Consider the following 68,467-nt stretch of genomic DNA (forward strand, 5'->3'; position numbering starts at 1 on the left):
CCTTTCCTTTCCACTAAGCTGCACTGGCTTTGGAAGGTTTCCACGGCGGAGTTTAGCCTACAGATGTGCCGTGTCAGAGGCGGCCCACGTGTCACCCTGGCGCCGCTAATCCCTAGGCTGCGTGCCGTGAAATAAGTCTTATTAGGAGTTACAGCGGGATCTGAGAGAGAGGGACTCGCCTGGAAAAGCTAAAAAAATCACAAGAGCACAGGTGGTATGAGGGCTTGGACGTTCAGAGCCATGTGACACCGCCACTCAGCCTCACCCCCGAAACCAACATGTCGTCGTTGTGCCTGCGTCATCTGTCTTCTGCTAATTAGAAACTGGAGTGACAAAGATTGGAAGCGTCCTTTGATTAGCGTTGGCATGACTCTCCAACATCACTCCTTGTTGCCTGACTGCCATTAAAGAATGCTGCAATATACCAGCATACAAGTACAAGTATTTGGTAGCCAAGTATTAAGGCAAGTTCAAAAAAACTTCAAATGCAGTCATGAAAAAAACAACAGTAACTTTGTGGATTATATTGTTATTTGCAATATTGGAACATTTTTCAAAATGTGCACTGCGTGACAACACTGTTAGAAGGTTTCAAGCACATATAAAATGTGCATTCAAGTAAAATATTAAAAGTGTTAAATGTAAAAGATATTGGGGTCTTAATTTAAATGACTCAAGCAAATAATTAGGCATGATTGCACCTGGGGATAGGTTGATTGGCAACACTAAATTGGCCCTAGTGTGTGAATGTGAGTGTGAATGTTGTCTGTCTATATGTGTTGGCCCTGTGATGAGGTGGCGACTTGTCCAGGGTGTACCCCGCCTTCCGCCTGATTGTAGCTGAGATAGGCTCCAGCACCCCCTGCGATCCCGAAAGGGATAAGCGGTAGAAAATGGATGGATGGATAATCATGATTGATCAAAATGTAAAAGTGTGATTAATCTGATGAAAAAAATTAACATACTGACTATATTTAATGTACTTATATATAATATTCTATTAGTGCTGTCAAAGATTATTCATGCTTTAGAATTTTGATTATTCACAATTATTTGCAGCACATTTTGATCAATGTATTACTAATTATTAGTAGTAATAATAGTTATCATTTATAAAAGACCCCAAAATCAGAATCAGAATCAGAAATCAGAATCAGAAATACTTTATTAATCCCCGAGGGGAAATTACAATTTTCAACACAATCCTATTCAAGATCAGACAAACATTTGTGTGCACACAAAATGTGCACAAACATGCAATTTTATGGTCAGAATTTAATCGAGAACATTTCTAAACGTTTTACCTGACTGAACGTCATTTATTTACTCAAAACTTGCGAGCCATCAGTCGAGCTTTAATTTGAAGTGAAATTTTCCACCAGTCAGTCTTTTCACTCATGTTTGCGCTGACGTTTGCATTGAACTGATCACTGGCCGTGTAACAACTCACGTGGCCTTTCAGGTTACCATCCTTGGTTAAGGTAAAGGAGCAAAATAAATTGTGTGATTTACCTGCATTTATACATGACTAATGTGATATTTTTTGTGTTTAATCGCATGAATGAATGAATGTAATTTTGACAGTACTAATATATATATTGATTGTCCCTCAAGTGTTCTGTGTATAGTGACTGACTTTATTCAAGAGCAACTAAAATAGAATTACATGGGACTGGGGTTGTCATGACCTGTTTTTGGTTGTCCTGCCTTTTGTTCTCCATGTGCTTTTTTGTGTCAATAGTTGCACCTGGTGTCTTCCAATCAGCTCTCTCCTTCCTCTTATGTCTAGTGCAGGTGTATTCAGTTGTCTCATTAGTCTTTGTTTAGTACTCTGTTTGCGTCATTGTCCAGTCTACACATGTCTTTTGTTGGAATAAATCTTTTGAGCAGCACTCCAGTCGAGTCCAGTTTCTAGTTTCTCCCTTCTTTGCTTCCCTGCAATTGGGTCCACCTCAGCTTGCTACCACATCCACGTCTGTGACAGTACGATCGGACCAAGAACTGGACCCGGCAGGAAGCACATGGCACCAGGTGTGATGATCTGTGGTGTCAAGGTCATGCCTTGTTGTGGTTTTATGGTGGTTCTTCCTATGTTTAAAGTCTGGTTCCTGTCCAGTGCTCTTATTTTCTAGTTTCCACTTCCTGTTACTCGTCTTTGCAGCATCTTTACTTAGTTTGTCAGCGCACCTGTTCTCGTTTAGTAATCAAGTCTATTCAGTTTCAGCTGTGGCTGCTGGCTGGTTGCCGGAACATTGCTTCTCGTATGCAAACTGTTTGGTGACTGCTAGTATTCACTTAAGTATACTTAGGAAGTCTGTTTACCCTGTGCTTCCTTGTAGCCAGTTCAGTTTTACTTTTGTTTTGCATAGCCATCCCTATGCTTCAGTGCCTTTTCCTATAGCGGGACTTGCCTTTTGTTCATTTTTGGTTTAAGCGTTACATATCTTTTTACCTGCACGCTGTCTCCGGCTGTGCTCTGCATATTGGGGTCACGACAAACCATCCTCGACGCGTTCCGACTTCTACAAAGCAATGAACTACCTGCTGCCACCTACTGGTATGGAGTATTACAAGGTTACCCTGCCAAGCTCTACACAGCACAGGCACTAGACCAGTGATTTTCAACCACTGTGCCGCTGTGTAGAGCTTGGCAATCCCAATATGCAGAGCACAGCGGGAGACAGGGTGCAGGTAAAAAGGTATGTAACGCTTAAACCAAAAATTAATACAAAAGGCAAGGCCCGCTAGGAAAAAGCACTGAAGCATAGGGATGGCTATGTAAAACAAAAGCAAAACTGAACTGGCTACAATGTCAACAAAAACAGAATGCTGGACGACAGCAAAAACTTACAGCATGTGGAGCAAAGACGGCGTCCACAAAGCACATCCGTACATCACATGACAAACAACAATGTCCCCACAAAGAAGGATAGCGTACGCACAACTTAAATAGTTTTGATTGCGAAAACAAAGCAGGTGCGGGCAGTAGCACTCAAAGGAAGGCGTGAAGCTGCTACAGGAGAACACCAACAAAACAGGAAAAGCCACCAAAATAACAACGCAAGACAGGAACTAAAGTACTACACAGGAAACAACAACAAACTGGGGGAGTTTAATTTTTTAACCTTTTCTGCTGGTGGTGTGCCTCCGTATTTTTTTTTATGAAAAAAAATGTGCCTTGGCTCAAAAAAGGTTGAAAAACACTGCACTAGACAACGGCACATTATAATTATTGATTTACAAAAAACATTTTTTGGACCAATTAGGTGAAGTTGCATAATTTCCCACGGCACACCAGACAATATTTCACGGCAGCACAGTGGTTGAAAAACACTGATGTATAGTATCAGTATATGGTCGATACTATTGATGTTATCACAAAATAGTTTTGTCGTTTTTGTTACTGTTTACAAACTCAGGAAATCAGAACCAGTTTGCTTTTCTTTAATCATTTTTTTATACCTTTTTTTGTTTTAGCAAAGGTTTCATATATGATCTCAATTGGACGTCAGTTCCAATTCAAAGTCGTATTTCCTGAATGGAATATTGTCTCAAAATGTGGGATGTGGCGTTGCTTCAAGATTGGATTGCATTTTTTAGCCTCTTGCTTTTCAACCGAGGTGCACACACACACACACACACACACACACACACACACAGACTGAGTGGCTTTTGTGTAATTGAAAATTGCTTCAAAATTCCATCTTCATCCCCCTCGAATTCCATCAGTGCGACGAGGCGGCTGCCGTGTAAAATATATGGGGGGGTGTCAGTGTGATAAGAAAACAAGTTTATTCTGCTTAGTATTTATGAAACACCTTCCGTGTATCGTTTTCTTTCTGAGCTATAATCTCTGCTGTTAGCGTGGAGAATAATAACACAAGAAGATGAATGACAGTCCCGCCGCCATTGTGGCGTTACTTTACGAGCGCCTGCGTCTCTGAGAAGGTTGTCTTGTTTGCAGGATGACTGATGTCTTTGAACGCTTCATAGGCTGACGACACAAACAGAAAGTTGAAGCTTGAGGTGCCTAAGTTATTTTACAATTATTTGACATTTTACTGTGTTAAATTGTCATAACAGCCCTACTCAACTTGCGGCCAACGGGCCACACCCGGCCCACCAAAGCTTTTTTTTAATTTGGCCCTCCGAACATCACCCAAAATAGGCTTGATGAAACAAGCAAAACTAGGGTGTCTAAAATAATTCCGCCACCCCGCAACAGTGAGACATGTGTCACAGTGAAGCAGCAGTGGGATGAGTAGAAGAAGACTACTCATTCAACTATGAAAAAAAATCAAAACAAGTTGCAAAAATCTGACTTTTAACGACGACTGCAAAACAAAGTATGAATGTGCTACCTCAAGCAAGTGGTCGAGTCATTCTTATGGCAGACCTTTTAGGCGATGGACACACTGATCCAGACAAGCAGCAACAATGGTAGACATCCCAGCGTGTAAGCTTCATCACAAAACTTGGTCACACATTTGTAAGTAGATATCATTTGTGCATAAAGATATTTAGTTCGTTTTGTATTGAAATCAGTGGTCTAGTGGTTAGAGTGTCCGCCCTGAGATCGGTAGGTTGTGAGTTCAAACCCCGGCCGAGTCATACCAAAGACTATAAAAATGGGACCCATTACCTCCCTGCTTGGCACTCAGCATCAAGGGTTGGAATTGGGGGTTAAATCACCAAAAATGATTCCCGGGTGCGGCACCGCTGCTGCCCACTGCTCCCCTCACCTCCCAGGGGGTGAACAAGGGGATGGGTCAAATGCAGAGGACAAATTTCACCACACCTAGTGTGCGTGTGACAATCATTGCTACTTTAAATTGCTAACTTTGTGATGTCTTTTGTATTCGTGGTCGTGTTTTGTTTTTTGTCTGAGAGTAACGATCGATCCTTGTATAATACATTTAGTGTTAAGTTTAACGAGTAGAGTGCGATTACTTTACACCCTAGGTTTAATTATTTATGATTAGTCACATACATTGTGTGCAGTGTTTGTTGTGTGAATGTTGTGTAATTTCTATGTGTCAACATTTGTTGTTAATTGTGTGAATGTGTTAACACTAAACCTATTTTATTTATGTAAATTATACAATGGACATTATTTATGTAAAATACACAATAGACGGTGCAGCACGGTGGCCCAGGGGTTAGTGTGTGTGCCTCACAATAAGAAGGTCCTGGGTTCAATCCCCGGGCTCTGGGTTTTTCTGTGTGGAGTTTGCATGTTCTCTCCATGACTGCGTGGGTTCCCTCCGGGTACTCCGGCTTCCTCCCACCTCCAAAGACATGCACCTGGGGATAGGTTGATTGGCAACACTAAATGGTCCCTGGTGTGTGAATGTGAGTGTGAATGTTGTCTGTCTATCTGTGTTGGCCCTGCGATGAGGTGGTGACTTGTCCAGGGTGTCTGAATGCAGCTGGGATAGGCTCCAGCCACCCCCGCGACCCCGAGAGGGACAAGCGGTAATGGATTGATGGACACAATAGACGTTGTACTTTTGTAATCTTTATTTTAGGTTTATATTCACAGTCTTACAAACCTGAATGACGGAAGAGGTGTAAAGAAATAAAACTAAGAAAAATGATTCAAAAGAAGGAACATCAATCCTCAACAAAGCTTCTGAAGCATGTGCAGTACGATGGAAACGAGTAGCGAGGGAAGAATAATGAATTTATTGACAGTGTCATCTGAAAGCCGATGTGTTTACTTTGCAATTAAGTAAACGCAGTTTCCAAGGAATACAACTTGCAGAGGCACTTTCTGACGAAACATCCACATTTGGATGTCTGGCCCCTGAGCTCTTGGTCTCTTGAAACTGCGGCCCTCTTCATCATGTAGTTGAATAGCCTGTCATATAAATTCTGTCTGGATGGTTAATGCTTAATAAAGCTTTTAATGGTGGCTGCAGTTTCACCCTAGAAAGGCCGGTCAACATAAGCGGTTGTTGACAAAAGCGAAACTGAACCTAGCATTTACTTGTGATGACTTGCAATGACTGGCTGATGATCAGAGGTGGGAAGAATGATCGACACGACACGGGGGGGCGTGTCTGATCATGGCGGAGACAGAAGTCGAGTTTGCTAACATGGAGATATTTTCACTACTTTTCTTTTGTCGAGCACAAAGAAAATAACATTTTAGTTAAATGTAAATTGTGCTTTGGATCAAAGATGCCATCTACTGCCCAAAACAGCAATTCAAATCTGCTGAAACAAGCTACATAGCAACATGCTTCGACAAAGCTAGTAAAGAGAGACAGAGACTCTGATGCCACTTCACCTCCACCACCACCACCATTCACCGCTGAAGGTACACACTCTGTCAATCAATGTTCCCTCTAATTGTTCATGTGTGAGCAAACGCAAAAACTCCCTGAGCATTGAGTGGAGTCCATGTGAGCAACTTTAGACGTGCACACTGTGGCTACACTAGCAGCACACCTGTCCCAAACCTCACTAAATAACAACTTACATCTCCATCCATCCATCCATTTCCTACCGCTTGTCCCTTTCGGGGTCGCTGGAGCCTATCTCAGCTGCATTCGGGCGGAAGGCAGGGTACACCCTGGACAAGTCCCCACCTCATCACAGGGCCAACACAGATAGACAGACAACATTCTCTTATTATTAGAATCAAATGACAGCAGTCATTTCCATTTCTAATATAAGTGTTTAGGCCCACTTATAATGACAATAACAAAAAATATTGTTTTTCATGAACTGTGTACTTGTATTGTTTGTCTGGGTGGAGGTCCTGCTTTGGAAATAATTTGTACCCCTTTCAGACATTGCATTTAGTTCCCATTAAGACATTCACATGTTGCACAATGAGATGTAAGCAGGGGATCATGTGTACATTCCTGCAACTTCCTGTTTGTAAAAAATATATTTGTATTAGTATTTATTTAATATACTAACAGCATTTAATGATTAATATTTATAAATTAAGATTCCTAATAAATGACACTAGAATAAGCACACATTTGATTGGTAAATCATAGTGTAACGACCTGGAATGACACTTTATGTGTGGTGTTGGAGTTGTCCGACTTTTTGTGTGGCTGTAAACGCATCACTGTGTGCCATATGTGCAAGTGTTGGCGCACGTGAGAGAGCGAGCGGCTGCTGTTGATATAACAAAGTTGCTTTTGGTCTGGTTTGTACTGCAGAAAATGACCAGTTTTGCTAGATATAATTTTTTTTACTAATGTTTTGGTGATGTGTTTATGGCCGACAGTAAAGAGTATTGCTCAGTAAAGTGATGGATGGAATTCATGTCCTCAAAGCGTCTCGACAGACGTTACAATATTTGAACAATGATGACGAAAACGGTTTTCGCTGTCGTGTCCGTGTCGTGTCGAAAATTGTTATGCGCTTATTTTTTTATTTGATTTTGTGCATGGCATAGATTTGCCGTGCGCAGAGGACGCTTGAGCAGTGCGCAATTGCACATGCGCGCTCCTGAGAGGGAACGTTGCTGTCAATTCTCTTATATACTCTTTCATTCTAGACTTCTAGAGTGTTTGATTATCACATCACTCTAAATGTATAGACTATAAAGTTCACAAACATAAAGAGGGATCCTAGTGGGCCAGGCCAATCTTTCCTTATCTCTAAACTAAAACTGGGGAAATGTGTAGTGTTCTGGGTTTCAGACATGATTTTGTATAAGAATTACTTGAGGAAGAAAATGCCTGGTTAGACTTTGTGTATGTAGTGTGTGCCTTTCTTGGTTTACATCTATGCTGTTATTATGCTGTTTGTTACTTATGTATGTTATGTTGCAGCTATTTAAAATAGTTTTGTCAATTTGTTCTGGCCAGAAACAAATTGGCCTTTGTAACATATCTTTGTCTTTGTGTGTTGTATGTAGACCACATGGCTTAGCAGAGTTGAGTGATGCAAATGCATGTCAAGTTGATCAACAGATTGTATTATTCTCCACTACAATAACAGTACTGAAATGAAGGCTAAAAGGGCATTAATTGGAGCTTTAAAAAAAAAAGAAAAAAGAAGTAACTAAATAGTTACTTTTCACAGTAACGCATTACTTTTTGGTGTAAGTGACTGAGTTAGTAACTGAGTTACTTTTGAAATGAAGTAACTAGTAACTGTAACTAGTTACTGCTTTTCAGTAACTAACCCAACACTGGAAATGACAATACTGCATATGTCAGTAGCCAAAGAAGGAGTCTTGTAGACTTTTTTTTAATGTCACAAGCAAAATGGAGACACTGAGTTCTCTTAGGTGGGGGTGAAGTGCCAAAGCAGAACCTGCTGCTTGTTAAGAAGAGCGATACATGCTTTTATGTTAGCCTTCTAAAAAAAGGACCAAAAATAGATTTGTCCCTTGCCACGTTTTTAGAAAAACAAGAAAGGCCTGAATACTTGCTAAATAAAGTTGGCAATATTGATACCTCCTGCTATCTCTTCTTATTCTCTGGCAGATCAGGGGCCTCAATCTTAAAAGTGTGTGTGGATTCCAACATAAAACAATGTAATCTAAGTACAGTAAGCATAAACCTCAGAATGTAGGTACGGACAAAAAACATATTCGGATTTATCAAAGCTTGCTGCGCACATTTCTACGCACTCTGCTCATTATAAATCACACGTCTGGAGTGAATTGTGCGCAGCAGAGTTCCTCCCATTACCACAAAGGCCATGGTAATTAGCTCATGAATATGGTAATGAGTTTAAGAATGGCATGTCAATGAAATAAGATGGACATGGTGACTCCAAAGAAGAAAGCTATACCTTCAGATTCGTGCCTATTACGTGGAGCGTCGTAACGAGATTATTTTGGGAGTGCTAAGTAACGTCATATCTAATAGAAATAGCAATTTCAATGTCTTTTTCTTTCTTTAGTTTATTTCGAACATGAACACACTTACATCATAATACATCACACAATTTCATATCATTTCATTTTACATCATGCCCGAAAAGGAGTAGGAAGAAGCAAAGCTTAAGTAGGAAGAAGCAAAGCTTGTCAATATTTGACCAATCATAGTGTCAGCACCACCGTGACTGACAACTGTTGCTGAGATAAAGAAAAAACATGTTTGCTTCTAAGTCTTTTGTTTGCCAAGTATTTGTCCAAATAATGTGTCAAGTAATGAAAAGCAGATGTTGTGTTTCAAAACACAAGTAGTCATCAACAATATGTAAAGCTCTTGTGGGTATTTGGCACACATACAAGATGATTTCAATATATCATTGGCACAAATAGGGTTTTGCACAGTTGTTTATCCTACAAAATATATGAGAGGTAATAATAATGAAACGGATGACATAGTGATTGTGTATATGCTGCGTGAGATCCAAATATTTGCACTCCAACTCTGTTATTAACTACCAAAGTCTGAGGGTCGGATTTACTAATATCCAAACACCACGCGCTAAACAGCGTGTACAAACTATAAAGTTGCGTGTATAATTAGTCGGCGTGTGATCTACTCACACTGCGTGTACAATTGATAACAGGGCAGACAGCCTTATTTAAGTGAGGTTTTTGCATGTACTTCCTGCTGTCACCATGGAAACATTCACTTACCGCATAGTCATGTTATCATGCTCCTACCTGTGATATTTGGCTATGTATTGAAACATGCAGCACTTTTTTAGCGCCCTGGTACTGTTTTTTTTTCTTCATTTATATGAAAAAAAACCTCATCAAAAAGAAATGCCAACAGACACCAAAACACATCAATTGGATATATTTTAATCATCCAGCAGCTAAAAAAGTATAAAATGATATTGCTGAATAAACAATATGTTTACTATTTTTACTTTGACAGTCCATATGTGTTGACAGTTAGGAGCTGCAACGTGATCGCCTCCTTTCTCACAGCCATTTCTGCGCAACTCCCAGTTTGCATGTCCTTTTTACACATACTAAATTAAGATGCAAAACTTCCCGCAGTACAACTTCAGTCTTGATAGATTACACTGTCTTTGCTTGATAATTATATTTGCATTCTCTCCTCCAAGTATTGTGGGCCTTCTGATATTCTTCATATTCATGAGGACAGACACACAAATAGACAAACAGCCACTCGAAGACCTCTATGGAATGTATAACTCAAGGACCCAGATTTTTCTTACCCGGACGCGGGTCACTGGGACCTTCTTTTGGAGCCACGCATGGAGGTGGGGTTTGATGGTGAGCGCATGGTTCCCAAGCCTGTCCCCATGGGGCCTGGCCAAGCACCGCCCGAAGAGGTAACAAGGGTCCCCCCTCCAATGGGCTCATCACTCATACAAGGGAGTATAGAGGACATGGGCTGGGCGGCAGCCGAAGACAGGGCCCTCGGTGGTCCGATCCTCGGCTACAAAAGCTAGCTCTTGGGACGTGATACGTCACCTCATTGGAGGGGAGGGAGCCTAAGCTGGCGCGCAAGGTGGAGATGTTCCGGCTAGATCTAGTCAGACTCACTTCGACGCACAACAAGGGCTCTGGAACCAGTCCTCTCGGAGGTGCTGGACTCTCTTCCACGCTGGCTTTGCAAGCAGTGAGAGGCAACGGGCTGGGATGGCAATTTTTGTTGCCTTCCGGTTCGAAGCCTGTGGTGGGGACAGTGTGCTGCTGACCTCGACTGCGGACGTTATTGCTTGGTGGAAGGAATACTTCGTAGACCCCCTAAATCTCACCCACACGTCTTCCTATGAGGAAGCAGTGCCTGGAGAATCTGTGGTGGGCTCTCCTATTTCAGGTTCCGAGGTTGCCGAGGTAGTTAAAAAGCTCCTCTGTGGTAAGACTTCAGGGGTGGATGAGATCCGCCCGGAGTTCCTTAAGGCTCTGGGTGCTGCGAGGTTGTCTTGATTGACAAGACTCTGCAGCATTGCGTGGACATCGGGTGCAGTGCCTCTGGATTGGCAGACGGTAGTGGTGGTTCCTCTCTTTAAGAAGGGGAACCGCAGGGTGTTTTCCAACTATCGTGGGATCACTCTCCTCAGCTTTCCCGCTAAGGTCTATTCAGGTGTACTGGAGAGGAGGCTACATCGGATAGTCGAACCTCGGATTCAGGAGGAGCAGTGTGGTTTTCTTCCTGCTCGTGGAACTGTGGACCAGCTCTATACTCTCGGCAGGGTCCTTGAGGGTGCATGGGAATTTGCCCAACCAGTCTACATGTGCTTTGTGGACTTGGAGTAGGCATTTGACCACGTCCCTCTGGAAGTCTTGTGGGGAGTGCTCAGAGAGTATGGGGTATCAGACCGTTTAATTGTGGTGCTTCGCTCTGTCAGAGCTTGGTCCGCATTGCCGGCAGTAGTTCATTTTTTACACGTTAATGTTCCACAGGCGATAGAAGCAGAAAGAGTCTGCCGCCTTTTTCTTCTGTTTCACATCCAGTGGAAATGCGGTATTAAGGAGCTGATTAAAACAAATATAATTGATGCGTTTTGGTGTCTGCTGGCGTTCTTTTTTCCATTTATAATGCATACATGTGGCCTATATGAAAAAAAAAACTTCTTGAAATATGTATATTGTTTTAGTCTTGATCACAGTAAGTGCAGTCTCTCCCCCAAAACTTGCATTCTGTTTTAGATGTGCTTTGGACTATGGGGATGCCCATAAAAAGTGACACATGTCTCTTGCATGTTTGCAAACATAGCAAACGCCACATGATAAAAACATCACGATATATGGTAAACAATACCACATTCAACAAACAGTTAAAATATATTATCAAACCTACAAACAAGCATTGATTAAAATGCTTTACATAACATATTAAACCAAACATCGAACATTTACAAAAGTCACCTGAGATACTTACCTTGTTTAGATTCGCACAGCACAGCCAGCGAGTGAAGACGCCGGAAAACCTGTAGCACATGCGCAGTTCGTACCTCATAATTTTGGCTGTATTACCTCATAATTTTCTGCGGTGAGGTGGCGACTTGTTCAGGGTGTACCCCGCCTTCCACCCGAATGTAGAAGCATTTAAGTCCCATCTTAAAACTTATTTGTATGCGCTAGCCTTTAAATAGACCCCCCTTTTAGACCAGTTGATCTGCCGTGTCTTTTCTGCTCTGCCCCCCTCTCCTGCGTGGAGAGGTTATTAGGTGACCACAGATGAAAGCTAGCTGTTCAAAGTCGGGATGGTCCCCTGCAGTGGGCTGGACTCTCACACTATTAACTCGATCCACTCGACAACCATTGCACTGGTCGCCCAAGGTGGGGGGTCCCCACATCTGCGGTCCCCTCCAAGGTTTCTCATTGTATCCCATTGGTTTGAGTTTTGTCTTGCCCTGATGTGGGATCTGAGCTGAGGATGTCATTGTGGCTTGTGCAGCCCTTTGAGACACTTGTGATTAAGAGCTATATAAATACACTTTGATTGTTTGATTGAATGCAGCTGAGATAGGCTCCAGCACCCCCAGCGACCCCAAAAGGGACAAGCGGTAGAAAATGGATGGATGGATGGATGGATGGATCTCATAATTTTGACCCTTTATCTCATAACTATGACTTATTTTTTGGGTTGGGTTTTTTTTAGTGGCAAAAACAGTTCTCCGTAGATCGGTGAACAAATTGGGGTTAAGGGTGAGGTTTGTTTGGCTTCAACACAGAGTAACATAAATAGGTGCAAGGCGCCAACTAGTGGTGAGTCTGTCACGGCGATGGCTCAATCCCTCATGCCTTCTGCTGCAAGCTCGGCTGACACCTCCACTGTAAGCGCTCCAGGACACGCCCCTGCTCGCTCTAGCCGCAGCGCGGCCATGTGCCGGCAAAGCTGTAGGCAATCGGTAATCCACGCACCTGGGACTAATGAGGGCAGGCAGCATAAAGACCAGCGGACCCGAAGACCCAGTGCCGGAACGTAGTTCACTCCTCGTAGTAAGCATTCCATCTCTGGTTTCCCTCCTGCGTACTTGCTCTATCTCTGTGACTTCCCAGTTCCCGTGTCTTATGTCCTTTGTGTTCCCTGCAGTGCCTTTCCTGTTCCCCGTCATAGAGCTGTGTACCTCGACTCCGCTCTGGATTTTGGACTGCCTCCATCTGTCCTTGACCCCTGCTTGGACATGGACCTCGTTGCTTTTCTCCATCCCCCGACCGCTTGCTTGCCCACGGACTGCCTTCTTGCCTTGCCTCTCTGGTCTGACGAAAGATTCATCCAACACGCACTTACAACAAACCCTGGTAACATTAACATTGTTAATTCTACACATCGTTTTGCACCAAACACATAGAGTAGCATACACCTCCCACACACTCATCAAGAGGTTCAATAAACCTATTGAACCGATTCTTGCTTTGGTGTCGTCTCTTTCCCCCGCCGTACATAACAGTGTATACGGAAAGGAAAGGTGAAGTTCCAGACATGAATCTGTTTACACGTTCAGATCGCTGTACGCACACACAAATCCTACACAGCAGAAGTGTTGCAAAAGTCATGTGTAAAAAGACAACCAATCAGCTTATGTTTCACACGTACCTGAGTATGGACACACACAGTGTATTACACGCACACACACATCTGAATATGCACACACAAATCTTCCACAACAGAAATTTAGCAAAAGGTCACGTGTAAAAAGACAGCCAATCGAGGTTTCCTGCTTCACACAAATCTAATTACAGACACACATTTTTTGCACACACACAGATTGAAATACAGACCGATTTTTTTACACACAGGACAAGCGGTAGAAAATGGATGGATGTATGGACATACAAATCGAAATACGGACACACAAATTAAAAACACACACGCGCGGACCTGATTACACACACAGATTGCTATACAGACACACAAATTAGTCCACTAACACATGAATCGGATTACAGACGCACAGATTGAGATACACATTTGCAAATACTTTTGCTACAATTATTCTCAATGTCCACTCCTGCAAAACGAAAGGGAAGACAAGTTATTCAAAAAGTGTTGAAGAACTGTAACTGCTGCCAGAATAATTTTACAACACAATGAATTTGCGTTTGAAGGAGAGTGTGTGTGTTTAGTCCTCAACAAAAAGTCTGTTTAGTTGTGTGGTGGTGTGATCCATCCTCACTTCAGTCCAATTGCAACGTGCAGACATGCTTAATATTCCTGCTGGGGATGAGCTGTGTCAGTGAGCTTGCCTTGTGGCTTACAGGAAGATTATTAGGCTCAATGCAGGAGAAAAAACACTTTATCCTCCATGGGGCAGACGGCCACCGAGAGACGCCTCGCATCTCAAAATGTGACTTTTTTACTTTTCTGGAGGGAAATGGGGGGTCATCATAGATACTTGTTACCTCCACCAAGGACGTTACTTTGTCTTTGCTGTGAGTTTTCTCTCTTATTTTGCACCAGACTAGTTTGGACTATGACAGGGTTGTGGGACCCAAAGCCACAACAAAAGTCCTTTGTTACCAAGCACGTTCTACGTTAGTCGTATTGGCTTACCTTGAGTAGTATTTACACTAAAATATCTGATAACACATAATCATCCTTAACCTTTTTTACATTGCCAACAAAAAATACTGTTTTAGACAACACACGCATTTTAGATATTTAATACATTTTAGACCAACACTTTTTGAAGAGGGATTGTTTTTTTTTTTTATCAATAGTACTACAATCTTATTGTTATTATTATTTACCATGTATAGTTACAGTTTGTAATAAATCAACCTGGATTTAGATTCAGCTTTCACTGGATCGGTTCACAGCTGAGTGTGAAGCGACTGGGATGAGAATCAGCACCTCCAAGTCCGAGGCTATGGTTCTCTCCCGGAAAAGGGTGGAGTGCCATCTCGGGAGGAGACCTTGACCCAAGTGGAGGACTTCAAGTACCTTGGGGTCTTGTTCACGAGTGAGGGAAAAGTGGATCGGGAGTTCGACAGGCGGATCGGTACGGCGTCTCATCGATCCGTTGTGATAAAGAAGGAGCTGAGCCAGAAGGCAAAGCTCACAATTTACCGGTCGATCTACATTGCCATCCTCACCTATGGTCATGAGCTTTGGGTTATGACCGACAGGACAAAGGGCACGCTCGACCGGCAGGAGGCCACGGGGAAGACCCAGGACATATTGGGAAGACTATGTCTTCCAGCTGGCCTGGGAACGGCTCGGAATACCCCGGGAGGAGCTGAACGAAGTGGCTGGGGAGAGGGAAGTCTGTGCTTCCCAGCTTAGGCTGTTGTCCCCGCAACCCGACCTCAAATAAGTGAAGGAAAATGGATGGATAGATGAACCTTCATTCCGCACTCCATCCAGCTGTATACCGTATTTTCCGCACTATTAGCCGCACCTAAAAACCACAAATTTACTCAAAAGCTGACAGTGCGGCTTATAACCCGGTGCGCTTTATATATGGATTAATATTAAGATTCATTTTCATAAAGTTTCGGTCTCGCAACTACGGTAAACAGCCGCCATCTTTTTTCCCCGTAGAAGAGGAAGTGCTTCTTCTTCTACGCAAGCAACCGCCAAGGTAAGCACCCGCCCCCATAGAACAGGAAGCGCTTCTTCTTCTACTGTAAGCAACCACCCGCCCCCGTAGAAGAAGAAGAAACGCGCGGATATTACGTTTCATTTCCTTTGTGTGTTTACATCTGTAAAGACCACAAAATGGCTCCTACTAAGCTACAGGTTTCCGGTTCATGAAAAGACGCAATCTCTCCATCCACACACGGACTACTATTTCACAGCAACTGCCTAAAGACTTTCAAGAAAAGCTGGCTACTTTCCGTGCATATTGTAAAAACAAGATAGCTGAAAAAAAGATCCGGCCAGAGAACATTATCAACATGGACGAGGTTCCACTGACTTTTGATATTCCTGTGAACCGCACTGTGGATACAACGGGAGCACGTACGGTGAATATTCGCACCACAGGGAATGAGAAGTCATCCTTCACTGTGGTTCTAGCTTGCCATGCTAATGGCCAGAAACTTCCACCCATGGTGATATTCAAAAGGAAGACCTTGCCAAAAGAGACCTTTCCAGCCGGCGTCATCATAAAAGCTAACTCGAAGGGATGGATGGATGAAGAAAAGGTGAGCGAGTGGTTAAGGTAAGTTTACGCGAAGAGGCCGGGTGGCTTTTTTCACGCAGCTCCGTCCATGTTGATATACGACTCCATGCGCGCCCACATCACGCTGGTTTTTAATATATTATTAAAGTTTGACTGACCTATCTGACTGTTTTTTTGACATTCCTTTAGCGCAGTTAGATGCGGCTTATAACACGGGGCGGCTTATAGGTGGACAAAGTTTTTAAATATGCCGTTCATTGAAGGCGCGGCTTATAACCCAAGGCGGCTTATGGTGCGGAAAATACGGTAATCACTCACCATACAGTAATAGATGATATCTGTCTATGTCTATTGCCTGACCGCTTCTATGTTAGCTACCTCTTTGTTTATAATGTATATTTTCAACTCTCTATTATATGCTGTCCTTTCTTTTTTTTTGCTGCAGCTGTTACATATACTGTAATATTGTACATGGTAATTGGGATTTGTTATATATTGTATATATTATATAGAAATATAATATAATATAATATAATAATATATCACTATATATTATATATCCATCCATCCATCCATTTTCTACCGCTTGTCCCGTTCGGGGTCGCGAGGGTGCTGGAGCCTATCTCAGCTGCATTCGGGCGGAAGGCGCCACCCCATCGCAGGGCCAACACAGATAGACAGACAACATTCACACACTAGGGCCAATTTAGTGTTGCCAATCAACCTATCCCCAGGTGCATGTCTTTGGAGGTGGGAGGAAGCCGGAGTACCCGGAGGGAACCCACGCAGTCACGGGGAGAACATGCAAACTCTACACAGGGATCGAACCAAGGACCTTCGTATTGTGAGGCAGACGCACTAAACCCTCTTCCACCGTGCTGCTCCTAAATACTATTTCCACATTCACCCATTCAAACACTGATGGCGGGAGCTGCCATGCAAGGCACTAACCACGACCCATCAGGAGCAAGGGTGAAGTGTCTTGCTCAAGGACACAACGGACGTGACTATATTGGTAGAAGGTGGGGACAGAACCAGGAACCCTCAGGTTGCTGGCACGGCCACTCTCCCAAACCCGCGCTACGCCGTCCCCTATATATTATATACTGTGTGTATATATATATATATATATATGTATATATATAAATATATATATATATATATATATATATATATATATATATATATATATATATATATATATTTATAATATGTAAATATTACATAGATGTTATATTTTATATTGCTGCTATGGTACATTTTTAGTCTACTTAATACCTGCATTATCCTTTCCATCCTTACTTACCCTTTCCATCCTTTGAAACTGAGCTACTGTGTGGAACAATTTCCCTTGTGGATCAATAACGTTTGTCTAAGTCTCAGTCTAAGTGTAACCTGGATTTGTTTTAATTATTTATGTTTAAATTGAAATGTTGCCATCCACGCCACTCAGATGGATGACTCATTATATTGAAAAATGTTTTAGTATTTGTACTGTTGTCTTATAAAGTCATGTTTGGGCGATACAATCTGGTTATTTTCACACCAGTCAATGTCCATTGCAAAATCTATAGTGTTTTTTTATGCTTGCCATAACTCAGCAGCATGCATGTACTGCCCTCCGGTGGATGTGCGGTGTAAATGCACCATAAATATGTGGGAATTCCAAGTTGACGAATCAGGATGAATAAAAATAATAATAATTTGAACAATGTAAGTGTATTCATATACTGAAGTGTGCTGAATTGTGAGCACGTGATAAAGTGTGTTGTTTGTTTAACCTGTTCATTGAAGAGCTCTCAAATCTAACGACTTGAGTGAACAAACACAGCTGTCAACATGCACTCCTGCCTTATTTTTACCCCATCACAAAATTTCCTACTACAAACTTTTAACAACCCAAAATAGAATGTATTGAGTTACAGAGTGTTAAAATATGCATTTTTTTTTAAAGGGACCATTTGAATAACTTTAAAAAATATTTCAAATATGTATTTTATTCAACATTTCAAGTGTTAATTTTATAAGCTGAGTCAATTTAAGATATTCAATAGATTGTATTTACTTTTTTTTTTTTTTTTTTTTTTTTTTTTTTGTGTCCTGTCCAGCTTCTCAGGCAAATCATATAGTTGATGTAGATGCCCATGTCGGCTGTTCAGATTTACTTTACAAAAGAGAAGTGTAGGATACTTCTCTTGTTGCCTTATTTGTATTTGACTTTATTAAATGTATTTATATTATCATTTAGTGCAGCCGGGCCGGAGCAGGAGGGGATAGAAAGAGAAAAAAAAGAAGACAGAGGGGGAAATTGTGGGGACAAGAGGGCGATTAGACAGAGAGACAAAAACAACAACAGCAAACAACAACAACAACAACAACAATAGAGCAACATCAGCAAATACGACATGTACAAATATGATGGTAAAAGTAATAGCAAATAAGCAGTTAGCGAAAAAATAAAAATAATACAGAAATGACAATGAACATTATTACACTACAAATGGATCAATACAAATACCAATAGAAATAGCGCTATTGATAATGAACAATACCAATAATTTACCTTTATTATCAACAATACAGTTGTTTAAATGCAACAATACATATACGTAATGATAACTTGAGATACGAAAGAATGCAGAAAAATGGAGGGGGAGAAAGAGAAGCAACCTACATTAACCTTGTAGATTGTTATAGTCACAATAGGTTAAGCTTTGTCAGTGTGCCATGTGTTACACCCAGTTTACCCTAGGGCAACAACGTTAATATATGTTTGATGAAACGTGATTATGTGCATGAGTGTAAGTATGCATATGTACTTGTATATGTACAGAATGTGTATATGTGTTTGTACAGTGAATGTATATGTACAGAGTGTGTATATGTGTTTGTACAGTAAGTGTATATGTACAGTATGTGTATGTGTATGTTTGTATATTGAATGTGCGTGTGGATGTACGAACTTTAGGTATGTAAATATGTACTTTATTTGTGTATGTATGTGGGAGCGTAGGTACCTATGTACGTATGTGAGCATATGTGAATTTGTATGTACAATACATTCGACTCCCAGAGTGCGTGGGAGCCAGAGCACGGCCCCATCACCCCCGAGAGCCCAACCCACAAACAGTAGGCGTGGTGCCCAGGGAACCAGGGACCACCGCCCCCACGCAGCCAAGCCGGTCAGCGACAGGAACCCCAGAGCCCGGCCCACCGTACCGCCCACAAGGGCCAGCAGCAGGCCGCAGACAGACGCACCCGGCAGAGGACAGGGCACGAGAAAAGCAGGGGACAGCCAGACCCCAAGCCAGCGAGAGACCACACCCCACACGGGCAGAAAGGCGAGACGCCCCGCCCGAGGGACCCAGAGACTCCCCGCAACCGGACGGGAAGACCGCCCCCGCCCCACCGGCAACCGGGCCCCCACGAGCCCACCCCCCACACCCGAGAGCGCGGCGAGGCCAGTCCCCGGCCACCCCACCCAAATCGGCCGCCGCAGGACCACCCAGGCACAGGGCCACGGGAACCACCCACCCCACCTGCAGGGACCCCAACGATGGAGATGGAACAACCAGCAACCGCCCCGCCGAGCCCCCCCCTCTGAGGGAGGGGGAAAATTTAAAAAAATAATAGATTGTATTTACATCTTCTCAGCTGTTTAAAATTGGTGCAGTAGATAGCAAATTATGTATGATGTGTCGGGCAGCTGAGGGAACTATTGTTCATTTATTGTGGGAATGTCAGATAATAAAGGAGTTATGGTTGAAAACAACAAAAGAAGCAATCACATTCCTAAATATAAACATTCCAATGACACTGCAAACTTGTATTCTTGGTGATCTGCATTAATTTAGTAACGTGTCATCAAAGAGTAAAAATGCATTTCTTTCAATATGCATCATAACAAAAAGGGTAATATTAAAAAAATAAATACGGTAGATGTTTTATAGTCCAACTCATACTGAAATGATATCAGTAGAAAAAAACTGCATTTAGTTTAGATAATAATGAGTCATATATAGAAATATGGGATACATTATTTAAATTTGTTTTAACTATTATGGCCCTGTGATGAGGTGGCGACTTGTCCAGGGTGTACCGCGCCTTCCGCCCGAATGCAGCTGAGATAGGCTCCAGCAGCCCCCGTGACCCCGAAAGGGACAAGCGGTAGAAAATGGATGGATGGATGGATATTAAATGAACCTAAAATATGACTTATTTTATCTTTGTGGAAATTTTGGAAAATATTAGACACAATGTGTTGTCAAGCTTGTGAGATGCGATGCAAGCGTAAGCCACTGTGACACTATTGCTAATTTCTTAAATGTTTTTATTTTTTATAAATGGCTGTGATGATAATGTCAATGGGGGATTTCTAATCCCAGCTGTGTTGGAATACTTATTAAATTTGATAATGTTGTTGATATTATAAATTTTTGTTTGACTACTTTTGGATTGTTTTGTGTCATGTTTGTGTGTCCTCTCAATTGCTTTGTCGATTGCTATTCTGAATGTTGCTGAGCCGGGTTTGGTTTTGTAATTGGAATTGTAATATTATGGTATTATTGTGTATTATTTTGTTGGACTGAATAATTTTTAAAAAAGTATTAATTTTATGATCCATCCATCCATCCATTTTCTACCGCTTATTCCCTTTGGGGTCGCGGGGGGCGCTGGAGCCTATCTCAGCTACAATCGGGCGGAAGGCGGGGTACACCCTGGACAAGTCGCCACCTCATCGCAGGGCCAACACAGATAGACAGACAACATTCACACTCACATTCACACACTAGGGCCAATTTAGTGTTGCCAATCAACTTATCCCCAGGTGCATGTCTTTGGAAGTGGGAGGAAGCCGGAGTACCCGGAGGGAACCCACGCAGTCACGGGGAGAACATTTTTGATATTGAATAAAAATGAATTTAAATCAATTTCTACATGACTGAACTGAGGGGCACAAACAAATGGAGCCTTGTGATGCTACCTGGCAACAAAGAGCATTGCAAATGTGTCACGTGACCAGGAAACTGTCTGTTAATGACCCTATATCTAACTTTGTCTGTAAAGTTTGACAATTCATTACTTTTTTTTCCACATGTCATATTTTTTGTGTGTGTAAATTGTAACTCTTCCCAAATGTTAATTTTTAAATAGTGACTGATGATGTAATTCCCTGTGTGCTGTACATTTGTGCAGTAGATAAAGCAAGAAAACGGAGAAATCTCTTAAGTGATAATAATTAGCTCTCATCTGTTTCTCATAAATCCTTTCTTGTTGCCTAGTAACACACCAGCCCTAAAAAAAAAAAAAACAATAGGAGAACTCACTAGTACAATCTAATTGCAGTGTTGTTGGTGAATGAAGGCCAGGCAATTCTTTAAAGGTCATTTTTTGTCTCACCACAGCTGCATGAATAACTAAGATGTACAGTATTGCTGCTGAGTACTGACGCAACTGAGAAGAGATTGACATCTTAACAACAGGAGACTGTTTGCTATGGCAACGTGGTTGCATGGAATATTTATGGATACCGTTTTAATCGTCTCTGCAACTGCATGAAATATACTATTAGTCAAGCATACTTTTACTGCACAATCCGATGAGATCCAACCCACGTACAATATTTGTGTCATAACAGTCTGCTTTTACAGAGATAATTGTATTTAATCGAACAATATGTTTATACATGTAGTTTACAGTGGTGAATATCTGCTTTTAATGTTTTTAATATTTGAGATGCTAATTATTACAATTTTTATTCACCAGTAAATGTAAATATGTACCATAACATAATGTCAATTTAAAAAATTAGACTATGTCAACTCTGTCCCTTTGTGGATAAAATTTGAATTGATGTCCCTATTAAAGCCATATGCCTCCTTGATATCTTTACTTTTTACTAAGGCTTCATCTATCAAGTCAGTAAGACATAGTTTTGTTGTAAGAAATTCTCTTGGGATGTTAATCCAAATAAAAAACATCTATAAAGTTCCAAATATATCGATCCATACACCAGTCTACAATAATCATGCCTTTACCCCAGCATTATTGGACAAGACATTTGCAGCATGGCATACGAAAGGGCTAAGATGTCTACATGATTTCTATATTGATGGAAAGTGTTCTTCCTTTGGCCAATTACAAGAAAAGCATAGTTTATCTAACTCTCACTTTTTCAGATATATGCAATGTAGACATTTTTGTAAGGGAGAACATCCCTCATTTTGAAACCAAAGAGAAAGGACATGCTCTATTGGAATTATTTCGATTTCGCCGAACGGGAAAAAAAAAACTAATCTCTAATTTTACAATATTTTTTAGTAAAGCGCCTGAGTTGGCACTATCTATTAAGAGAGCATGGGAAAAAGAAATGGGTGATGATCTCCCTAATGAGGTATGGACAACTGCACTTTCATACATTCATAAATGTTCAATAAACAGCAGACACAGGTCAATTTAGTTCAAAGTTATACATAGGTTTCATTATTCTAAGGTTATGTTACATAAATTATATCCTGCTGTGTCCCCAACCTGTGACAAATGTAAAGTAGATAATGGAACGTTGTTGTATTTATTTTGGAACTGTTCTGTGCTGCCTCTACACCTACGACTGCAGTCCGACCCACAACAACAACCTCATAGTGAAGTTTGCGGATAACACTACGGTGGTCGGACTCATCTCAAAGGGGGACAAGGGAGCCAAACAGAGAGGAAGTCCAGAGGTTGGCAGACTGGTGCTCAGAGAACAACCTTGCTCTGAACACCAAGAAAACCAAGGAGATCGTCGTCGACTTCAGGAAACACAGCACTGACCTAGCCCCCCCCCTCTACATCAAGGGTGAGTGTGTGGAGAGGGTCCACACTTTCCGGTCTCTTGGCGTCCTTATCTTTGACAACATTTCCTGGTCAGAGAACACTACTGCTATCACTAAGAAGGCTCAGCAGCGGCTGCACTTCCTGAGAGTCCACAAGAAGTACAACCTGGACTCCAACCTGCTGCTGACCTTCTACCGCTCATCCATTGAGAGTCTGCTGACATACTGCATCACAGCATGGTACGGCAGCTGCACCGCTGCAGACAGGGAGAGGCTCCAGAGAGTGGTGAAGGCAGCACAGCGGATCATCGGCTGTCCTCTCCCCTCCCTGACAGACATTTACACCACCTTCTGCCTCAGCAGAGCTACCCACAACAATATCAAGGACAGCTCCCACCCTGGCTTTGACCTGTTTTACCTGCTGCCCTCAGGAAGGCCCTACAGGGTCATCAGGTCTAAGACAAACAGACTCAAGAACAGTTTTTTCCCTAAAGCCATAACCACGGTGAACTCTCATAGGCACTGATTTTATAGTTTAGCACCTCTGTGTGCATTTTTTACTTTCCACCCACAGTCTGAATGCTTCTGTATATATGTATATAGTACAATATTTAAACAACACATTCAGAACATTCTCAGGACTGGACTATGCACCTTAACTCCTTTTGCACTATTTTTATTTTTCTTTCCTTCCTATGTTTTGCATATTTGTAGACTATCGCACTGATACTGGAGTTGCTTTTAATCTCATTGTACCTGTGTATAGTGACAATAAAAGGCATTCTATTGTATTATATTATATTCATCGGTACATTTTGGTCAAGGATTTTCTCTTTTTTTCTGAAGTTTTCCAAAGCCCATTCTTACCTGACAGAGACTTAGCCCTGTTTGGATGTTCAGTGGATTCATTAATTCTTCCCCTCTACACACCCAATCTGCACTCTTAATGGGTTCAGTGCTGGCCAAGAAACTCATACTGGCAGAATGAAAGACATCAACTCCTCCATCCTTTCAAAATTGGCTGCATGAACTTGTTTCAGTTATACATATGGAGAAACTGCAATACAGCGGACAATCATGTCCTCCCCGTGACTGCGTGGGTTCCCTCCGGGTACTCCGGCTTCCTCCCACCTCCAAAGACATGCACCTGGGGATAAGTTGATTGGCAACACTAAATTGGCCCTAGTGTGTGGATGTGAGTGTGAATGTTGTCTGTCTATCTGTGTTGGCCCTGCGATGAGGTGGCGACTTGTCCAGGGTGTACCCCGCCTTCCGCCCGATTGTAGCTGAGATAGGCTCCAGCGCCCCCCGCGACCCCAAAGGGAATAAGCGGTAGAAAATGGATGGATGGATGGAATCCACTCAAAGAACATGGGAGGACTTCTGGGGCCCTGTGATGAAATATCTAGACTGCAAAAGTCAATAGACTGGTTTGGTCAGATGGTTAATGTATGAATTATTGTTATTATTATTATGCCTGTTTTGATGCTAAGATAAATGTTATGTTGTGATGTTGTATTTAATTTTTTGACATATTGTATATGAATTGTGTGCTCTTTTCTTTTAATTTTTAATTTTACTGCCTTTTTTACATCATGACTACAGATGAAAACTACCCTTCGGGCTAATTCCGGCTTTTTTAACCATGTGTAGTCATGTGTTGACGGCGTGGCGCAGTGGGAGAGTGGCCGTGCGCCTGGTTCAATCCCCACCTAGTACCAACCTCGTCATGTCCGTTGTGTCCTGAGCAAGACACTTCACCCTTGCTCCTGATGGGTGCTGGTTAGCGCCTTGCATGGCAGCTCCCTCCATCAGTGTGTGAATGTGTGTGTGAATGGGTAAATGTGGAAGTAGTGTCAAAGCGCTTTGAGTACCTTGAAGGTAGAAAAGCGCTATACAAGTACAACCCATTTATCATTTATTTATCATTTTATGAAATTGCATTGTCCCCTTTGAAATAAACTAATCTAATGTATATATTTTTTTAATTATTATTATTTCAATATATTTTCATTTTGGATTTTCTCTAGTTCATGTAAGCTTCTCTCAATGGATGTGTGAATGTGTGTGTGATGGGGGGGGTAGTTTTTTTTGTTTGTTTGGTTTTATTTGCTTTGGCTTGTGTGTTTTGTTTTTCTTCTGTTTGTTATATGTTTTGGCTGGCGATATTTTTGGAAAATAATTAATACAAATATAAATAAAAGGGACAAAGCGGTAGGAAATGGATGGCTGGACGGATGGATAAATTAAAAAAAAAAAACAATGAGACTATTTAGCCACCAGATGGCAGCACATAAGATCTAAAGAAACAGGAAATACTTTACGATGGCGCTTTTAGTTTTTAAATATATTTAATTATATGTGTTTTTTATTTATCAACTAAGCCGTATGTTTTATTGATGTTATTATACGTATAAGAATAAAATACAATCACAACATTGTGTGTTTATTTTTTTCTTTTATATTAACGACTGAGGTCTCCGTCTGTCCACTCAAAATGGCGGAAGAGCCAGCACGCGAATGGAGCGATGACCAGCTCAAAAGTGACGATTTGCCCAAAAAAGACATCATAAAGTTCATTCAGGACAATGCAGCACATTCGGTATGTGTAGCACAGAATATTTAAACGTGTGGTTGTTCATGTTCAATGGTGCAGTGTGACGGCAATCTGCATCCATGTGCGTCAGCTTTAGCTTGACGCAGTGTAGCATCAGACGAGGCGGAAATTACGGCAGCGTTTTATGAATAAAGATGGCTGATTTGTTCATGTTCAACCCCCTGATTACGTAGAATGAACGCTAATGACAGTATCCTCGTGTGTTTAGTTCCTCAACGAGCACAAACTGCTGGGGAATATCAAGAATGTGGCCAAAACGGCAAAGAAAGAGCAGCTCGTTGTCGCCTACAACGAGCTGTTTGTTAGCAAGGTAAGTGACGTCACAGCGACGCGGCATTTTCGTGCGAACAGCAAATAACGCATGAATAATGTGATTGTTTTGTTAGCGGTTTAAAGGCACCGAGCCAGTGGAAGAGGCGACAGAGCAGATGAAAGCCGTGAAAATGGACGACAAGCCCAAAGAGGTCAAAGCTGAAGTGGTGGACGAGGTAGCGGAGTTAACACTTCCGGGTTCGTAGTTGTGTATGTAAACAAACTAAAACACTGGCCTTCCTTATTTTGTCTGCCTAAGGGTCCACCCAAGTTCACTAAATCAGTGCTGAAGAAAGGCGACAAGACAAACTTTCCAAAGAAAGGAGAAAATGTCAGCTGCTGGTACACGGGAACGTTGGAGGACGGAACTGTATTTGACACCAATATTCCCGCAGGTAGAACACACCTGGCAACATGGAGGCTCTTTAGATACATGCATGTAAACACAGGCAAACACTCATAATGTGCAACAAAACTAATGTCAAGATGCTGGTCACATTTAATAAATGTAAAATAATGTTAAAACAGTGCGGCGAATTAAGGGTTAGTGCATGTGCCTCACAATACGAAGGTCCTGGGTTCGATCCCCGGGCTTGGGGTCTTTTTGTGTGGAGTTTGCATGTTCTCCCTGTGACTGCGTGGGTTCCCTCCGGGTACTCCGGTTTCCTCCCACCCAACATGTCAATATAAACATAAATAATTAAAACAAATCCAGGTTACACTTAGACTGAGACTTAGACAAACTTTAATGATCCACAAGGGAAATTGTTCCACACAGTAGTGCGGTTTCAAAGGATGGAAAGGGTAAGTAAGGATGGAAAGGATAATGCAGGTATATAGTAGACTAAAAATGTACTATAGTAGCAATATAGAATATAACATCTATGTAATATTTACATATTATATATATACAGCACGGTGCGAGAGGGGTTAGTGCATCTGCCTCACAATACGAAGGTCCTGAGTAGTCTTGGGTTCAATCCCGGGCTCGAGATCTTTCTGTGTGGAGTTTGCATGTCCTCCCCGTGACTGCGTGGGTTCCCTCCGGGTACTCCGGCTTCCTCCCACCTCCAAAGACATGCACCTGGGGATAGGTTGATTGGCAACACTAAATTGGCCCTAGTGTGTGAATGTGAGTGTGAATGTTGTCTGTCTATCTTTGTTGGCCCTGCGATGAGGTGGAGACTTGTCCAGGGTGTACCCCGCCTTCCGCCCGATTGTAGCTGAGATAGGCTCCAGCACCCCCCGCGACCCCGAAGGGAATAAGCGGTAGAAAATGGATGGATGGATATATACAGTATATCATATATAGGGGACGGCGTGGCGCTGTTGGGAGAGTGACCGTGCCAGCAACCTGAGGGTTCCTGGTTCGATCCCCACCTTCTACCAACCTAGTCACGTCCGTTGTGTCCTTGAGCAAGACACTTCACCCTTGCTCCTGATGGGTCGGGGTTAGTGCCTTGCATGGCAGCTCCCGCCATCAGTGTGTGAATGGGTGAATGTGGAAATAGTATTTAGGGGCAGCACGGTGGGGGAGGGTTTAGTGCGTCTGCCTCACAATACGAAGGTTTGAGACAATTTCAATTAAAATGTCTTCCGAGCTGTTGTTCTTTGGCAAGACACTTCACCGGGTCGTGGTTTAGCGCTTGCATGGCAGCTTCCGTCATTAACTTGTCATCAAGTGTATAAAGAAGCTAACCACTTGGTACTTACACCTGAAGTAAATGGTCTGTATTTATATAGTGCTTCACTATACCTAGAATGATACCCGGAGCGCTTTTCATTTTACGTCACATTCACACACTGATGGCGGAAGCTAACCCCGACCCACCAGGAGCAATCAAGGGTTGGTGTTTTGCTTAGGAACACCTCAACATGAGTTCTCCAGGCCGTCTTGTAACCGGAGGTTCAATCTTGGCTCTCTACCCATTGAGCCCAGTACTTGCCATGCACTTTAGTTGAAAAAGCAGACACACATATAAGGTGTATTTTGAAGGTCCAAGTGTAAACATAAGTTAAGCACTTTTAATGATCAGTAATTTTAATATTGTTGCTGACTTGTTTGATTTAGACATATTGTGCTGAGCAGCCACAGCAGAGCCATGTAAACCGCAGTACATTCAATTTACTGTTCTATGGTTATCTTTTTTGTTCGCTTCGCTTCCACAGGTGCCCACTTGTGGTAGCATCCCAAAAAAGCAAAGTCTGTTGAGATTTGTTTGGCGTTGTGCTCAGCGTCAGAGGTTGTGTGCTACTTCTGATGGTTATCTTTTCCAAGTTTAAAATGTCTAACGCCAGTAGAAGTGACTTCTAATGCATAATTGTTTTGTTTTGTGTTCGTCTCCTCTGCAGCAGCCAGAAAGAAGAAACAAACAAAGCCGCTGAGCTTCAAAGTGGGCTTGGGCAGAGTCATCCGAGGAGTACGCCATCTTCTTTTTTTCCCTGTTTGTCTCTTTCTGTGTCCAAACTGGTCTGTGTGGTAACAGTAGGCTTTTTCTTTCCTCAGTGGGATGAGGGTATTCTGACCATGAGCAAAGGCGAGACGGCCCGCTTGGAGATAGAACCCGAGTGGGCGTACGGGAAGAAGGGCCTGCCTGATTCCAAGTATCCTTTACTGTCATTGCGCCATCATGGCCACTACATTAGGTACCTCTAGCTTTCACACAATGCTATAACCACAATACAAAGTTAGGTGTTTCAATAGCATGATTGTTGCATTATTGTGTTGTCTCCTCTTTAACTTGAACTTCTACCAGAATTCCGCCCAACGCCAAGCTGATCTTTGAGGTGGAGCTGGTGGCCGTGGATTAACAGATAAAATGTTGGTAAAAATTAAGTCACAGCACCTTTTGCAGTGTTTTTCTCCCGAGGTCTTACGATGATGTTGACTAGTTTACGTTTGTTCCTGACCTTCCAATGTTTTTACCTCCTTTCGGGACAGTAATGGGTCTTTACTTTATTATGCATTGTACTATTTTGTTTGCATAAATATCTTTTTTACAGAACACACTGCTTTTCCTTTCAATCACACATTCATTGTAAAGAACATTGCCGTTTGAACACCGTGAGGATCAGGCGGTAGGTACGGTTCGTCAAAAAATTTATGGAGCACAGGTTTGATTCCCATCAAGGTAACTTAACTAAATAAAAAGCTCATTCAGTGCTAAATCAAGTGGAAAAATTGACATAGTTTTCCACTTTTATAACATTGCTACCTCGGGTTAGCATGCTATACAATTTGTATGATTTGTTTTTTGACAGATTTTGGGCGTGACAAACTCGTTTGCTTACCTGCGTAATAAAGTGTCCAAAAAAATAAAAAATCACTGGTTGCTGACTCTTACCTTTTTATTGAAATTAACTGCAAAAAAAAGCCACCATTATTAGTCTATTACCCGTTAATAGAGAAAGTAAAGTGTTAATTCACACTCAGAGAGCAAATCTACACGAAACGGTACAAAAATAAAGAGGAAAACGATAATGCATACAACGTACAGGTTACACTCGAAATGATTAAGAATCCTGATCAATAATTTCTAACAGCTGCACACTGCAGCCGCCTTAGACAGCAGTGAAGAAAAGGCATTTGACACAAAACTGGACTGCAGAATTTATGGAAAAAGGCAAACCATGTCATGCGTGAATAAGATAGTTGCAAGTTCCAGCTTAACCGATGCCATCTTTGAACCCCAGATAGGTCACAACAGCAGTGTGTTGAAGGTAAGGAACATTGTTGAATTCAAGAAAGTAACTAAATATAAAGGTGGTGCCAGCATCCCTCACAGCAAAACTGCCTCCTTTGACAATAAGTCTTCTGTAAAGGAAAAATATTGACTTATCTGTCCTTTACATTCCTCATTTGTTGTATGTTAAACCTTTATTCTCCAGTTATTTGTGGGTGTCCAGAACCGATTGAATGGATTTGAAAATTTTATTTTTTGTACAATTCAGGCTTTGTTGGACCTTTTAAGAAAAACCAAGGTACTACTGGTTTTGATGTTCTATTGGTAAAAATATATATTAGCTTTCAAAGGGAAAATTAGTTTTTGTTCGTGTAAGTCATTTTTTTAAATGTGTCCGTTTCCTGTAATTTGGGTATTTAACTAATGAGACGCCAGATAAAGCAGACATTTCAATTTTTTTTGTAAAAGGCAACACTAAATGTATATTATAAGTGACCTGTGTGTATTTCTTTTCATTTGACCAATAAAACATTAGAAAACACAGACAGAGGCTCAACTTGTCCCAAGTCAACATTTTATTGAACTTGGGGAAACATTTTAACTTGGATTGGTGGTGATCATTTTCAATGGGACACCTTTAGGAGTTGGCATTGGGGCCCTTCTTCTTTCCAAAGGTGGGCACCACATTGACAAAGCGCCTGTTGTACTGGATGCGGCGCTTGGCACGGCCAGTCTTCTTTTTCTTCTTTTCCTGCTTGTCCACCTGAACAAAAACGGGGGTAAAACAGTGTTGAATTCTCATTAATTCAGACAAAACATAAGTCAGTGGGTGTACTAAAACATTCTCACTTTGGGGGTCTGTCCCCTGACTTTTCCGGCACGGGCCAAAGATCCGTGGACTTTACCTGTTTGACAGTTAAAGACAGAAACAACGGTATAATATTGCAACATGACATAAATATGTAGTGTTGATTGTAAAATTATAACCACAACTGACCTCCTAGTAGCCTGCCAGCTACCTCCAAGGTGCAGAGTTCGGAGACACCACATGATGCCAGGGAAGCATCATCCTCCAGCGGGCAACCTGCAAGCAAAAGGACCTGATCCTCCACCAGGAGACCCTCTAGAGTCTGGACATGAGCCTACAAGAAGAACATAAAAACGGTTAAATGTGCCAAGTATGTGCAGCCTTAGTAATGGTAAACAAGAAGGGGAAAGAGATGTACCTTGATCTGACCCACAGTCTCTTGTCCGCTCACCTCAAGGGTGTGAGTGTTCTGGGCACGCAAGAAGAGCTGCATTTTGAAGCTTAAACACAACAATATTAATTAGCTGGTTATGACGAATCTAGCTGGTGACGTTTTACTTTCCTATTTACTATTGTGGCGCGTAACGTAATAATTAAAAATCCCTAAAGATTCCACATTTAAAAAATATAAACTACACAGACAAACCTAAAGTCATATGTTGTAATTGTTCCAGGAATTTAAAAAAGTTTGAAGCAATGTGAGAGAAGTGGAGCTGAGCCCACAGTGAAGCTAATGCTAAGGTAGCCGCATGCCACACGCGGAAAAGAAAATGAACTCCGAAATCAAAACTTACCGCTATCGTGTTGCGTTTAAGATTGCAGTGTGGCATTAAACGTCTTTTAGGCACGTATTCAGTACATAATTATAAGTAAATGATCCGATAAAATGGACTTTAACCGCTTGGTTCGCCAAGGCCTTACCTCGTTAGATGCTAGTCGTCAGACGCGCAGCATAGAAAGGGATGTTTGAGGGCCGGCAGTGCGCATGTGCCAAATTTACGTCAGAGGTTTCTGGACGACGTATCCACGCCCACCCCTCTTGCCTGCTAGTTTTTTTTTTCATTGAATTTTTATTAAATATATATATATATATATATTATATTTAAATCCATACATGTAAATAATATACACGCACAACTGATATCCCATCATATAGCATTGTTTAAAATAGAAGTTCAATGGCAGCCTTTTCGTCGTAGTCAACCTAGCCTGATACAAACAAGGCTAGTAAGTGCAGAGTAACCGAAAAATACATTAACCACCTACCAATTAATTTGATGTATTGAGGATGGCAAACAAGTACTCTTTATAAAATAAAAACTACCGGTAGTATAATTTATTTTGGATGTCATATAAAAACTATACTATCCATATTCTACCGCTAGCCATCCTTTAATAATTTTCAGAGTTGGAACACATGACTGAAGTACTTCAGCGTTAATGGCAGCAGACTTGGATGAACGTATGATGTACAACAAATGTCTATCACAATAAAAGAATGGAATGTAACAGGTGCATGAGGACAATCTCTTTATTATGAAATCAAGACAAAAAAAAACCTCTTAATTTGGGGATTTTTTGAAACGAATGTGAACAATTTAAAATTCTTAAAATTAAACGGAACCCACAGGGATGATGAAAACTTTAGCCTTCCAGTTTAGAAGAGGAGCAGAGGGGAGGAAGAATAAAGCCTGTCTTTACAAACATGCATGTCAAATCCCAAAAAAGGTGCTACAATGTACATGTGGAATCAATATTAGCTCAATTCAACTAAACTTGACATCAGCGTTTGTTGTCTTTTAATTTAAAAAGCTAAGACACATTCGCCTTTCCACCGAGACCAAGCCGAGCATTGAGGGACGCTTTGCCACGAGTCTTCAATGGAGGTCAGGGTGTATCCATCATGTGGGAGGAGGAGGGTAGTACTGGTTATACTGGGCATATTGGTTGTACTGCCCCCAGGAGTTTTGGTTCCAAGCACCACCATACTGTTGCTAAAAAGACAATGCAAAAACATTAGTATGTAAAAGTCACTAAAATATTGTCATTTAAAAAAGGGTGAAAACCCACCTGGTACCAGTTGTAATTGTATGCCGAGCTGTTGGTCATGTCCGTTGCTGCGGCGGCTGCAGCAGCAGCGGCCGCCTCATCATCGTCCACGCGCTGACGTTTGGCGTCAGGTTCCTGAGAGCTGTGACACAAATTCCACAGTTAGCATTGGGATGTGTGGTCTGAGCCTTGTTAAAAATAAAAAAGGCATCTACCTGTCATAACCGTTTTCCGCCTTCGCTTTGGAGGACTCCACTTCTTTCTGTAAGTGCTGGTGTTCATTGTATGCGACCACCAGCCTGGAATTTGTGGCAAAGACCAAAGTGAGACCCACATCCAATATCAAAGGTAATGTAAGGAAAAATGTGTTGCATCGTTTGCTACAAACTCACGAGTTGATGTCTGTGCCGAAGTCTTCCAAGAACTCTACTTTGCGCTGTGCGAAGAGGAGGCGTGCCTCCGCCTCCATGGGGCTCTTCAGGGCGCTGTCAAAGCAGGCCAAGATGTTGGCTTCATTCTGCGTCACATCTTCGTACTCCAGCTCCAGCAAGTTGAGGTAGAGCCTTGGACTTGTCTGCAAAATAGTGTTTTTAGCAACATGTAGTTAGATTAAATTGAATGGAGTGAGGCTAAAATTCTCTGCTACATCACAGTTCATATAAGCCATCTTCCAAATGACACATCCAACAATAAGATTAAACATTAATCACAGGTGTTACATTACATGGCGGTGTAACTATATCAATTAAATATCAGACATTTAGTTCCTATTGGCTTTGATATAAATCCTTTAGTTTTTGCCCTTTAAGTTTTTCCTCTGTCCAGGGACTTATGGTGCTTTCCATTAACCTTGAAAGTTGGAAGTCAAATCAGGGAATGACGTCACTGGGTGTTCCAGTTATGAGGTCGGAAATCAAGATGGCCACATCCACAAGGGCTATTCTTGCGCTTGCCTTATCTGATTATAAACAACTTGTGAAGAAATACGCACTTTTTCTGCAACCTTTAAACCTAGTAGATGAAGAGGAAACACAAAAACGCTATTGCTAGCGATACTGAGCGAATAAGGCACATGAAAAATGCTATTTACACTACACCAACATTACCATTTCTAAATGTCCAACAATATATCGTATACGGCTGATTTAGTGCGACAAAAACTAGCCAGACGTGCTAATACCAGATATTACAGAGGCTTTTATTATTGTTTACACTTAGAACAGCCATCTTTGAAGCCAACCCGAGGGTGATAAGGACTCTCCAATTTTCCAAGTAGGAAATCCAACCTCGCATGTTGAAATTTCCGATGAGTAAACTCGCAAAAGCTGACTTCCCAATACACCTGGCTGCACCATTATTTCCTCAATTTGTACACCACAAAAAAAACAAAAGATTTTGGGATAATAAAAAGTATCAATCTAATAACTTTTATATCGACCATATACTGATTCTAAACTAACATTAATGTCGATATTTGTATCGATCCACTCACCTCTGTTTACATTTTAGAGCTCCAGGATAGTATATCCTCCTATGTTATCTAGTGTAGCATGTTTTGCTATTCCTCGTCCTCCGGTCATAAATGTACTTGTGCCGCCGTGGAGGCGAAGGTTGCTGACTTAGAAGCACCTTTGCACTGTGGCGCCACTAGCGAGCACGCTACATTGCGTGGAGGACGTGGTCGTTCTCTTGTCGCTGTGAAATTTGCAGGACACACGGCTGTACAGTGCGAGCATTTCACTCGCATATGCGCCAGGTAGAAAAAATTAAAAAGGGGTACTCGTGCGAGAACGGATTTCAACTCTTTCGTTCGCATTTTGCTCCTAAAATAAATCCATACAAAGTAAACAAATTAGAGCAATATTTGTATACAAATCAACAAGTGATGTCTTGATTTTTGTTTAACATTACAAATTACATTATGACGTCGCGTTCACACCCCACCTCGACACTGTTTCACCCAACATAATGAATAATAGTGATCATTATTTTGGTCATAATCGTGCAATCTCATATAGAACATTATTTTTATCTATATGGACAAAATGTGCAGCTACGTCTTATGGCCATCAGGTGCCATATTGTTTTCATATATTTTTTTCTGTTTTTTTTTTATAAAACGTGGTTAAAAGATTTCAGTTTAAGTACTTTTAGAAAATGTTGAGCACTTTTAGATACATGATAGCACATGATATCGTGACATCCCTAGTCCCACCACATTGCTAAATACATGTTTCCAGTTGCGACACTAAAACAGCTGATTTAAAATGCTGCTGGAAATAATCAACTCATTACCGGTATATGCTACTCAGTACAAAAAGCCCTGACAAATATACACAGTCTGAACATTTTTAGCTGCACTGTCACCTGCCATAAAGCATCCCTGAAGAAGTTGACAGGTTGGTGTTCCTGGCTAAAATCTTTGAGGGAACAATGATATTTGTATGTCTTCTAAAAAGGTTTACCTAAAAGAACACCACTGTTTAAGGTCAATTATTTTCAAGTTGGTGCAGACTTTTAAAAATGGAAGTTGGTACCCTACTATGCAAGACAAACTTTTCTTATCTATTGGTACCTGTTTTTGTGTATTTGGGATTGCCGTAAGTCCTGTAACTGTGAAACCAAACTATGGATGTATGGCGGAGATAATTAAAAAAACTTTCCTTTTTCCAAAATTGCTCCAAACAAGCCATTTATAATTTGAGACTTCAGTTGTGAAAAAGCTAGGCGTCCAGCTATAACACAGCTAAAATGTGTCAACATGCATTATCACAATATGATGATAGTATTAAAAAGACCTATTGCCTGCCAAATTCCTAGAACTGATATCATACATTGTTTAAATTGCTCAACTCTAATGCTGAAGGGTGTGAGTCGGAGCAAAAAAAAATCGAAGTATAAAAAAACGAGGTGTTCCACCTGATCTATTTCAATCGCGTCCAGCAGCACCTTCTTCGCCTTGCTCAGGCTTTTCTGGACTTTGACAAACAACCTAGCCAGCTTCACGGCATAGAATGACGTCTCTGTGGTGCTCTTTGACGAGTCCATGGCCTCCTTCAGGAGCGCCTCCGCTTCTTCCAGGTTGCCACGTCGACGCTCCAGACTGACTCGCCGCAGACGCACCATGGCCAGACTTGGAATCACCGCCTCCAGGGTCTTCAATATGTTTCGGGCCTCCTCCACATTGCCTGCGAAAACAAAAAGCAGAAAAACGTGAGTGGGGTTTTAGTGTCACGCTGCATTACCTTTACAGCTTTAACTCACCCTGCTGTTCTTCAAAGGCAGCCCACAGCAGGTTAACTGCAGGCTTTCTTGGCAAATGGACGGTGCATGCTTTCCTGTAGACATGTCGGACGCCGTCGATGCTGTAGGCCTCTAGATACTTGGCGTACTTGAGCGTGAAAGAAGACAAAGTGGGAAGGAAAGGCAGCAGAGGACAGGAAAGTCGAGAGAGAAAGAAAGAGGGGAAAAGACAAGACAGACATTTACATTTCCCATCCTCTGACTCGTTGAAATGTCTTCATTGACAAGATCGTTCTTAGAATTTTTCTGTGTAAACCCATCAGCACCTTCATGGAACCAATTAGATAAGATTCTGTAAGGTAGTGGGAGACGAAGAAGATGCAACGTAGTAGTTGGCAAATGCTGCAGTCAAATCTTGTGTGGCAAGCTGGCCATCCCCTAATACAACAGATACAGTCACATATCAACGTTACACGCAGAGAGAGTGCAGGACGTTTTACTCGATGTGATTGTCATCGATGGTGCGGGGAAAGTGCAGGGAAGCAGCGAGAGTAGAAGTGGAGCATTTGTGAGAGAAAACGGCTTGATACCTTGATCCAGAACTCTTCATAGAGAGCACAAGCGATGAGGCAGCGTTCAAACAGAACCACCACGCGCTCCGGGGTGCCGTTCTCCATCTCGAAGTCCAAGTACTCCCTCCAGTTGTTCAGTTGGGTCTTCTCAAGGGCTTTGACGTGGAAGTATGGTCTCTTAATCTGACAAGATCACAGACAACTGTTAGTTACAAGTAGGCCTGATAAATGATTTAAATGTTTAGGTTAATCCCAGTTTACAAATGAATAATGATTAATCACCATTTGCAACTATTTCTGAAATGTATCAAGTTTTGTAGTAAAGATGACAGGACAAATTATAATTGTTTAACATACTGCATGATAACATCTTTAAATCAAGCTAAAACTACACATAATGTATATTTTTTCACTTTGCAATAGCTGGAGTTACAGGATGCATAGAGAAGCAGCTCAAAAAAATGTATATTGTCTTCTTATTGGATATACTTCTAATTTATTCCATTCAGACAAGGTTTAAGTAGAGTAAATGTAACTTCTGCAGGGCAGAACAATGACAAAATAAAAAAGTTACATCTACTATACCTTAACATTGCCTGAATAGAAGAAACAGAGTACAGTAGAAACTCGATTCCTAAACGCCTCTATTAGCATCGTTTTCGGTTTGCAAACGGGTACAACGCAAAATGTTGTGCCGCTGCCATTTTGATTAAATCACTTCCGGTGACCGCAGGCACGACCATTTGAAGAGGCAGCGCCCCATACGTTAAATCTTGTACACACTGGCACAGCCATGTTGAAGCGCTTCGAGGCTAGCGGCACTTCTGATGAGTTTATTTCCACAATTGTCGTACCTTGCACTGGTAAGAGCTGTGTCAGCCTGTCTTAGAGATCACATTGTGTGATCGAAACACTTCAGATGTGTCCAAACTCTCACAGTCTTGCTGTATCACTTTGAGTTGCAAGACAACCACTGAGCTATCCTTCTAACTATGTGGTTAGTCTGCGCCTTCATTTTGAGGATTTTATCAGCAAAAGGTGGCTTAATTACAGAGGAAAAAGAAAGCACTACCTTGACACAGGCCAATGAAGGATTGCCTCACACGGCTAGTTTGTGCTGACGCTAGCGGCGACATGACACCACTGCTCGTTTGTAACTCCAAAACTCCCAGAGTGTTTAACAATGCTCCACAGACAAGGTAAAATGATTTTCCTTTTTTGTTTTTTGAGTGCACCAACGAGACTTTGTTTGTGCGCGTGTTCATTGTTGACATTTAATCAAATCAAATCAAATCAACTTTATTTATAAAGCACATTATTTTAAGCTTGCTGTAATGTTGTTTGGATAAAATATTTGAGCCATTTCCCCCTTGGTATGTTGGTTTGAGAGATATATAAATATGTATACATATATATAAATATACATACACACATATGTACATACACATCAATTTATGCATACATACATAAATATATATATATATATATATATATATACATACACACATTTTTACACATATATACACATTCATACATGTATGTATATACTAATACATACATACATACATACATACATACATACATACACATATATATATATATATATATATATATATATATATATATATATATATATATATATATATATACCTACATATAGATATACATATATACACACATATTAGGGTTGTATGGTATACCGGTATTACTATAGTACCGCGATACTAATGAATAATTTTCGGTACTATATCTTCTCTGAAACGTACCGGTCCCGAACCCCCCCGCGTCAAAGTCACGTCGTGACATTGCTGGTTTCACGAGCAGAGGAGCATGTTCGGCGGCACACAATCACAGAGTACTTACAAGCAGACACAGTGTGTAGACAGAAAAGGGATAACGGACACATTTTGGCTTAAAAACTTAAGATAAAGGTGAAGTTATAAAAATGAAACGCCCTCAGGAAGAGGTGCTTTAAGACATGGCTAGCTAATTAGCGGCTAACATCCATCCGCCATCAACAGTGTTTTAGTTACTTCTAAATCACTAATCCTGGCCTCCATGGCGACAAATAAAGTACGTTTCTTACAAGTATCATCCCTGCAGGACGAGGAATAGCTAACCATGCTTTACTACACATCGTAGCTCACCGGCATCAAAATGTAAACAAACGCCATTGGTGGATCGACACTTAACATCCACTGTAATATCACCAAGTACAAGCACGTATCGAGTCGATACTACTATGATTACGTCAATATTTTTTGGCATCACAACATCTTTCATTTTTTTTGAATGTATATAATGTTTATAAACTCGGGAAATATGTCCCTGGACACATGAGGACTTTGAATGTGACCAACGTATGATCCTGTAACTACTTGGTATCGGATTGATACCCAAATTTGTGGTATCATCCAAACCTAGTGTAAAATATCAAACAACAGAAGAATAAGTGATAATTACATTTTAACAGAAGTGTAGATAGAACATGTTGAAACAGGAAGTAAGCAGATAAACAGTAAATGAAGGTAGATTAATAATTAATTTTCTACCACTTGTTCTTAATAATGTTGACAAAATAATGGAATTGGGGGTTAAATAACTAAACCTTTTTCTTTATCATTTAAATTTAAAAAAACACAAACTTTTACAAATTAAAATGGAAGGTCAACATATTTATACGTAACACCAGCATGTACCGTATTTTCCGCACTATTAGCCGCACCTAAAAACCACAAATTTACTCAAAAGCTGACAGTGCGGCTTATAACCCGGTGCGCTTTATATATGGATTAATATTAAGATTAATTTTCATAAAGTTTCGGTCTCGCAACTACGGTAAACAGCCGCCATCTTTTTTCCCCGTAGAAGAGGAAGTGCTTCTTCTTCTACACAAGCAACCGCCAAGGTAAGCACCCGCCCCCATAGAAGAGGAAGCGCTTCTTCTTCTACTGTAAGCAACCACCCGCCCCCGTAGAAGAAGAAGAAGCGCGCGGATATTACGTTTCATTTCCTTTGTGTGTTTACATCTGTAAAGACCACAAAATGGCTCCTACTAAGCGACAGGTTTCCGGTTCATGAAAAGACGCAATCTCTCCATCCACACACGGACTACTATTTCACAGCAACTGCCTAAAGACTTTCAAGAAAAGCTGGCTACTTTCCGTGCATATTGTAAAAACAAGATAGCTGAAAAAAAGATCCGGCCAGAGAACATTATCAACATGGACGAGGTTCCACTGACTTTTGATATTCCTGTGAACCGCACTGTGGATACAACGGGAGCACGTACGGTGAATATTCGCACCACAGGGAATGAGAAGTCATCCTTCACTGTGGTTCTAGCTTGCCATGCTAATGGCCAGAAACTTCCACCCATGGTGATATTCAAAAGGAAGACCTTGCCAAAAGAGACCTTTCCAGCCGGCGTCATCATAAAAGCTAACTCGAAGGGATGGATGGATGAAGAAAAGATGAGCGAGTGGTTAAGGTAAGTTTACGCGAAGAGGCCGGGTGGCTTTTTTCACGCAGCTCCGTCCATGTTGATATACGACTCCATGCGCGCCCACATCACGCTGGTTTTTAATATATTATTAAAGTTTGACTGACCTATCTGACTGTTTTTTTGACATTCCTTTAGCGCAGTTAGATGCGGCTTATAACACGGGGCGGCTTATAGGTGGACAAAGTTTTGAAATATGCCGTTCATTGAAGGCGCGGCTTATAACCCAGGGCGGCTTATGGTGCGGAAAATACGGTAGTTAACTTACAATAGTTATTTAACAGTTTTGTTTACAATTAATTACATGATAGTTCTCGCTTGTGCCATGTCCCAAAAGGCCGAATAGCGTTGTTCAGAAGTTGCACAGTCCATTTTTGTGAATATATTTTCTTCCGGTTTATAGGTAAAATATATGCCAACAGCTGATAACCGTGATCAAACTCAAATTAATTGCGATTGATGATATAGCAGCTTTGCAATTATATTCATAATAACATTTTTAAAAAGTATATTTACAGTTTATATTCTTCCCCCCGCAACATCCGGTCTGACTGCGATAACAAAATAAAGGTTTCAAAAAAGTTCCTTACAAAAGCATAATGTGCTTTTGAAGCACTTATTGATACATATACAAAATAACTTAAATTAGTTACTGCAGATCACATATTTGTTATTTGTTGGGGCGGTATAGCTCGGTTGGTAGAGTGGCCGTGCCAGCAACTTGAGGGTTGCAGGTTCGATCCCCGCTTCCGCCAATCTAGTCACTGCCGTTGTGTCCTTGGGCAAGACATTTTACCCACCCGCTCCCAGTGCTACCCACACTGGTTTAAATGTAACTTAGATATTGGGTTTCACTATGTAAAGCGCTTTGAGTCATTAGAGAAAAAGCGCTATATAAATATAATTCACTTCACTTCACTGTTATGACAGCAATATATGCAAGTAATAGAGTGATACGTTTACATGGGTAAATGAAAGCTTACCCCTTCCTCAAAAGCCCAGCGCTTGCTGACTTCATGTTCATTGTGGTTGAACACTTCCTGTCGAGCCTCAATCACCTTGTGACGCATGTTCTCGATCTCAGTCACTCTCTACATGAAAACACAAAGAAAAGTCGAGTGGTTAGCAAAGCCATGGGTGCGTGACACATATTTTATGATCCACATGATGTAATAGCTGCTGGTCCTGCAGCCATAGATTTACATCACCAGAGACAAGAGGCCTGCAGGGTGGGGGTGTAAATATGCACCCTGCATATCAACCTCTAGGTGCAGGTGCTGGGGGTGAATGGGCCTCAGTTGGTCCTTTTAGTTTAAGGGCGAGTGTCCCTGACTGGATGCCAGCTTGAATCCCCCTGGCTGTCTTTGGCTTGGCTGCCAACATAAAGACAACTCTTCAAACCTGAGCAATTTTTTTCCTAATCCATTTCATGGTGGAGAACAGGCAACCTCCATCAAACTCCAGAAAGCAATTCAAGTTTGTCTTCACATTTCCCTTTGCAGGGATTGCGGGCCGCACTTGTACCTTTGCGGGGTCGGCGAGATCCTCTGTGCCAGGCGGCAACTCCTCTTGGGGGGCAGGGTTTTCTTCATCCTCTCTCACCATGGATGCCAGATTGGCTTTGGAGAGCTCCAACCTCAGTTGGACAAACTCTTCCTCAGACAGGAAGTGTTTGGGGTTGTTGTTCTGTATGTGATCTTTGAACCTAGATGCATGATAAAGAATTACAATTTACAAGACAGCATTTATATGGTTGACTGCAGCCCTTTCAAATTTGTGTTCCTTACTTCTGGAAGTGCTGAGAGTAGAGTTGTGTCGGGATGGCCAGGATGCGATCGTAAATGGCTGTGACGTTTCCAAGTTTTTGTTGTTCTGTCTCCCAAGTGATGAAAGACTCCCAAAGACGGTCGGAGCGAAAGTCTGTGCCTGCAGCAAGTACTGCATGTTCATAGGCCCTGTGGGTGAAAAGAACAATAACATTTGACTTTTGTCTCTACCTTGTAGTGAGGCTATGAGTTTTTTGAGTTTTTTGAGTATTTTTACGCACGCTCTAATTCGCCCCTCAGTTTCTGGGTCAGTTGTATCCGAGTTCTCCTTGATGTAAGTCATATAGTGCAGCCACAGGTCAACACTCAGCGGGATGGCCTGCAAGCCTCGCCGGTACACCTGTGACAAAAAACAGAATCGTTTGGACATCTGTATTGATGCAAAGATGATCTGCATTAGTTGAATAATTAAATGTATCCTTACCTCTTCTGCCACATGTATGTTGCCATGCTTTTTTTCTATGTCAGCATACTTCTTCCAGTAGCCATAGCAGTATGGGTAGCGCAGCAGAAAGACATCAAATGATTTTCTCACAGCTTCCAGGATATTCTGAAAGATTAAGCGTGTTTTGCTACATCACTTTTAAGGGCCTCACTTGATGACGCACACAAGTGGTTTCCCCTGACCTCTTGCTCAACATATTGCAGCAGGTAGACCCAAGCGTTGAAGTCTTCTGGGCTGTCTTCGCATCCTTTGAGGAGCCTTTCAAACTCACTGGGAAGTTCTGGCTCCATGGGGGGAGGGGGTTCTTGGCTTATGTCTTTGGGGCCCTCTTCCAGCTCCATGACTTCGTCAGTAGCTTGTGGTGTCTGAGTGTCACCTGTAGGAATTCAACTGGGTGCTATAATGTAAAGTTTTTCACTTAAACTGAAACAAGCCTGACATATGTGGCGATTTTACCTTGATTAGCCAATTCCTGGCTATGTTCCTGAGCCTCCATAGACTCAGACTGGAGTTTGGGCAGCTGGTCACCCTGTTCCGGGGGCTGCAGCGGAAGCGGCGGTGGAGGTGGGGGTGGCTGCTCCTCTTGATAGAGCGGAGCGCTAGCAATCTGAAATTGCTCCATGCTCTTCTCCACGGACCTATGCCCCAAAGGAGGAGGTGGCGGCGGGGGTGGTGGTGGCGGTGGGTCTCCATCATTGGGTGCTGGTATGCTATTGAGTGGCTCGGGGGCACTTTGCGCCACATGCCAGTCTTCAGCTTGGTTTAGAACAGGAGGGTAGGCTTCGCCGTTGCTTGTCATGGCGGGGGGCTCAGATTCCAGCATTCCACAATTAGGGTCTTGTGGGGTGTGAAGGACTGCTGAAATAAACAGTACAAGTGTGGTTACCAACTAAGGATCAACCATAAGGTCGCATGTAGGGATGGGGATCAAAAACAGATTCCTATTCATAACCGGTTCCCAGTATATCAATTCCCTGAAATCGCTTGCCATTTTTTCCAAACGATTCTCTTAACGATTCCTGCGGGCGGGAATGACGTCATGACGCAACATGCGTCGTGGCAGCAGACAGCAAAATGGCACCCAGAAATGCTTCAAAGTCTTTTTACAAGAAAATATTGCAACAGTGCTACTTGTAATAATTGCAAGGCTGCTATATCATCAATCGCAATTAATTTGAGTTTTATCACTGTTATCAGCTGTTGGCATATATTTTACCTATAAACCAGAAGAAAATGCCTTCGCAAAAATGGACTGTGCAACTTCTGAATTTGGCCATTCGGGACATGGGACAAGAGAGAACTATCATGTAATTGTAAACAAAACTGATAAATCAAATCAAATCAAATCAACTTTATTTATAATTATTGTAAGTTAACTACATGCTGGTGTTAATGTGTATGGTCATGTTCAGAGTTCACAAATGTTTGTATGTATACCGTGCCTAAAAGATTATTGACGGAGAATGAAAAATGTTGTCTGTGAGAGAAAAAGGTGTGTGCGCATGAGAAAGAATGTGTCAGAATTGAACCTGATGTTAGCACAAGATTGGCAATAAAATTTGAAAAGAGTGTCATACTTTGTGACTTCTACTGGACACAACAACACAATAAGCTGAAAAACACATTCAGTAATATTTATACAGCGCACAGAGATATTAAATACACAATATCAGTTTTCAGGCAAATGCTTTTTTCATACGACGATTTGTGCATTTCATCTCTCCTTGGCAAAAACTGCCCTGTTGCACCTCCAGTAAACACAATCATAAATAATAATAAAATGAAAGTTGTCAGCTTTTAGCGTCAAATATAAAGGAAATGTCAGTTACAAGATACTGCAGTAGTAAACAATAGGAATGCAACAACGATACTCGGTATTATCCTGCACTGGACAATCACAAAATATGTGATATTAATCGAGATCGGTCCATACGAAAAAATGTATCTTGATTTTTTATGCCATATTGCCCAGTCCTACAAGCAATATGCTGAAACACAGAACACACAGAATGCAATAACTATAAATTAATGTTGAATTTTAAGCCGCGCCGATGTCATCGCAGCAGCAGTAACCTGGCGTAAATACAACACGTACTCTATAATGCCTCCAATAATGTTTGCGCTGTTTGTTAAATGTATTAAATGCCTTCTCACTTAGATGAGAATGACAAGAGCCAGAGTCTGACTGGCTCAGAGGCGGGCAGTACTCGTACCAGTTCACATCTTCCGCTAGACAAATGTCACTGGGCAGTGACTAAGTTTGTGATCAAAAGCTTGCACGCATTTGCCACAGTAGATGCTCCTGATTTTCAGAACGTGAATGTTTAATTCAAGTCAGAGAGAAAAGATGCATGTTTTCCTTCCACCAGATTTTTACCCAGTCATTTCCGTTATACAGGTGAAACTTAGAACATTAGAATATCATGTAAAAGTCTATACATGTCAGCAATTCAACTTCAAATGTGAAACTAACATGTGATAAAAACTCATTCCATGCAAAGAGAGATAAGTCAAGCAGCAACCTTTATTTATAATTGTTATGATCGTTTTTGAAACCCCCCATTTTCTGTGATTTTCAATTAAAAGGTTTTATTAAGCTGTAAACCATAATCATCAAAAATATAATAAAAAAGGATAAGTTCATATCGCATGGTACTGTTATATTTTTGTGTAATTTTCACGTATGATTCATAAATCCCACAAAAATATTTATTTCTTATATTTACTTTCAAAAAAGTTATTGTTGTCAATACTATTTATGTGCCTCTTAAGACTTTACTGTAGGCTTTGTAAGGTCATGTTACCTATGAACTAAACAAACTGATGCTAATCCACCTTTTTGTTCTTTTTTTCCAAAAAAATAATCGACAAGAGAGCCGATAAAGAGCCGAATCGAAAGTGGGATCGGAACCGGGAAAATGTCATCAATTCCCATCCCTAGTTGAAGGTATGTGCGTATTCACCGCTGGCTGGCTCTACGCAGTGGTCACTCGTGTTTCACGCTTGAATGTGCCGTTGTGAACAGCAACCACTCAACAAAACTCCCCTGCAAAAAATCTACATTGAATAAAAACTTAATTGGAATTCCTTCTAAACTATAAGTTATACATGTACATATCTGTAAGTCCACCAAATATATTTTAAATTGATGAATTTTATTTTTTTTAGATTCGCAGATTTCCTCTTCCTGGTCGCCCCTGATGTGACTCACGTCACAAGTCGAGTCGGACCAATCATGTTTACTCAGATTTTCTTGTAACTTTCTATATTAATTTAATTAATTAATCACTTAAAAATACACCTTAACTGTGAAACCTAATTACTTGTTTGTTTAAGAAGCTTTCCAACAATACCAACATTTTTTAAATGTAAACACTAAGAAAGTTATGACATTTTGAACAAAAAAGGTCACACTTAAAATATTGACCCCATTGACTTTGTATGAATTAGTGCATTTTCAGTGGGTACAACAATGTATTGATATTTATCTCAAGAAAATAATTTTTTACTGAAATCGTTCGAGCATGTCTAATATTGCTGGTTTATTTTAAATGTTTTACACACATGCCTATTAGCTGCATGTTTTGGAGAGAGACTATAAAATCATGTATTTAGAAATGTAACTTTGTTATATAAAAAAAAGGTTTCATCTACTTGAATACATCAACATTTATGGCGATGCATAGATACGCATTACTTTCAATTAAATGCATTAGATGGTAACCACACTGAAACGCGTGTTTGCATCGTCAAACTTTAAGTTAGGCCTTGACTACTTGTCTACTTCCTGGAACAACCGCCGCTGCTAAGTGACTGTGAGTTAGCTTTCTTGGAATAAATTTGGGCAAAATGGATTAAAGTGCCAATTGTAAATTAGCGTAATGACCCAAAATAGTTTACTTAAAGTGACCAATCTCCTTGAAATGCCATTGACCTTCTGACTAGGAAAACTACAACGTGTTCGGGATACGCAATTCTCCTGTTTCTCCTCCAGCAAGTAGTCGGCCTCCGTTGCTTCTAGAAATTAGCTATCCGGCTAACGTGGGACATTTTAGCTAGCGCGGCCGTTTTCACGGTGTTAAGATTAAATACAACAAGTATGTGTGTAACAACCCAGTTGGTGAGCTTACCGGATTCTTCCATCAAATATTAGCGTCAAACTTTAAAGCGTCGTTTCTTGGTCACTTCGAATCTAATAAATGCAGGCAGCGTAGCGTGCTTCGTCCACCATCTTTTTTTCAATCCCAAAGAAGCAAGGCAGCTAGTGCGCCTGCTCAGTCAATACGGCCCCGCTCGTCTCGCTTTCCGTCGGCACTTTCGACACAGAGCGATACTGTAAAGTGTTTAAAAAAAGGAATATTTATAATAAACTAAGTCAGTAAGTGTGATTATCTATTTCATTTTTGCATCATGGTGATTGTTGGTTATATTATTATATTATGCATTTTGTGGCGAAATTCTTCCCGCCCTACTTGTTCACTCTACCTCCACGTCACTAACGTACGCTTTGAAATTCAAAGCAATTGAATGACATGGTTAAGTTTAAAAGGCAATGCATACAGCGCACCTTATCTTGGCATGTAATATTTTAAAATCACAGGATCATCCTAAATGATACGTTTGTGTGAGTGTGAGAGGAATTCGTGTTCTTAAACATGACATTTACACGCCGTCAAACATAAATTGAAAGCTTAACATGGCGCCCAGGGAGCCAATGAGGCGGGCTGCGGCGCGCATGCGAAATAGTGTGTGGTGCCTTTCGTAATCTTAAAAGTCAGGAATTGTTGCCTGGGTTTTAAAACAATACTTACATGTATTTCACATGTATTATAAAACCATAGTTTTATAACCAACCGATTGGAATTTACACATAAACGTCATCAGTATTAACTAATGTTGCTGTCAAGTAGGGGCGACACACCCATCGGCCACCTTTTGTGTGTGTTTTACTCAAATGCCCGAGTTAGTGACGTGTACTTGAATGCATCACCAGTTTGTGTATGTGAACCGTGTACAGGAAGTGGCGGGCCACGGCTGCTCTGGGTCCGCACCTTTTCCGGTAACACAGTACTACGGTTGAGAGAGCGAGCGAGAGCGGCAAAAAGAAGACTGAGAGGCGGAGGAGAAACGGCCCGGGAACCGGGCAGAACGATAGCCGGAGACGTGAGTCTTTTCCACCATATTTTAATGACATGGTATGGTCCGTCTCTCCTAAGCCGAAAAGGGGATTCTTCTTTCGGCTTCAAAGTTGTCCTCTGTCCTGCTAACACCCGCCCCTCCCTGTTCTTGTGTCATAGAAAGGGAAGAGGAGAAAGTCGGATGAATCACTGACCTTTCCGGGCCTTCCTCCACGGAAAGGTGGTGGGGGTGGAATCCGTGTGTTACGGCGGTGAATTTAATCGGCAAGTCCCTAAGCGATTGTGGACGCACAGCGACCGAGGAGGAAGTGCTTAATCCGGGTATGGACTGGGCCTGACTCCGTCTCCCGCTGAGCGCTCTGGAGTCTGGAAGACTTTGAAGTCTTTGTGGAAATGTGTTTTTTAAAAGGCACATGTTAGATTGATCCTACAAGGGCTACTGCACACCCACTCAGGTCACATATAAAAATATTTGTATTATTCAGCCGCCATTAAAGACGCTAGACTTCCTTACCCCCCATCTACTAAGTATTTATGCCCAGCAAACAAGATGGGGAAAATGCTGTCAAAGATCTTTGGCAACAAGGAGATGAGATTATTGATGCTTGGACTTGATGCAGCGGGAAAAACCACCATCCTGTACAAACTGAAGCTGGGACAGTCAGTCACCACTATCCCAACGGTGGGCTTCAACGTGGAGTCGGTCACCTACAAGAATGTCAAGTTCAACGTGTGGGACGTGGGCGGCCAGGACAAGATACGGCCCCTTTGGAGACACTACTACACCGGTACCCAGGGCCTCATCTTTGTGGTGGACTGTGCCGACAGGGATCGGATCGACGAGGCCCGTCAGGAGCTCCACCGTGTCATTAACGACCGTGAGATGAGGAACGCCATCATACTCATCTTTGCCAACAAGCAGGATCTCCCAGACGCCATGAAGCCCCACGAGATCCAGGAGAAGCTGGGCCTGACGCGGATCCGGGACAGGAATTGGTACGTTCAGCCCTCATGTGCGACGTCCGGGGATGGACTCTTTGAGGGCCTCACCTGGCTTACTTCAAACTACAAAAGCTAATGCCCCACCAAACTGAACTTAACAGTTGTCAACAATGAAAACACATGCGGGAGAGAAAGAGAGAGTATAATGCAATTAATTACACAACCTCTCTGCTCTATAGCAATTAGTTTTATTCCCCATTTTTCATAATTGTGACTATTATAACCCAACATTGTAATTTTTGTTTGCTTTGCAGCTCCCTCCCTATCTGCATAATCAGTTTAAGAATAATTTCAGCTCTTATTGTTTGGCAGGTTACTTCGCTTTTGCTATCTTCTTGTTCTCCATGGACTTGACATTACCGATCCTAAGAGTAGGTGGACAACTTCTGGGATTTGTTTTGCCTTTTATTAGCATGTCATGTTGAACTTTTTCTAAGAATGTCTATGTTGCGCCTCAAATACAAACAAAAAAGTGATTGTACCTGTTATTTTTGTTGTTGTTTTTTTTTGAGGAAGAGGGACCCCTTTAGGGATGTTGGACTTCGACTCACTGTGATATGGAATATTTCTCTCACACAGATCTTCCATTGCGTTGTTTGTAGTTTCAGCTGCCTTAAAAAAGGGTGTTCTTTGCACTTTGGGGTGGAATGTCAAGAGAGGTGTCACTTTGCTGGTTGTGCGCTTTTAAGTTTGAACTGACTTTTGGACCCCAGCAAGTGTTTTTACGACATCCTCCACTCTCCAAACCGCCTCTATTTTTGTAATGTTGGCGCTTTAATGACTTCATCATCATCACCCTCTAATAGATCACTCTTCAGTTTTATCACATTTTTTTGCAATGCTGATTGAAGTAATAAAAAAAATGACATCCAAATCAGAAAAGTGACACCTTTTTTAACAAGATACAAAGTGACATTTGACGGGTGTGAAGAGGAAGTGAGAGAGATCAGCGTTGGGCGAAATAAGAGCTCTGGTGCGGCTTTCTGCATGCTCTTATGAGTCACCGCCATGCAGTGGATAAATAATGACATCTCTGCTTTCAAACTTTGAACACCGCCCCACGCAACGTTTTGCGCTACCGTAAGACCGCAAGGTTAAAAAATGGGGAACGAGCAGTGGGCTGCAAATGTCCCATGTGCAAGACTCTGGACACCCAAAACGTTAAACCTACAAATGCTAATAAACATAATTGAATATGGCCTTTAAAATAATTTTTAGAGCACAGGTGTTGTGCAGCGATACAGTCCAACATGGTTTCTGTTATAACAAAATGAAAGCATGAAGATACACAACAAATATTTTAAGTCAATTTATTCTTCATTAGGCACCTTCTACACAAGACACTTAGTAACAATAATGATAATAATTTGTATAAATGTGCTTATTATTATGGTGAAGTATTTCTCATATTTTAATTGAAACAATTGTCATATGGTGCACGGCACATCTACAACCACAAATGTATTTTTATATTAGGAATTACAAAAAAACCTGACATAGTCTTTGTGTAGGCGTATCTAATGTAGTGCAACGTCAATGTGTGATATTTGGGTGCATATATTTGAAAGCTTGTATATCAGTTTATCAGCTTCCACCTAGCAAGAAGGTGTGGATTTTGGCTGGTGAAACGGTACTTGCCAATAAATGTATTTGGTTAAACAACCGAGTAGATCACTACCAGGTTCCACTTAAAAAATAAACAGGTGGAATAAAGTCATCATTACTGTACTGTACTTAAACGTACCCTCCTCCTCCTTTGTTTCTGTATAAAGTATTTTTTTTTTTAAAAAGACCGGAATCCCTGCGCTCGGAATGTGGATTCACTATCTATCCCTTCATTTGGAAAGCAAGGCAGTGTTTGCTCGATGCCATGTTTGTTCTCCTGAAGTCTGACCTGCTGCTGACATGCACATGTACAAATACCACAGCTCTAGACACTGGTTTCTACAAAACCCAAAACCAGTGAAGTTGGTACGTTGTGTAAATCCTAAATAAAAACAATACGATGATTTGCAAATTCTTTTCAACCTATATTCAATTGAATAGACTGCAAATACAAGATACTTAACGTTCGAACTGAGAAACTTTATTTTTTGCAAATATTAGCTCATTTGGAATTTGATGCCTGTAACATGTTTCAATAAAGCTGGCACAAGTGGCAAAAAAGACTGAGAAAGTTGAGGAATGCTCATCAAACACTTATTTGGAACATCCCACAGGTGAACAGGCTAACTGGGAACAGGTGGGTGCCATGATTGGGTACAAAAGCAGCTTCCATGAAATGCTCAGTAATTCACAAACAAGGATGGGGCGAGGGTCACTACTTTGTGAACGAATGCGTGAGCAAATTGTCGAACCGTTTAAGAACGACATTTCTCAACGAGCTATTGCAAGGAATTTAGGGATTTCACTGTGTACGGTCCGTAATATCATCAAAAGGTTCGGAGAATCTGGAGAAATCACTGCACGTAAGTGGCAAGGCTGTGACCTTCGATCCCTCAGGCGGTTCTGCATCAAAAATCGACATCAGTGTGTAAAGGATATCACCACATGGGCTCAGGATCACTTAAAAAAAACACTGTCAGTAACTACAGTTTGTCGCTACATCTGTAAGTGCAAGTTAAAACTATACAATGCAAAGCAAAAGCCATTTATCAGCAACACCCAGAAATGCCGCTGGCTTCGCTGGGCCCGAGCTCATCTAAGATGGACTGATGCAAAGTGGAAAATTGTTTTGTGTTCTGACGAGTCCACATTTCAAATTGTTTTTGGAAACTGGACGTCATGTCCTCCAGACCAAAGAGGAGAAGAACCATCCAGACTGTTATAGGCGCAAAGTTCAAAAGTCAGCATCTGTGATGGTATGATTAGTGCCCAAGGCATGGGTAACTTACACATTTGTGATGGCACCATTAATGCTGAAAGGTACTTTCAGGTTTTGGAGCAACATATTATGCCATCCAAGCAACGTCTTTTTCATGGACGCCCCTGCTTATTTCAGCAAGACAATGCCAAGCCACATTCTGCACATGTTACAACGGTGTGGCTTCGTATTAATAGAGTGCGGGTACTAGACTAGCCTGTAGTCCAGACCTGTCTCCCATTGAGAATGTGTGGCGCACTATGAAGCGTCAAATACCACAATGGAGACCCCCGACTGTTGAACAACTTAAGCTGTACATCAAGCAAGAATGGGAAAGAATTCCACCTGAAAAGCTTAAAAAAATTGTCTCCTCAGTTCCCAAATGTTTACTGAGTGTTGTTAAAAGGAAAGGCCATGTAAGACAGTGTTAAAAATGCCCCTGTGCCAACTGTTTTGCAATGTGTTGCTGCCATTAAATGATTATTTGCACAGAAAAAGTAAGTTTCTCAGTTCGAACATTAAATATCTTGTCTTTGCAGGCTATTCAATTGAGTTAAGTTAAAAAAGGTTTGCAAATCATTGTATTCTGTTTTTATTTACGATTTACACAACGTGCCAACTTCACTGGTTTTGGGTTTTGTACTTAATGGCTTGTCTTTTTGCGTTTACAGCATCAGAAACTCGGACTGTTCTGCGCGGGATTGGACATCTGCTGCGTTTGGGCTCAACAAGCATTACATTTTAGTTTACGTGCCTGTATAGCATTTTTTGAGATAGTATTTTTAAAACCAGCCCACTTTTCATAAACCTGCTTAGACAATTAAAAAAATGATGTAATACAAAATGTGTCAGGTATTCACTTAGGAATGGCGATTCTTACTCATTAAGCCTCTAAAAAATAAAAAAAATATATGTTTAGTAGGCCATCTCTGCATGTATATGTCAGCATCCAAAGGAGTAGATTTTGTAACCTGTTTTGAAAGGATATTATAATTTATGAGGGATGTGAATCTTACAACAACTCATGATTCAATTCTTGGGGTGACAATTTGATGCACAATCGATTCTTGATTCAACAGGATTCCAGATTTAAATAGATTTTCACCATATATTATTTGGTATTAAAATATTCAAAACAGGTTACGAAAGCTTTTCTTGGCAGCTGACATGTACGCATAAAACATCTTTTTAAAAATCAGTTTGAAAGTTATTAATCGATGCAGATTCCGAAGAAATAAGATTATTTTTTGGCACCCCTACAATTTATTTACCAATAGGTTTGAATCGAAAATCGTGATGAACTAAGAATTCATTTGGAATCAAATTGAATCATGAGTGGTATGTTTCACATTCCTTAGTGTGTGAAAAGAAACAAGAGTTGTGGCACCATGACAATGCCCTGAACAAATGGTTTGACAGTTCCTGTCCAAAGACAACGCCACTATGCTGATGCAAGCTCCTTTATTCATTGTTTTAGAAGTCAACTAGTTTCTCCTTTCCATAGTTGGGTCTGCATCAAGACGTGTAAGCTTTTTTTGGCACAGTTTGGTCTTTTTGTGGACCTCCAGGCCCAGCTGTCCGTGTCCTAAGCAGCAGATGCTGAGCACACTCAGCCTTCGTCACAGGCTGTCAGGTGTCAGCTTTACCCATGACAATTCTCTCATTTCTAACAGAACTCGAAGTGAAAGCAACACTACAGAAGTCTTTGAATTAAAAGCCAAAACGGGCCAGGCCACCGTTGTGCGTCAGAGGGATTATTGTATACGTTTTGTTCTTTTATTGGGTTTGCTGGTTTTAGACAATGGTTTTATTGGCACTTTTTCATTGGTTTACACATACTTTTGATTCTAATCTCACTTCACTTCTTCAGTCAGCCAGACAGGAAACCATCAAATATTGAAAAGTGCAAACACAGTAGTTGTTGCTACTCTATGTATGGTAAGGGCTCTGTGGAATGTAAAGATTGGACTGTATCCTCTCTAAAATAACGCTTGATTGCACAGACCACCATGGAAGAAGAAGGTCAAACAGAGGCTACTGGATGCCTGGAAAGAACTGGCATAAAATGTCTTTATTAAAGAGCCTGTCAGCATTGTGCTGTCGGCAAAGATATACAGTACACACTCTGATAGTCTTTTTCATCTGTGGGTTGATCAATTTTGATCAAAGTTAGTTTATTTGAAGTGGAGACCTGTTTTCGTACGCGTCAGTTAACGGTAATTCAGTTTTTGATGACATTCTTTGGCCGTTTGTCATATGTAGTCTTGGTTATCATATAACCAAACATACCGTAATGCGTAGTTGATAATGTTTATGCCAGATTTCTTCCTGTAGTGCTATAAATGATATTTTTGTAGGTCCAATACTGTTCATAATGTGAGCTATGTGAATTGTTTCACAATATGACATAATCTATCGCTCCATTTTTAATGGTGCACCCGAAAACTAAAATCTTAGCCTTTTATTTTTCTTATTCAAATTTGGTGTTGACCTCAAATTGTAGATTTTCAATCACAAATAAATAACTGTGCTGATCAGGTGTTATTTGTCTCACCAAATCAGAAAAAGCAGGCACACCGTTGTGTTTGAGGTTTTGGTACAGTACTTGGTACATCATTTTTGGGAAAAGTTTGGGTCCTGAGAAAAAACAAATTTGTAATTTTAACTAAAAAAGATTAGGAAACCCTGTTTTACAAGTTTATTTTTCACATTAGGTGATGATAAATGGCGTACCGCAAGGGTAAGTTCTTTGCTCTGTATTACTTGCAGGCCTCTTCCCCAATAATTGCAATATTTCAATGCAGATTATCATACAGAAAATATATTGTGCCTTAACTTCATAACTGTCGTTGCATGTTGTTGCAGTCATTCTTGTACTTCAGAGAGAAGATGGTATAGTATTGCAGTTGTCAACTGTGAGACTTTCCAACAAACCCATGACTCATAATTTTTTTGTTTTTTGCCAAACCGCTGATTTTGCCTATGTTCTGTCTCCTTATCAAATGAAGCTCTCTCTCTTTCTCGAGCATTTCCTGCCTATCAACATGCACTGCTGAAACACACAAAAGACACAATAGGATCGGCTAGACTGCCGCTTAAAGCCTCGCTGCAGTCGACGTCTCAGTTGCCTCGGGGGTCCGCTCAAACATTGTCGTAGAAAGGCAGGCAGCTGTGTCCCATGTTGCGTTTTCCTCAACTATGCGGCAATAATTACAAAGTAGCTGCCTGCCCTCTTTTGCATCTGGCTGGGGTTGTGTAGCAAGTGGAAGCTGCCATGACCAACAATAGCTCAGCATAAAAAAAACTAACGTAAAAGGGCGCTTCATTGGAAATTTTGCCACAAATTTGTTCGGAGCCTCTTCCTGCTCTGTCACTGATAAGCATATAAGAGCACATAGCATTACTAATGTCCCCTGTTGCGCACAGCATTAATGCTTGTCTTATATTGTAATTTTACCGGGTTCAATCCCCAGTCAGTGTTGCGTTAAGAAGTTTTACAAATGTATGTTTTAATTATGTTATATGTGTTGTTTTGCACAAGAACTTCATTAATGAACAATTGGGGAAAAAAACAGAAAAAAACCCCCAAGAATTCATCAAATTAAATTGAAGTTTGAGTCAAAAAAATATAAAAACTGTTTCAAATAAATACAAAAAAACATGAATTTTATTTTGTAATGGGCACGTCTAAAAATAAAATTCTGCTTCAGGCCACAATTTTGTAGTGAACAAAGCTATGCTAGTTTTGCTATTGTTCGCGTCCTCCTGCCCCACTCGTTTATGCTACATTATTATATGTTATATATACGGCATCAAATACGTTGACAAGTGCAGTTAATGTATATGTAAAAAATGGGTAATACACAATCACTCTTCTTAGAGACACACAAACAGCTTGAAGCAGTAAAGCAACAGACATGGCAGATGCAGAGCTGCCAAGCTTTACGCTTTGAACGTGAGAGTCACGCAATTTAACCCATTCTCACGCCACGCTCCACACTTGACATTTCTCATGCTTATATTTCCCTATTCACTGCTTTATATTTATTTTTTTAATAAACATTTACATTTTTCTTCGCGGCTTGCCGTAGATCGAGTAACTTGATTGATTGATTGATTGAAACTTTTATTAGTAGATTGCACAGTACAGTACATATTCCGTACAATTGACCACTAAATGGTAACACCCGAATAAGTTTTTAAACTTGTTTAAGTCCGGGTCCACGTTAATTAATTCATGGTACAACTCTGATTGACTGAGCAAAATAACCAATCCAAGACCAATCCATATGTTCTTGTGCCTAAATCTAGCCGACCAATTAACGCACAACGCCATGTAAACTAATCAGAAGCAACTTAAGGCGGGTCTTGGCGTCTCTATCTTTTACACACACCTCTGTGCGGTGTCGTCAACTTGGCGAATCTCCCGCTAAATCTAGTCTCTTTCCTACGCCTCTTAGTGACTTTCTTTCTCAAAAGCGACTAGTGGCAAATCTAGCAACTTTTTTGGATGTTTTGGACCTGAGACCCTGATCGGGCCCACAAACAGGCTTATCCGGCCCACTTGATGAGTTTGCTAAGTATAAAAATGAAATGAATTTTTTTAATGAAAGAAACTGCTGTTCTGATTGTGTCTACTTAATGTCGCAATAGCAATTATTTGTATCCCCTGCCGCGAAAACGCAAACATGACTTCAGAGGGGGCGGAGCTATGTGCTATGTCGACACTTCTGTGTTTGGACACTACGTACTTACGCTGCTTATTCGTGTAACAGTTGAACTTAATGATTGTTGTCCCTTTGATGACGTTAGAGTGTTTGCGCAGCACTGACGTCATCAGCGAGTTGCTGTGGCAGGAACCCCAAGAAAATGAAGCAGTAAGCGACGACATGGACAATGATTATTTTGTGAGTGCTGCTGCGTGGACCAGTGGCCTGAGTGGTGTAAAAGTCAAGCTCCCGGCGACAATTTGCAGAGACGGCAAGAAGCCCTTTGCTACACAGGTGAAGCAGTTGGAAGCTGCCGTCCACGCAAAAGCGAGATGCGGAAATTACGCTGCTGATTTGGCAGATCTCCTACCGGCAAGACTGGATGGTGCAGCTTTTTTGTTATGGAACAGTTTGTCACTAGATTTCCAAGGTGATTATGAGCAAGTGAAGGAGAAGTTGAAGGAGGATTTTGGACAATGCCAGTTTTTTCTGTATTTTCAAACGTGCATCTCGGCGAGGCCCCGCCAGCCCGGCGAAAGTTTGGATGTCTATGCGGATGACGTCTCTAGACCCGTGGCAGAGGCTTTTCTGGAATATGACAAAACGGTTAGAGATGGTGTGACTTTGGGGCACTTTCTGGCTGGCCTCCACCCAGCTCTCCAGGCTAAGTGTCATAAGCAGGCCGTTGTGAATGTGCCAGGCAGTCTCTCAGGACCAGCACACCCCTAGTGTCCTACTGCATCTCATATCCTCAGGTGTTGTTGACACTTAATTTGCCGTCGCAACATGTTGTGGATTATGATGCAAATGTTATAGAAAAGCTTGTGTATGCCTTGGAACGCTACAAAAATGGCCGACTTACAGACAGAAGTGAAGGATCTCAGAGCATGCGCAGGTGAAGCTGAGTGCAGCAGTCGTCGCTCCTATTTTCCTGGGGCGCATCAGCACAGCTCGGGGCAGCACAGGGAGCATTGTCCCTTTTGCAGCTGCGATTGTGGCAAGAACGGGTGCAGGTCCAACGCCAGGAACTTCGGTCTGGACATGAGCACGAGGGGCTGGTCTAGAAGGCGCCAAGATGAATATGACCGCAAGGATTGGTCTCCAAGGAGACGGGAGACCCGAGACACCACTGCTGGCATCTCACAGCGTCGGTCAGACTACAAGGGCCAGAGGGTGCCATCCTATGAAGAGGAACAGCAACCGAGATAGGGTGTGAGGTTTATTTCGCCTCCAGACCTTCACCATCCCCATATTTTTAGGGACAGAGGCAGGGAAACGGCCAGTAGATGGTATCGAGATTAAGATGCCAGTGCTCTCGCCACAGGGTCCCAGCGAGGACACCAGATACAGCGCCAAACCTCACAACAGACTCTTGTTCAGTTGGTGAGTCCAAGTCCAAACCCTATGTGAGAGAGCTTGTCGAGAGTATTGAAGTGACTGTATTAATTGATATAATTTTATGCAGCAGACTCATGCAATTATGGATGTGGGCCTGGGGCTCATTAACATTGGGATAACAGCATTCATTTGCTACACGCGACAGACTTTATGTTGTGACATCTCAATGCATATGTACATTACTGTTCCACCATTCAGTGAGATGATTGTCCTTGTCCAGGTAGAGGCCCTGCGCTTGGCCGGACCAACTATGGGACCTTTCCTGGGCTATTTAGGACCTAAGGGAAGTGACAAAATGGGTTAAGTGATTGCATGCTCAGTGGCGCCTGTGAAGAACGAGTGCACTGCAGCACGGTTAATCAACCCCACCGACCAAGAATTGAAATTGTACCCTGGCTCACCCCTAGGTGTGTTTTATCATATTGATGAGTGTGATGTATTTCCCCCTGCAGAATGTTTAGGTGGACGGTTGGATGCCCCCTTGCTGGATGTCTCTGACTGTCAGTTGTCAGGGGATCAGAGGCAACCGTTGTAGGCCCTTCTGGTGAAGCAACAAGAGGTGTTCAGCCCTGCATGGGGTAGTAGGAGCGTCTCCAAACTGTTGAAACGCCACATTTACCCCGGTAACCACCCTCCAATAAAGCAATGGGTGTACTGCACCTCACCCTATAAGCGGCATGTTGAAGGGGTTGCCATGGTATGTCTGCGTGGTGTATCTTGATGATATACTCCTAATTAGTAAGTCATTCGATGACCACCTCAGTACTCTAGGGGAGGTCTTCTCACGGTTTGGGGTTTGAGGGGACGGCGTGGCACGGTTGGGAGAGTGGTTGGTTCGATCCCCAGCTTCTACCAACCTAGACACGTCCGTTGTGTCCTTGAGCAAGACACTTCACCCTTGCTCCTGATGGGTCGTGGTTAGCGTCTTGCATGGCAGCTCCCGCCATCAGTGTGTGAATGTGTGTGTGAAGGTGTGTGTGAATGGGTGAATGTGGAAATAGTGTCAAAGGGCTTTGAGTACCTTGAAGGTAGAGAAGCGCTATACAAGTATAACCCATTTACCATTTACCATTTAGCTGGGCCCAGGCTCAACGTCAGAAAGTGCTATCTTGCTCGGGGCCATGTGGTCTTCCTCTGGCATGTTGTCTCTGCTGAGGGCCTTTGCCCTGGTCCCAAGATCACTGAGAAGGTGAAGTCCTGGCCTATGCTGTGTGCCGCTACGAAGGTTTGTGCCTTTTTGGGGCTTTGTTGTTATTATTGGAGATTTATGACAGGTTTTTCCCAGCGTTCTGCCCCTCTCAGTCACCTGACAGGTAAGGCCGTCAAATTTCGGTGGACCCAAGATTGTCAAAAAGCGTTTGTGTTCCTGCAGTACATTCTCTGTGCTGAACCAATTATGAAATATCCAGACTTCAACCATTGTTTTTTTCTTTATACAGACGCTTTACTGTTGGCTGTCGGTGCCATGTTGGCGCAAGATGCTGAGAGAGTCGTGGTGTATTCTAGTTGTTCCCTCGAGGCAGTCAAACGTCGGTGGTCTATATACAACAGGGAGTTGTGGGCAATTGTGTGGGCTGTTTGTAATTTCTGACACGACCTGGGTCTTCGTCCCTTTAATATTGTCACCGATCCTCGGCCATTGATGGGGCTTCGACGCCTTCCCATGGATAATAATAGGACAGGGCGTCTAGAACTTGACCCATATGACTGGGTAATTGTGCACAAAATTGGAGCTCGACATACTAATATGGATGCTCTTTCACGCAGGCCCGTCCCCGATGCAGAGTTGGTGGATGGGGATGCCCATGATGCAAGCACCACTTTCATACACACGGGGGCTGAGACAGTCATGGATGACGATGTGCACATTGGAGACCCCCACCACGGTCCCTGCAGTGGACTCTTTTTCCAGCCTCTGACCCCCAAGCTTGTGTGGACAGGACCTTCATGGTTAACATGTCTCGCAAGGGTTCCGATGTCCAAGAGCTCCAACATAGCGATGCTGACATCAATCAGGCTTTGGCTTGGTTGGAGGAGGGCCGCCGACGACACCCAAAATGGAGGTTGAAGAATGCAAGTCAGGGTTTGTAGAGACTGTGGCATGAGTTCCAATTGCTTTCTGTTGTCGTTGGACCTGTTGTGTAGTGTTGTTTGGCTGTCCGAGGTAGGGCAAACGGCACAGGTCATCATCTCGGCTGTAATGGTGCCCGAGATCCTGGCACACTTGCATGGTACTCCTTTGATGACTCACCTTGCCTACGACCAAATTTTGGCACGTGCCCAAATGACTTGTTATTGACCCACTGTGCATAGTGACATTAGAAACTGGTGTGACCAATGTTATGCCTGTAAGAGGAGGATGTACCCAGTTCTTCAGCATCATGCTTGGATGCTACATTAGTGTTAGTATACAAAATGTGGATTGTTACGTTCATGCCTTGATTGTCAAAGATGTTGTTGGTAATGTAACCCGAGACATTTCTACCCCAAAAAAATGCTTTTGACAATCTGTACATTTCGCAATTTTTTTTTCCAATAGATCATGCCACTAAAGTCTCACTTTTGTCATTTTCTGGAACTTGGCAGCCCTGCAGATGTAAGTTTGATCTTAATGTTTTTCTTCAGCAAATACGCTAATCTAGCATGATATTGCTGTTTAAATATAATGTTAGCATGTAGCTACCAAAGCTATACTGATAACATTAGCATCCTCCTGTCCCAATCCTCAACGAGACACACAAACACAGCTCCTTAAAATTAGAGCTACAGACAAACAAGTGTATACTAAAAGCGCGTTTAAATTTTCTAAATTCCAGCATCAAAGCTAACACACTTTTAATACACTATCGTGTACCTCTGACCCTATTTGCAAGAGAATAAAGCTAAGAGAGAGATGAAGAAAGTTTTGTTTGCATAAGTAATTCAGGGCTTAGTGTAATGCCTGTTATAATTTTAGTAGAAATGATAGCTGGAAGGTACTGTTCACCCTTTTTAATAAAGAATAACATCAATCTGCACTTTTTTTCGTACATATAATGGCATATAATGAGCTGCTGTGGAGGTTGTTGAATCTTGCTAACGCGCAGTAAATGATATGTCTAGTTAAAGGTCACTGTAATTACTTAGGAAGGCATGTTGTGCCACAATAAACCACTTCTCTGGTTCATAAGTTTATCATTGTGGTTACAGTTTACAAAAATTGCAGCACTTTGTATGCCGAGATGCTGAGGTCACCTAATTCAGCGATTAATACGTTTTGCTTTAATACTGTGAGATTGTAACAGTTTACTATAATGTTGCAATGATGAAATAATCAACAAGTGCCACTGTAGTGTCTTCAAGTGGTTGTAAATCAGGCCAAAGGCTGCCACATTGCATGCACTTTGTGTTAATAATCAATAGCCTTGGATGTGTGTGGTGCACAGGGTGCCAATTAGAGTAAATGTTTCTCTGGTATCTCCCACAGCAGTTATCGCAACAGAATTAGTCAGTGTTACAACTTTCATCTCTGAATTAGACACAAAACGAGCCAAAAATAAACAGTCAGGTCACAATGAGCCATCCGTGGTGTGTGTTGAAGTTTGTACGTGTGTGTTTGCTGCGACAGGTGCAGCAGAAAGCACAGATAGATATGAGCAAAAAGTGGACCACATATTAAGGACATCACGGCGCTGCAGTTTTTCCTCTGAAGTAAGTCATTATCTCATTTCCTGCCCTCCTCCAGTGTTTCCTGTTTCTCTGCATTCTCTTTAAAGACAGCTTTTTTACTTGAAAGTAGGGTCGTACGGTATACCAGTATTAGTATAGTACCGTGATACTAATGAATCATATTCGGTACTATACCACCTCTACAAAAGTACCGGTCCGGTTGCCCCCGAACGCTTCCCTGTGGAGGTGTTTAGGGCACGTACGACAGGTAGGAGGCCACGTGGAAGACCCAGGACACGTTGGGGGCACTATGTCTCCCAGCTGGCCTGGAAAACGCCTTGGGATCCCAGGAGGAGCTGGCCAAAGTGGCTGGGGAGAGGAAAGTCTGGACTTCTCTGCTTAGACTGGAACTTCGGATAAGCAGAAGAAGATGGAAGGATATCTGGATTGTTTCATAAATCTAATAAAAAAAAGGCAAACAGAAAGTAAAGGCTCCTATTTTTATGATTTAATTGTTGTTTGTTAGTATTTTTGTTGTTTTTCATGTTTCTATAGTTGCTGTTAGTTGAAATATGTTTAAAAGATAATTAGATAAATATTTCAAATAATAGTCATCATACAAATTCTAAAATAATGATACATATAAAAATGAATTACACACATTTTTTACTTCTCTTCAGAGCTACTATTGTTGTTTTAGTTGTCTATTCATTATACTGTATCAAATTCTAATTATTGACACTGTATTTGCACTATTTTTGATTTCATTTTATTTCTGTACATCACATTTATTTACTGGGGTTATTTTAAATGTGCTATGATAAATCAAATTTGAATTAAATTGTATATACAATTAATGATAACAATTATAGGAATACAATTTTGACATAGATTGATAGAAAATGACTACTCTTTAGTCTTTAAATACAACAACATGACTGCAAATTTAAAAAAGTGTCATGTATTGTTTTATATGAGCCTAGTAAATGAAACAATAAATGAATATATAGTATTAAAATACAAAAAATGTAATAAGATATTTATTTGCAACACAAATAATAACAACAGCACAATGACAACTGCTCATTATTATTGTAAGAATAGAACTGCATAGTAACAAATGGTGTATACTCTAGCTTAGAATAGACTGCTGTAAAAAATACATGATTACGAGGGTCATGTGACAAGAAGAGTTTGTCCTTATTTCTGGCCACCATTCAGCTGACAAATCATTCGCCTATCTTCTCCCACTCACATGATGTCATCATATTTCCTTGTGATGTGCTCCAGCGCCCTCCCACCCCATCCCACACTCACATGTCCTTAAATAAGTGTGCGTGTCAGTGAGTACTATAACCCGTTTTTCTACTTAGTTGAGTCATTCATGTAATCATTTAGTTTCTCCCATTTAGAAGCCCATACTTACCAGAGAGGCCTGTTGTGTTGAGAATTATGCTGAGCTAAAAACTACTATTATTATTTATTATTGTTAACATTGTTGACAAGTAAACACATTCCAAAGCCTCCCATGCATATTATAGATTTTTATTGTGTGTGTGTGTGTGTGTGTGTGTGTGTGTGTGTGTGTGTGTGTGTGTGTGTGTGTGTGTGTGTGTGTGTGGGTGTGTGTGTGGGTGTGTGTGTGTGTGTGTGTGTGTGTGTGTGTGTGTGTGTGTGTGTGTGTGTGTGTGTGTGTGTGTGTGTGTGTGTGTGTGTACATATTCAGCTTTTTCAGACTTCGAATGGAAGTTTGTCAACCAGGCCTTGTTAACAAAAGTACACATGGTTTAACTTCATTGCGTTAGCATATTACTGCAATTACATATGGTTTCAGCATGCTTAGTGCAGACTGCAGATACATTCCAGTCTTTTCTTTGCCGACAATTTTTGTTGTCATAAAACCTTCGCTAACCGTACAGAAAAACGTTTTGAATCACATATTAACATTGCTAACTGTAATGCAAGTGCAAAAAGAAGTTAACCGTCATTTAGGAAAGGTGACAAAATTTCAAAATTAAGTACTCGTTCTAAAAGTGCGTCATATTTAAAGAAGTGGAAAGCATTGTAAACGCCACTTCATGTGTCTGCATGTCTAACTGTCATAAAAGTCTATAACTAAATTAACCACATTCTGAGAAATCTAAAATTCTCATTTAAGTATGGCGGTCTGCACCACTTTTGCACCTCCTGTAAATTGTTCACGCAGTTTTAGTAGATCACCCACAACACGGCCACTAATAGTTTGGAATTGTATTGTTTGCACACATTATTTAGCACGTGTTATTTAGAACTTAATAAATCAGGCATACTTTGATCTTAGTAGGTCAGGTCTATTATTTTATTTCTGACAGTTCTGACGCACACAAAGGATTGTCTCTCTTTGTCGTCATTGCACCGATCGCCTCCTTCTTGCCACAGTGACCGCGGCGGAGACGTTTGTGTGTAACTGTGCCAGTTTGCACGTACCTTCCAAAGGTGCTAAATATGGAACAATTTCAGGCTTGATTAATCACATTGCAGACGATCAATAATTATATTTTCCCAGTATGGCATATGCAACAAATTGTTTTAAATAGGGCGGTCTGCTTCAGTTCTCAATTGCACACGCCGTGTTACTAGATCACACACAACATGCCCACTAACAGTACACACAAGTCTATTGTTTGCACATGCTGTTTAGCGTGTGGTATTTGGACCATAGTAAAACAGGGTCTCAGTGTACAATTGATAACAGGAACAAAAGTGGTGCATACCGCTTCATTTAAATGAGCTTTTTGCTTGAACTACCGGCTGTCACCATTTAGACACTCATTAACTGCACATCTATGAGCGCCAACCTGTGGTGTTTTGTTGTTGCAGAACACAACTATAATAGGTACAACCTTTTCTGAGCAGTATTGAAGCGCAATCTAAACAACAGAACCTATTTTTTAGCACGCCAGAGGCGCACTCTTGCCATGGTTCATGCTCTGGAATGTTTAAAGGGGAACATTATCACCAGACCTATGTAAGCGTCAATATATACCTTGATGTTGCAGAAAAAAGACCATATTTTTTTAACCGATTTCTGAACTCTAAATGGGTGAATTTTGGCGAATTAAATGCCTTTCTATTATTGTTGTGACGTCACATCGGGAAGCAATCCGCCATTTTCTCACTTTCGTCGGTGTGTTGTCGGTGGGTGTAACAACACGAACAGGGGCAGATTCAACTTGCACCAGTGGCCCAAAGATGCGAAAGTGGCAAGAAATTGGACGAAATTTGTTCAAAATACGAGGGTGTGGGGAAAGCCGACGAAATGGTCAGTCGTTTGTTCCGCACACTTTACCGACGAAAGCTATGCTACGACAGAGATGGCAAGAATGTGTAGATATCCTGCGACACTCAAAGCAGATGCATTTCCAACGATAAAGTCAGTTTGTTCCCACAGACGAGCGAGCTAAACCCCCTGGATGTCTTGGCTCACACCGTCCCTTATGCCACGGAAGATGATCAAGAGAAGAATATCGACCCTAGCTTCCCTGGCCTGCTGACATCAACTCCAAAACTGGACAGATCAGCTTTCAGGAAAAGAGAGCGGATGAGGGTATGTCTACAGAATATATTAATTGATGAAAACTTTATTCATTACTCGCTGTTTTACGTAAATTATTATACACAAACTGTGTTTACCAATAATTTAGCTTAAAAACATTTATTTTTTTCAATCATTCGAGTACATTCGGGTAGTCTTGTGTAATGCAGTATTTTGTGTCTATTTAGGTATGGTTAACCTGAGTGCTGAAATCATGGAAAAATATATGTTCTTAGCGCGCCTGAAATGGGCTGTCTGCACTCTCAAAGTGCATGTTGTTGCCAAATGTATTTCATATGCTGTAAACCTAGTTCATAGTTGTTAGTAATTATCTTATCAGACAGTGTTAAGCCGCTGAAATCAGAGTCTGAATCCGAGCTAATGTCGCTATACCTTGCTGTTTGTTTGTATTGGCATCACTGTGTGACGTCACAGGAAAATGGACGGGTGTATATAACGATGGTTAAAATCAGGCACTTTGAAGCTTTTTTTAGGGATATTGCGTGATGGGTAAAATTTTGAAAAAAAAATCGAAAAATAAAATAAGCCACTGGGAACTGATTTTTAATGGTTTTAACCCTTCTGAAATTGTGATAATGTTCCCCTTTAAGATGCAAGAAAATGCATGTTGTTAAAAGCTTCTTTTTTTTTAAAAATATGTATAATATATCGCCTATGAAAAAACAAACACCATTAAAGGATAACCAGCAGACACAAAAACACACCAATTGAATACATTTTGGTGTCTGCTCATTCCTTGCTGGGCAGACAACATGTCTAATATTTGATTAAGTATTCTTTCTCCATAGCCTCCATTGCAGCACAGCACAAGGCACCAACGCCACCTGTTTCTGTGCCACAACAGCTTCAAAACATATAGACCAAACAGGAATAGTGATAAAACAAGAGCACCAGGACAGGAAATAATTCTAAACACAGGAAAATGCCAAACATAATCCAAACTGTCTTGTGTGACAATGAAACCAGAGTGTTTATGCCAGGACGTCATCCGTGCAATTGGTTCTTGTGGGTTTAGGGTGACTCTAAAGACCTTTTTTTTGTCAAATTGTCAGACTTATGTTGTGTCAAGATGTCCACATTGTAGCATAGTGCGGTACAAGCAGTGAAAACATGTGTAAGGTGACACGTTTGGAGGGGCGGCAAAGAGAACAAAGCATCTGTTGATGATTCGTGTCTTTAGTGTCGTTATTTGATTCGAGCAATTCTGCCTCTCCTTGGACCTCAGTGAGGAGAAGACAAATTCCCCTTCAGTGACATAATTGTTAGTAACGTTGAGTCACTAGCTCTGCGACAGAGACTTTCAAAGTGCTCTTATTGTGTGCATCAATAATGTACTCCAGCTAATGCATTCGATGTCGTCTTTACATTCAGGTTGAGAACAAGGCCAGCAGAAATGAATCCAAAGTACAGCATAGTCGTAGTAGTGAGGAGTAGGGGAAAAAAAGTGAGGGAATGGGGTATGGCCTTAATCCCAGAGTGGGAAAAGACACATCTGGTTCATCCAGCTTCTACCAACACCATGATTTCACAATTAAAGCATGCAGAGTATAAAAAAACTCCAATGAAACTGAGCCGGGTGGATTATTGATACAGAATAGGGGGTGTGTCTGTTACAGTGTGTTAGTCATCGAGCGGTGTCACCCCATAAAGCCTCATCTTAAGTCTCTTAAGGAGGCTTTTATTTGTCCAATTTTCATTCTGCATTCGTACATTTGCACAGTCAAATATGTGTGCAAATTGAAGCTCCTCAAATGTTCTTGTGTAAATGCAAACATGTCTGTGGCAATATTATTTGCTTTTGTGTGAAAAGACGAGGACACCCCACAGCTCTTCTCCTCCTGAAGCGCTGCAAGAAAAATGTGTCAAAACATGTATACCTACTGTGTTGCTTGTGCAATTATTTACAGCAAATAGGCCACATGGTGGCGCTGTTATCAAACCTCATCACTTGGATTGGCCTGAAATTTGTCAAACATTTCCATGCTCTATACCAAACACCCACTGTAACTTTAGGGTAATTAGTTTAAACATAGTGACACTTATACTGACAAGCACATGTGTATGTAAAATTCGAGCAAGATTAGTGGAAAAACATCAAACAAACTATCTGCAGGGACATGGGCGGAATTCAGCTAACTAAGTTGATTATTAGTTAACTCAGTTAACTAATTGTTCATAAGTCATTGAGAATTTGTCTAATTATTTTTGTTAAAACTTTGAATGTAGCAGAATTTCATGTTTCCTTGGACATATCCTTGCTCATCCATGCGGACTAAACACTGGCCAAGAGATGGCGGGCAGCCGAGGGTGGTTGCTTTGTTGGGTCTGCTCCTGTCTCTGGCCATGCTTCCCCCACCCCAGCAGACGATTGCGTGGAACACAGCAGAGACCACCACAGTGTATATGTTTTGTTGTTGTTGTTGTTGTTGTTGTTGTTGTTGTTGTTTTACTTTTGTGGCTGTATGTAGAAGTGGCTGGTTGCATCAGCTCTGCTCTTTTAATGTATTTAATGTCATTTGTGTTCTTTGATGTTTCCCCCTTACCCACATGTTTATGTGTGCTATGGCTATGAGGTTTTTTTCCTTGGCCTCAGTCTGGACCCCCTCTCCAGGGGCCCAGGCTTTGACTGAATTTTTTATTTTTACCCCTCTCCCCGGCGTTTACCTGTTTCTCGCCTTTTTTGTAAGGGGCGCCGAAAGTTGGCAGACCCGTCAGCGATCCTGTTCTGTCTCCCTATAATGTTTGTCTGCTCTTGAATGGGATTGTGCTGAAAATCCTAATTTCCCCTCAGGAATTGTTAAAGTATTTCTGATTCTGATGTTGACTATAACCAGAGTGGGCACCATAAAGTACAGTCAACCATGTCGCACATTGAAAAATTAGAGGATGCCATTTTGATATTAATTTTTAAAACCAATACACTATTTCTTATGCCTTCTGATCTCTCTCTCTCTCTCTCTCTCTCTCTCTCTCTCTCTCTCTCTCTCTCTCTCTCTCTCTCTCTCTCTCTCTCTCTCTCTCGCTCTCTCTCTCTCTCTCTCTCTCTCTCTCTCTCTCGCTCTCTCTCTCTGCCCAATACTTGCTGTCCAATATCCTACCAAGTCAGACCTACACTGTTCCAATATCCATTTCTCTGTTCTCAATTGTTGATGACTGATGATAACAACCCCCCCCCCCCCCCCCCCCCCGCCACATGCACACCTCGGATTGTAAATAATGTAAATAATTCAATGTGATTATCTTGTGTGATGACTGTATTATGATGATAGTATATATCTGATAGTATATATCTGTATCATGAATCAATTTAAGTGGACCCCGACTCAAACAAGTTGAAAAACTTATTCGGGTGTTACCATTTAGTGGTCAATTGTACGGAATATGTACTTCACTGTGCAACCTACTAATAAAAGTCTCAATCAATCAATCAATATATATACAGGTAAAAGCCAGTAAATTAGAATATTTTGAAAAACTTGATTTATTTCAGTAATTGCATTCAAAAGGTGTAACTTGTACATTATATTTATTCATTGCACACAGACTGATGCATTCAAATGTTTATTTCATTTAATTTTGATGATTTGAAGTGGCAACAAATGAAAATCCAAAATTCCGTGTGTCACAAAATTAGAATATTACTTAAGGCTAATACAAAAAAGGGATTTTTAGAAATGTTGGCCAACTGAAAAGTATGAAAATGAAAAATATGAGCATGTACAATACTCAATACTTGGTTGGAGCTCCTTTTGCCTCAATTACTGCGTTAATGCGGCGTGGCATGGAGTCGATGAGTTTCTGGCACTGCTCAGGTGTTATGAGAGCCCAGGTTGCTCTGATAGTGGCCTTCAACTCTTCTGCGTTTTTGGGTCTGGCATTCTGCATCTTCCTTTTCACAATACCCCACAGATTTTCTATGGGGCTAAGGTCAGGGGAGTTGGCGGGCTAATTTAGAACAGAAATACCATGGTCCGTAAACCAGGCACGGGTAGATTTTGCGCTGTGTGCAGGCGCCAAGTCCTGTTGGAACTTGAAATCTCCATCTCCATAGAGCAGGTCAGCAGCAGGAAGCATGAAGTGCTCTAAAACTTGCTGGTAGACGGCTGCGTTGACCCTGGATCTCAGGAAACAGAGTGGACCGACACCAGCAGATGACATGGCACCCCAAACCATCACTGATGGTGGAAACTTTACACTAGACTTCAGGCAACGTGGATCCTGTGCCTCTCCTGTCTTCCTCCAGACTCTGGGACCTCGA

General features: G+C 41.4%; 4 protein-coding genes across 5 annotated transcripts; 2 read left to right on the forward strand and 2 right to left on the reverse strand.

The window, feature by feature from the left end:
• Positions 1 to 25,257: 25,257 nt before the first annotated feature.
• fkbp3 (FKBP prolyl isomerase 3) lies at positions 25,258 to 28,733 on the forward strand. The gene is made up of 7 exons (XM_061929361.1): positions 25,258 to 25,401; positions 25,625 to 25,726; positions 25,803 to 25,904; positions 25,988 to 26,123; positions 28,081 to 28,148; positions 28,235 to 28,332; positions 28,485 to 28,733. The coding sequence occupies exons 1-7, from the start codon at positions 25,297 to 25,299 to the stop codon at positions 28,537 to 28,539; spliced, it is 666 nt and encodes a 221-aa protein (XP_061785345.1). The 5' UTR covers positions 25,258 to 25,296; the 3' UTR covers positions 28,540 to 28,733.
• A 1,235-nt stretch (positions 28,734 to 29,968) lies between these two features.
• faua (FAU ubiquitin like and ribosomal protein S30 fusion a) lies at positions 29,969 to 31,220 on the reverse strand. Its single transcript, XM_061929362.1, has 5 exons — positions 31,141 to 31,220; positions 30,638 to 30,719; positions 30,409 to 30,553; positions 30,261 to 30,316; positions 29,969 to 30,174 (listed from the first exon to the last, which is right to left on the reverse strand). Exons 2-5 carry the CDS (start codon positions 30,710 to 30,712, stop codon positions 30,049 to 30,051), a joined length of 402 nt encoding a protein of 133 aa, XP_061785346.1. The 5' UTR covers positions 30,713 to 30,719; positions 31,141 to 31,220; the 3' UTR covers positions 29,969 to 30,048.
• A 516-nt stretch (positions 31,221 to 31,736) lies between these two features.
• prpf39 (PRP39 pre-mRNA processing factor 39 homolog (yeast)) lies at positions 31,737 to 46,147 on the reverse strand. The gene is made up of 15 exons (XM_061929766.1): positions 45,987 to 46,147; positions 42,313 to 42,714; positions 42,039 to 42,232; positions 41,836 to 41,961; positions 41,633 to 41,751; positions 41,373 to 41,540; positions 41,110 to 41,290; positions 40,569 to 40,676; positions 36,102 to 36,266; positions 35,533 to 35,659; positions 35,188 to 35,456; positions 32,661 to 32,842; positions 32,484 to 32,567; positions 32,290 to 32,410; positions 31,737 to 32,213 (listed from the first exon to the last, which is right to left on the reverse strand). Exons 1-15 carry the CDS (start codon positions 45,997 to 45,999, stop codon positions 32,121 to 32,123), a joined length of 2,352 nt encoding a protein of 783 aa, XP_061785750.1. The 5' UTR covers positions 46,000 to 46,147; the 3' UTR covers positions 31,737 to 32,120.
• Positions 46,148 to 46,762: 615 nt separating this feature from the next.
• arf6a (ADP-ribosylation factor 6a) lies at positions 46,763 to 48,484 on the forward strand. Of its 2 annotated transcripts, none has more exons than XM_061929768.1 (2): positions 46,763 to 47,051; positions 47,154 to 48,484. In XM_061929768.1, the coding sequence occupies exon 2, from the start codon at positions 47,545 to 47,547 to the stop codon at positions 48,070 to 48,072; it is 528 nt and encodes a 175-aa protein (XP_061785752.1). In that variant the 5' UTR covers positions 46,763 to 47,051; positions 47,154 to 47,544; the 3' UTR covers positions 48,073 to 48,484. The 2 variants fall into 2 exon arrangements, with proteins under 2 accessions (XP_061785752.1, XP_061785751.1); XM_061929767.1 differs by having other exon boundaries at positions 46,763 to 47,019.
• Positions 48,485 to 68,467: the final 19,983 nt, after the last annotated feature.

The sequence above is a fragment of the Nerophis lumbriciformis genome, linkage group LG34, assembly GCF_033978685.3.
Source record: "Nerophis lumbriciformis linkage group LG34, RoL_Nlum_v2.1, whole genome shotgun sequence".
Lineage (NCBI taxonomy): Eukaryota > Metazoa > Chordata > Actinopteri > Syngnathiformes > Syngnathidae > Nerophis > Nerophis lumbriciformis.

Bases quoted from the DNA above. Each gene is read 5' to 3' on its own strand.
- arf6a (XM_061929768.1), top strand. From the start codon at position 47,545: ATGGGGAAAATGCTGTCAAAGATCTTTGGCAACAAGGAGATGAGATTA.
- prpf39 (XM_061929766.1), bottom strand. The intron at 32,843-35,187 runs GTGGAACACCTC...ACTATTTTGCAG, and splicing joins ACGCGATTGAAATAGATCAG to ACAAGTCCAAGGCTCTACCT. The intron at 32,568-32,660 runs GTGAGTTTGTAG...CACAAATTCCAG, and splicing joins TTCGGCACAGACATCAACTC to GCTGGTGGTCGCATACAATG.
- faua (XM_061929362.1), bottom strand. From the start codon at position 30,712: ATGCAGCTCTTCTTGCGTGCCCAGAACACTCACACCCTTGAGGTGAGC. The intron at 30,317-30,408 runs GTCAGTTGTGGT...ACTGTCAAACAG, and splicing joins AGCTGGCAGGCTACTAGGAG to GTAAAGTCCACGGATCTTTG. The intron at 30,175-30,260 runs GTGAGAATGTTT...GTTTTTGTTCAG, and splicing joins TCAGGGGACAGACCCCCAAA to GTGGACAAGCAGGAAAAGAA.
- fkbp3 (XM_061929361.1), top strand. From the start codon at position 25,297: ATGGCGGAAGAGCCAGCACGCGAATGGAGCGATGACCAGCTCAAAAGT. The intron at 25,402-25,624 runs GTATGTGTAGCA...TCGTGTGTTTAG, and splicing joins AGGACAATGCAGCACATTCG to TTCCTCAACGAGCACAAACT. The intron at 25,905-25,987 runs GTAGCGGAGTTA...TGTCTGCCTAAG, and splicing joins AAGCTGAAGTGGTGGACGAG to GGTCCACCCAAGTTCACTAA.